General features: G+C 32.0%; 4 protein-coding genes across 4 annotated transcripts in view; 2 read left to right on the forward strand and 2 right to left on the reverse strand.

The window, feature by feature from the left end:
- The first annotated feature begins 13650 nt into the window (after positions 1-13650).
- LOC7484685 (cytochrome P450 734A1) lies at positions 13651-17268 on the forward strand. Its single transcript, XM_024603452.2, has 5 exons — positions 13651-14083; positions 15028-15251; positions 15373-15614; positions 15704-16079; positions 16338-17268. The coding sequence occupies exons 1-5, from the start codon at positions 13795-13797 to the stop codon at positions 16770-16772; spliced, it is 1566 nt and encodes a 521-aa protein (XP_024459220.2). The 5' UTR covers positions 13651-13794; the 3' UTR covers positions 16773-17268.
- Positions 17269-31748: 14480 nt separating this feature from the next.
- On the reverse strand, positions 31749-32622 carry LOC127905507 (uncharacterized). Its single transcript, XM_052454256.1, has 3 exons — positions 32548-32622; positions 32341-32460; positions 31749-32244 (listed from the first exon to the last, which is right to left on the reverse strand). Exons 1-3 carry the CDS (start codon positions 32548-32550, stop codon positions 31840-31842), a joined length of 528 nt encoding a protein of 175 aa, XP_052310216.1. The 5' UTR covers positions 32551-32622; the 3' UTR covers positions 31749-31839.
- A 24069-nt stretch (positions 32623-56691) lies between these two features.
- Positions 56692-62002, forward strand: LOC7497636 (potassium channel AKT1). Its single transcript, XM_024603582.2, has 11 exons — positions 56692-56977; positions 57837-58202; positions 58306-58363; positions 58458-58778; positions 58891-59136; positions 59244-59342; positions 59510-59542; positions 59650-59835; positions 60092-60286; positions 60374-60449; positions 61125-62002. Exons 1-11 carry the CDS (start codon positions 56790-56792, stop codon positions 62000-62002), a joined length of 2646 nt encoding a protein of 881 aa, XP_024459350.2. The 5' UTR covers positions 56692-56789.
- A 6978-nt stretch (positions 62003-68980) lies between these two features.
- LOC7497637 (boron transporter 4) overlaps positions 68981-72089 on the reverse strand; it is a 5350-nt gene continuing 2241 nt past the window's right edge. The window contains exons 9-15 of the mRNA XM_052454166.1: positions 71826-71999; positions 71626-71721; positions 71423-71539; positions 70920-71236; positions 70476-70755; positions 69782-69910; positions 68981-69426 (exon numbers count right to left, since the gene is read on the reverse strand). Coding sequence (XP_052310126.1) covers positions 69391-69426; positions 69782-69910; positions 70476-70755; positions 70920-71236; positions 71423-71539; positions 71626-71721; positions 71826-71999 — 1149 coding nt within the window. The 3' untranslated portion in view covers positions 68981-69390. The remainder of the gene's footprint in view (positions 69427-69781; positions 69911-70475; positions 70756-70919; positions 71237-71422; positions 71540-71625; positions 71722-71825; positions 72000-72089) is intronic.

The following is a 72089-nucleotide window of genomic DNA, read 5'->3' on the forward strand; positions in this document are numbered from 1 at the left end:
TTAAAAAAAATAGTTGTGTTTGTATCTTGTAGTGCTTGAAAGATCATTAATGTAATATTATTAAAAAAAAGAAAAATGGGTATAAAGGTTGGTAATTATATAAATAAGATAATGAAAGGTGCTAATTTATCAAACAATTAGACTTGACCTTGGTTACTATAATTTAGAAAATAAGACCTTATTTTAAGCTTATATTATCATTCTGCTCACCAACCATCCTACTAAATAGGTATGGTAAATGTAATACCTCTAAAAAACTCATTTAGTAGTTCATCATGTTCAACGTACTAGATATTTAATATAAATCTTTTCAAACCATCAAAGCTCAGGGATCAATAGATCTTACCATTAAATATATTCCACTCAAGATCAAAAAGATTCTTTAAAAGACTTATAGAAGTTATACATGAATTGATCATCAAATAAAAATCTAATTGGATATATTTAATCGTAAATAGAAGGGAAAAAAAGACAATAATACATTATGCTCTAATATTTTATTTTAAATTGTAAAATATTGAGGTAGCCTATAAGATGTTAATGCTTAAACTCTAGTTAACTAGAGAGGTGAATTGAAGACTGTACAAGTTTATAATGATTTTTAATTGAAAATATAGCATTTGACAAAAGAGTATGCGATCAGAAAAGAGTGGATCAAATACTTAAGTAAAGTAAAAGGTTTGATATGACGCCTTGATGAGTTTCTTTAAAAAAAATGATTATCTAAATAAAGAATAGTAAGGGGATTTCTTGCAAAATTAGCAACTTCTACTGTTACAAAGACAATTTGGATCATAAAAAACTAGTCAAATTAAGCATCATACAAAAAGCTTGGGTTTATATTAAAGAACAAGGACCTAGTTAGATAAACCAAATTAAAGACAACTAATTACAAGGAACAACTTGCTAATAGGTATTAAGAAAGGAAATTGATCTTTAAGACAAGAAATTATAAAGTTGATGGTTGTATGGGTATAAGTTTATTGATTATCTAAAGAGTAGGCATATTATGTCAAGAAAAAAGGTCATAAGGGGTTCTTTGACAATCATCTAACAAGAAAAATGCTTGTGAATAAACTACCTAGAACATTGTTACTTTTATGTTACTATAAATACAGATTGTGTTGAAATGGCGTGGGAGATATGAAAAGTCCTAGGAATTTAGGTATTTACACCACCAATCTGCCATTCTCTCCAAAACGTTTCCAAGCTGTATCCATTTCATATCATGAACCTAATGTGTTAAGGCCTTTCTTGTCACCTAAGATAAAGGAATTTCTTTATAGTTAGTGTTGTTTATTTTGAGAAATATATTAAAACAAAGATAGAGGCCAACATTATTGAATAGAAAACTCAACACCTTATATGAAAAAGTATCATCAATAGGTTTAGTTCTTTGATGGTGTTCATAAAAGATAACAGGAGTTAATTTAACAATAAAAAGTTTTAAAACAATACTAAGAATGACTAAAGATAAACATAACATTTGCTTCCCACCTAAATTCATTAGGTAGGTAAAGACAACCAATATGGTAATCTAATATGTCTTAAAGATTAAAATTAAAACAATATAGTATTGAATTGATGAGTAGCTAGAAGTCTTATAGGCATATAATTTAACCTTAAAGAATTGGACTAGAGAAAAATAAAACACATTAAGCTTTAAGATGAAAGCTTTGATATTAAAAGAAATAGGTAACTCAAGAAAAAAAATACAAGTGTTTGAACCAAATAACAAGCTATAAGTTTGATCTAAATAAGAAGAAGAAAAAAGCAAATGCCAAAATATAATTAGAAGTTATTTGCCAAAATATCACTAATTTTAAAAATTAATTAGTTAATTTTTGTTATGTAAAAAAACAACCTAATGCCTCAAAGTTTTAGAGCAGTGGGACATATAAGTAAGCTCATACCAAATGCAAAAGGTCTTCGTAGAGTAATAGGGAAAGTAAACCTAGAAATATTATGATTACAAGTTATAAATACTAAGATATTTTATCTTTTATAAAACTATTAAAATTTTAAAAAGTTTAATCAATAGTCTAGAAAAAACTACATATTTTTTTTTAGAATTTCAATTTTAATTTTCTTGCAAGCATAACTTAAAAAAGCTTCAAACATGGTTCAAAGTTTAAAATGAAAAAGAATTAAAATTCATGCTAAACTCAAGTCTAAAATAGGCATAAAAGCCCAAGTGTCTGACTAAGTAGACATATTAAGCCCCAATTCTTTCTAAGCACAAAAGTTAATAACTTCTACCAATTCAACCATGCTAAATTATGGCACGGATAAAAAAATATCCTTAGCTTCAACTAAGTTGATCATACAAAGCTTTAGTCCCCACTAGCACTAGAAATTCTCTGGCTTCAACTATGTTAGACCATATAAAGCCATAAGGTCAACATAAAAAAAGCCAAGGATAATATATAACAAAAATAACATATTTTAAATAAATATAGATTATCATAAATCAATTAAACAATTAAAAATTTTGATAAAAGGAAAAAGATAAAGAAAAAAGGAAAAAAGATAAATAAAAAAATCATTATCTCTTTTCTCTTCCTCTTCCTTTAGCTCATAAAGTTCTCTAATGAGGCTCTTCTTTTGACTAAAAGAAAACTTTGCAGCATCACCATCCTAACACTTAAGGAATTTTCAATAACCACCGCTTCTTAGTCTTTTACAATGTTGGTCGGGGTAAGGTAAACAATATCACCAAACTTTTGATCACTCTAATAAGTTCAACTAAAATTTGTTCTATAAAAATGGTTAATAAAATATTGATTTAACTCATAGGATCATCTCGATTTCACAAAGAAAAATAGGTGGATGAGTTGACTTGTTTAAGATATTGTAATTGTTTAATATTAGGATTAAATCATTTTTATGTTGTTAGAGTCATAACTTTAGAACTAATTTCATCAATTTTAGTATCTATATTTTCTCATGTTAGAATTTTGTCCAATTTATATTTTTATAGTTCTCCAAAATAAAATTTCTACTATGTTCATAAATGAATAAATGCCAATATGATTCATCATTTCTAATTCTCTAAGAGAAAAAAAAAATATTGATTTTATAATTAAAGGATTGATGTCATTGTTGTACCTATCCCAAAATATCATATGTTCATAGCTTATATGAATATCAATTGAACTTACCATCAATATTTTAACTAATTCTTGCTTACTTTTTTTTTCTTACCATAATCCCTCAATCTTTTTATCAGACCAATGGTTAATTATAAAACTTAACTAACAAGTAAAAACATAAATAAGTCATTGAAAAAAGTTTGAATGAAAGGAGGGAAAATAGATCAATCGTGAATAACATCTTGAATGAGAAACGTTTGGTATTAAAAGTATAAAGAGATGAGATAACCACTTGATATAAATTATTTCTTGTTTGTATATTACACTACCAGAAAATTGATAAATACAAACGGAAATACCGAGGGAATTACCGTGGGAAAAAAAATTAAAACAAAGCAAAAAAAAATGATGACATGTCTTTTTTACCAACGGAATTACCGACGGAATTTCCGTCGGTAAATTTGTTGGTAAAAACGTGAACACTATTCATCATGTCAATTACAAAGGGAATCACCGATGGAATTGTCCGTCGGTATTTTCCAGAGAGCTCCAGAACTGTTCACTTTTCAATTGCACTGTTAATTGTTGTTCTTTACGGACAAAATCACCGACGGATTGAAAAGTCGTCGGTGTTATTTGGCGGTTTTCTGAAAAAATTCAATTAATTTAAAATTTTCATTTAAATATTACAAACAGAATCACCGACGGATTGAAAAATCGTCGGTAATTTTTTGGCGGTTTCTATAAACTTTTTACGAAATTGAAAATTTAAATTAAATATTACCGATGGAATTACCGACGTAATAATTAAAAAATATTAATATTCAATTATCCGTCGGTAAATCCGTCGGTAACGCGCCCCAATAAAAAGCCTGAATCCCCTTATTTCACAAGAGACAAACCCATTTCTTATTATTATTATTATTATTATTATTTTTCTTCTTTTTCTTCACTATATGTAAAAAACATCATTAAGGTATGTCTTCTTCTTCTTCTTATTCTTCTTCACTATATGTAAAAAACATCATTTCTTATCTATTTCTTTCTCTTCTTTTCTCTCCTCATCTCCTTCTCTTTTCCTCCATGCTTGGGTATGTCTTCTTATTCTTTCTTCTTTTATCCTCTTAGTGTTTTTTTTAATTAATATGCTTAACGAAATTTTTTCTCTCTCCTTAGCTTCACTTGCAACTACATTAAGGTAAGATTTTTCTTTTTTCTTCTTTTTTCATGATTTTTTTCACTATATTTGTTTTTTATTTTATTTTTAATTGTTTTTGTTCTTAATAATTGTATAAATGTTGTTGTGAGATTTTTTTTTTAGTAGATTTATTTATAGGATTTTTAAATTTTTAGCAATTGCAACTTCATTTTTTTCATATGAATTTTTTTAGTTGAATTTATTTTTTTGTTTTATTTTTTTGTTGCAAATTTGTTTGAGTTGATTTTCTTATTCTTTTTTCCAAGCATTTTGAGTATATATTATACAGTGTTAATTTATGTTAATTTAATTATTTTATAATTTTATAAAATGAATTTTTTTTAAAATGTTTTTAAATAATTACCGACAGAATTTCCGTCGGTAATTCCATCGGTAATTCCGTCGGTAAATCCGTTGGTAATAAAAAAATATTATTACCGAGGGATATACCGACGAAATGAAGCGGATAAATTTATTTTTTTATTACCAACGGATTTACCGACGGACAAAAAATTACCGACGAAAGATTTACCGATGGAGCATTTCCGTTGGTGATTCCGTCGGTAAATTAATTACTGACGGAATATGTGTCTTACGCCGATGGAAAAATTCCGTCAGTAAAACTGTTAAATCTTGTAGTGTTACCATGACAAATACCTAATCGACTTTATCCTTTATAAAGGTTTTTATTTTTTTAGATTTATTTTTTCAAGTACAAATAAATTAAGTCTTCTCTCATAAAGGTCCATCAATTAAATTTAAGGCTTATTCAATAAAAATAACCTTAATCATTTAAAATAATATGGATAAATTTAAAATATGTAAAATTAATTTTATGTGTTCACTTTTTCTAGTTTTGATTTTTTAAACCTTTCAATAATCCTAGTAAAAACATTATTCACCGTGTCCATTAGGAACCCCTTCAATACTCTTATATTTTTTGAACCTCTATGTTTTTAAGTTTTAATGACCAATCATGATTTGCAAAAAAATTTATGAATATTTAAGAAATCCACTAAAACATCTCAGGAATAACAAAGGATAGGAAAGAGAAATCAAATTATGAATATTAAGAACAGTTTAAATGAAACATCTTATAGGAAAAATACGACATGCCTCTAAAACAAAACTTAAGAAGCTCTTTTTAAAAATTTCCTTATTCTTAAAATCTTTTGGCATTGTTTAACATATTCTTATCTCAAGTTTTGGTATAAAAAAACTCATTTTAACCCTTTTGGAGCTTTTCAGTTTTTCATTATAGATATAAAGGTTCATATATAATTGATAATGGAGGACTAATTATGCCTTAAATTGATTAGACATTTTGATGTTGGAAATGCTACAATTAGAACTCATGCTTTAAGGTAATATGCAAAGCTAGTAATTCGAACATATAATATGAGTGGGACAAAACAAAAAAGATAATAATGATTACAACAAAAACAACAATAAAGATAACAACCCATAAGAGTTCAAGTTAAGAAGCTAAAATCATATGATGAAGTTGTAACTAGCAACACAAAGTATGTAGGTAGAGAGGCTTCTCATCTCTACTAACATATCATTAATTGTATCATTTACATCTTTTACCAACCAAAAAGAATAAATGATTAAGAAATTGACATGCAACTTTTTTTTATCACTCTCATCGTTCTTTATTGTTAAGGAATAGACATTTTAGAAGGCCATATTCTTTTTTTTTAGCTCTTTAGATCAAGCATAGAAGACTTACTAAACTTTCTAAATTTAAACTTGGCAACATTTTCTATTGATTTAGGTTCTAGTACATCCTCCTGAAGACTCTTGCAAAAGTCATAACTGGGACGGGCATTTGCTCATTGAAAAAATAAGAGATGATTATTGGAGTTAACCTATACCCTATATCCAAGAGTAGAGAAAAAGTCATAAGACAACATTATACATATACCATAGACACAATGCAATAAAAATTAAGAATGAGAAAATAGACATATAAAAAAACTAAATAATAAACCTAAAAAAAACTAAAAGTCCACACTTTCAGGTAATTCCAACCAATCATAAGGGATCGTTAAACATAAAGTATGAAGGGTTAAGCTCTCAATTGAAAAAAAAATATGAGTTAAAACACCATATATATACTGAATGAAGAGGTCGATGAATTTCATTTTTCTCTAGATTTTGTTAAGCTTGATAACTTTCTTTTTTACATCTATTAAAATAGTTAGAGCTTTAATATAACACAATGAATTTCCATAATATTGAAGGATACTTTGAGCTTTGAATATTAAAGAAACACATGGCCATTTTTTTTAAAAACACTTAGCATCAATAAATCTTATTGATGTTTTATCCATCTAGTTATATTCTTACCACATTAATAAACTCATTTCTAGTCGTTATCACAATCATATAATATAATTAATGTCTCTTAATTCCTAATAGGATATCGACAAAGTCTTCTCTGTCTGAGTTCCTAAAACAGTTCTTCTCTTCATATAGAATATTTATTTATCAACCAATGGATATACAAATCCAACAACGCATCAATCTCATTCTTAATATTAGGCTTTAGGCCTTTCAAGCAACCAATCACTTTGGCATCATAAACATAGTAATATTAATAAAATCTGTCAAATCATAGAACATGATTTACATTAAAGATCAATTTTATAAATGAATAATTTACAAGTTCATATTCAACTAATGCTTTTGAGTCCTTTTATTGTAATACAATATAATCATAAAATATATTAATTAAAATCATTTTAGTATAATATCTCATCTGAGCATTGGCCATGTGGTTAGCTAGTCTATCAACCTGTGGGAGTGCATATAGACCCTTGCAAAACATAATATTTATATTAATTCTTCCATATTATGAATAAAAAAAATTCATGTCATAAACCTCAAAGTAAAATGAGTTAATTACCAATATCATAAACCATATATCACATATGGTAACCCATACACCTACCAACATTTTGTTTTTCATTTCCAAGCCTTAATTAATTCTTTATAACCCTCACTCAGGGTCTTATATACTGTATATTCATCATCCTATATCATGAGGTAGACACATAACTTGTTTCGGAGGCTTTGTCATATACAGGAAGCCATCTCGAAGGCTTATCTCTCTAAACCACACCTCACCAACTTATCTTTTTTTTACTTAGTTTCGTAACACTATCCCTTATAGATATATGGAGGTAAAGTTGAATCCCTACTTGGAACTTTTGTCATGAATCCTTCTAGAGTGTATGTACAATTTCTTGTACCTTCATACCATCTTAATAACCACTCTTCTCGCACATTCATATCTATAAAACAAATTTTAACTGTATGCCAACACGCTATCATAACCGCCACCAATCATGCACTAGTGTGCTATCAAAACAGCCACCAATCATATATCAACACTTGTTGTCAAACAATCCCCGATTACATTATATACATATTATCAAAAATAAAGATCATAACGCCCTATATACATGATGTCTAACATTTCTAAAACATGTCACCAACATGTTATTAAAACAACTTTGAAGTACACCCTATAGATGTTGTCAAAACAACTTTGAAATGCACTTACACATGTTGTAAAAAAATATCACCAATCACCACCAAACTCGCTGCTAGTATAGCCCTCAACCAATCACCACCAAACTCGCTACCAGTATAGCCCTCAAACATACTTCAATACACTGCAGGAAAACCTCCTAAACACACCAAGTTTTTGTTCAAAATAGCTCTTAAATGGATTTCAATATGCTGCCAAAACAACCTTCAATCTCGACATTTTACGTTGTCAAAAAGCCTTTAATAACAATCTCTTTATCGTGTTATCAGGATGCCTTTCTTTCTAATCACAATTTGACCTCCCTCTTCTATGCTTCCTAAGAATATATCACATCATTTCCTTAGTATACTCAAAATCCTGACCCCGAGTATTTCCTTGATAAGCACTCCTTAATCCATCATCTTTACATATGGCCAACCTTACAATTTCAAAAGTAAACACTAATGCCTTTAGCTCTCACCTCATGGCAAATTAGTCAAATAACATCAACAAGTCAATAACACGGACACCTTTAGTTCCGCTCTAGATAGTTAGTCAAATTAAGTATCTAAATAAACAATCACATTAATACCATTAACCTCACTTAGGACAACTAATTAATCTCATATCCCAACATTCAATCACTCAGATTTTACTAGCTCTATTTAGGACAACTAGTCAATTTAAGTATCCTGGTAGTCAATCATATTAACGTCACTAGCCATACTCAGGACAACTAATCAATCTCATATCCCAACATTCAGTTACTTGGATGTCACTAACTACACTCAATATAGCTAGTTAATTTAAACATCCTAACCATTAGTTTCACTAATGCCACTAACTCCACTAAAAAAAGTTAGTCAATCACATATTTTGACTATCAGTCATCTTGTTGTCACTAGCTCCACTTAGGACAGCTAGTCAAATCTTTTTCCTTAACCTTTCATACCAAGTCCATCACACGTTCTTGGCAACATACCTAAAACTAAATCTTGTTCAACTGAATTCCTACCCACTACAACACCTTATGCCTTTTGCTTAGTTACCTTAATTTAAAACCCATCGTAATCACACCATTCTTTACCTATTACCCCTATACATTTATACTTGCACAACTTTCCTCTATCTCGAATTCAAATCGTAAATTACAGCATTGCATAACAAACATTTGTTTCAAATACCAGTCATAATCATTCAATTTTGAATACCTACCTCAATTACCAACATAACATCTCCTTTCTAAATTACTTATTTTGACTACCAAATAGAACATTTTCAAAGTCCTATATCTATTTTGTGGATTCTTAATCTCATTTCATTATATATACATAGATTTCATTTCTATAAATCGACACATATCTCCACTTTAACTTACTTACTTTATCATCCCTATTGGGATTACAATTCTAACTCTATTGTTTTTTACTTCTCATAACAAACATTATATGAGCATTGTATTTTAATATTTTACATCACATCCTATACAACCATTGCATATAATACTATGAATTATTTTGATTTTCACAACATGATTAATTTATCACGCAAAGACAATACTATAAAAAATAACAACTATGCAAAGCAGTATTTAAAGATTCTAAGAGCCAAGTACCTGTAACTTGAGAATGTCCTGCTACTCCAACCTGCTGCCCAGCTTCAATAGTCTCCCCTATACCAATAGGTTTTTCAAACCATTATAAACATATCAAATCAACCTAAGAACTTTATTTTGGCCTTTATTTAACTTATGTTTATGAATTAACAACAAGATAAATGCACAGGACTCAACACACACATGCACTTTCCAATGTTCCCATCATCTATCAAAATCTAAATGTACCATTTACTCAAAGTATATTCATTTATTCACACAACAATGCACCACTATGTTTTTAAACATACCAATTAACATTCATATACCTAATTTTAGCCAATCCCCCCCACCTTAATAGATATGTCTTTTTTATATAACACTTTAACCCATTTGACCCAACCCTTTTTACATATGTTAGATCACTATATAACATTGACCGTCAAGCGTTTCACTCATAGTTTTTAGACCCGGCCCGGTCCAAGACCTGGGTTCAGGGTCACCGGGTCGCCCGAGTCAATTCTTTTTAAAAAAATTAAAACGACATCGTTTTAGTAAAATAAAAAAAAGTCAATAGGTTGCAACTGGGTTTTTGATCGGGTTTTTCCGGGTCAACCCGCTGGGTCAGTCGGGTCACGCTGGGTTTTTCCTTCCTCTATTTTTTCTTCAACCCGGCCCGGTTCCAGCCCTGGGTCGACCCGCCGGGTCGGACCGGGTTTCAAAACTATGGTTTCACTTAATATGATGACTTTCATCCTTTTATTTTTATCATGTATTTTTAAACAAAGATTAACATTTAAATTTTCAAGGTATTTGTTTCCATATAATTCAAGGCGACGATCCACTCAAACAATCTTTTTCCTACCATTTTTCTAAAATGACTGAAACCTTCAAGCCATTTGCTTTTGCGTTTTCTCTTTCATTTTTCTTTCTCATCTAAAACACACTTTAAGTTTATAAATTCAGTTAATAACATCCTAAACCTTTTTCTATGTATTATGACCGAAACCTTCACCCAAAGAACCTTGGGTTTTTATTTTTCAATTCCTTGTTCAAAACTCATCTAACATGTTTAATTATATGATAAATAATCATTTTCAAGTAAGCAATAATACACAATCCAATTTCCATCCTAAATTGCTAGCTTGATCGAACCTCTCTCTTGACAAACCAAGGGATGCTTTTCTAACTCCAACATCATCCAACCTAGTTTAACATGTTTCCACCACAAAAAAACTACTTTACGCACATTAAACTCATCATTAATATCAATTATTTTCTAAACCCTAGGTTTAACACAAACCTATAATCAACTTATTCATGAAAATTATGTAAAAAATTAATAGAACTTGAAAAGAATGTTTATTGTCACTTACCCACACCAAATCAAGGAGAAGTTTCAAGTTTAAACTATAGTTCAACACAACTTCAAAATCACAAAAAATATGATAAAGCAAATCAATTCATTCCAAATCAATACCACCATAATAATACATCATAATCATACATAATTCATGCAAAGTTATATAATTTACTCAATTCTCTCATTGCTTCCTCAGTTGGCCTACCACACACTATCAAAAGGCCATGAATGTTTTCTTCAATGTTTTATAATTTCACATTTAGAACAACCTACTATATATCAAATAACTCAATTTCAACCCACTCATCATTTCCCTTAAATATGAACCAAGAACTCTAACTTAAAATTTGCTATTTTTGATAGAAAATTAATTAATTCCTATCCTAACTTGTTTAAGCAAGTTTAGAACACCTTACCAGGTGAAATTATGGATCCCAAAAGCTACACGGTTGAGTTTTTACCAACCCTCATTCTTTAACCTTTAATTTGATTACTTTCTCTCTTTAAATCCTTACTTTCTCATTCCTAATTTCTCATTAAACTCACTTTAATGGAGTTTAATAACCAATTTAACCAACTTAAAACTCAACTTTATGTGCTTTTATAAAGGAAAATACAAGGAAGAAAGAAGTTTGGAAGCGTTTCTTCCACCCATGGCTAGTTGTTTCCTTTTAAAGGGACTATCATTTTCCATTTATTCAAGATTCTTTCACTAACCATAATTTCTTTTCTTAATAGTTTGTACTGTCAGAATGCCTTTTCAGAAATCCGATTGAATTGAAATTTTAATCCTAGATAGAATAATATGACATGAGACTCCTCATGAAATTCTAGCACGATCCAATGATTGGATTGAAAATTATGTGTGATAGCATAAAATTGATCAGTAGATGATTTTATGTAAAAAATCATGATTTTTCTCGTTCAATCCTTATTTAATGAAGATTCTTTCTAAGAAATGATTTTATATGCAATAAAGATTATCTAAAATAAATAATTCCTCATTTAAATGAACTATCTATGGTAACTACTTCTTTATTTAGGAAGATTATCTAGAATGGTTAATTCCTTACGTTGAGCATTCTCTCCCATTAACAATTTCTTATTTACATGGATACTCTCTAATGGGTAGTTTTTTACTTCACATATAGATATACTTGATGAGCCATCCTTTTAAGGTATACAAAAGGAGTGGGATAGAAAGATGAAGAAGTGTAGAATTAAAAAGAGAGGTGGGAGGGGGGCGAATAATAAATAAAAGTCTCATACACTCATAAGATTTTAGTGAGTTAAACCTGTAAATATTACTCTTCTATTATTTATTCTTCGAGATTGTGTTAGTGTTGTTACTATTGTAGAGGATAAATAGAGGATAAATACAAGGCATGAGAATACATCTTAGTTAAAAGTGAGCTTGGCACTATAATTTGCTATTGAACCCAAAAAGAAGTGGCTATAAAATAATTTAACTATTCTCGCAAGAACATTATTGATGAATTTATGATTTCAAATGGAGCTTTGAACTTGAAGAAATTATTTTATTTGAGTTCTTCATCCCCACACTCTACTTTATTATGTTGATAATGTATCTTTGCAAGTTATTGATATTTATTATCTTTTTTTCGTAAGTTTTCGTCAAGGTCTATACACTCTAGCTCCTTGTAGATCATTTAGAAACGACTACTTTAAAGGTTGTTGTCTCCCTAATTAATGTTTAACGAAAAGCATCTCTTTTTGATGTACAAATTTTGTTTAAATACTAAACTCTCTTAACTAATTTTAATTACGAAAATAAGGAGGAGAATGTTGGTGCAATATTTTAATATTAACACAAAATATTAATGGATTGCACTTAAGATGGCGGGCATAAGAAACAAAAGTTAATGCTAGCACATGGAGATCTTGTTAATACGGTGAGAATTGGTATTAAAATTGTCCCTTTTTTTTTTTTTTCTCTACGTGAGGGGATTAACTTGATGGGTAAAAGAGATATGCTTCCTCATTCACCATAAGAATTTAAATCTTAGGAAAAAATATAATTCTTATAAATTTTATGATCATAGTCAAACTAGAGAAGTGAATTTAATCTCAATGCATAAAAATTAGTCCAAGAATACTCGTGAACAAAATATCCATCTTACATGTGTAAATCTTTAACAAATTACTATTCTCATATCAAGACTTCTGTTTTGCTAATTGAAGACATCTTTTAGCAATGACAAGAGAAAATAAGTTTTGTATTTTATATGGATTTTTTTTCTAGAGATTACTAGTTCGAGTTTCACAAATCTCAGGGCTACTGGAAACTTATATGGTCGTTAATTTCAGGGTACGTGAGATTAGTCGAGGTGCACGCAAGTTAGCCCAAACAGCCACATTAAAAATAAAAAAGTATTGCATTTTATACCATTAAAAAAAACCCTAAAAAAGAGAGCTTAAAAACAAACACATCCAAATACGGATAAATAATTCACAATTTAATACTAACGTATGACCTCTTTTAAAATTGAATGAATAAAAGAGTACGATTGTGTAATGTTGATTATACATAGTATAAAATTGATAATTAGAAGATTTTGCCACACAACATTATACTATTAATGTTAATAAATTATTGTTTCTTAAAAAAAAAAGAAAAAAAAAAGCCCTTAGTGCTCGTTGACCCTTAGAATTCCAATGGCGGCCCCTACGCCGTTGGCCTTGCTTGTTAGCCTGTCTTTCTCTCTCGTGAAAAAAAAAATAAAGAAATAGTACTGAAATGCCAGCACACACTAGCTAGCAAGCAAGTAAAAAAACCAGCCTACATAAGCGAAGAAGGAAAAAAAAAAAAAAAAAACACCACACAGGCACGGTGTGTGAGAGAGAGAGAGAGAGAGAGAGAGAGAGGAGAAGATAAGAAGCAAAAACAGAAAAGGCTGCTCCACTCTTACGAATTGGAGAAGAAAGAAAGCGCTCCCCCCCCCTCCCCCCCCCCCTGTCTCTCTCTCTCTCTCTCTCTCTCTGTTTAACATGGTGGAGCTGTTGTTGTCTTACCACTGGCTTATTAAGCTGCTTGCTATCTCTTTCTTGGCATTAGTTTTGTTGTTAAAGATTGCAGTGTTACTTTGGTGGAGACCTCGAAGAATTGAACACCATTTTGCCAAGCAAGGAATCAGAGGACCCCCTTATCGTTTCTTCATTGGTAATGTGAAGGAGCTTGTGGAAATGATGTTAAAGGCCTCTTCTCAACCCATGCCTTTCTCTCACAACATACTTCCTAGAGTTCTCTCTTTTTACCATCACTGGAAGAAAATCTACGGTACTTCAACATCTTAAGATGACTACATAATTTGTCTCTTTCGTGTACTTGATCATGAACCAGGAGTTTTTGTGCAGTTTTTACCACTTGTTGTGATTGTGCTTGGTGATCAATAAGGCACAGTTGTTTTGGAACCAATGACTTATGTAACAAATGTGGTTTTTGAAACATCTCTGTCAAAGCACATGTTCATAAGAGTTTGTCTTGAAAATATCACTAAAGCTGTGGGTGGTGGGTGCTTCTGTTATGATGTGTTTTTTCAGCTTGGCTTGTGATCCATCCTCCAGAATTTGGGACTTTTTTACACAAAAAAAATAAAAATTCTATCTTCTTTCTTGTTTTCTGAGTTCAGGTACTTCTTTTAACAACTTTTCAGCCTTTTTCTGTGCCTGGATGCTTGATGTTGAAGTTCCGAGTTTTGGACTGTTGCACTTCTTGTTTTCTTTTTATCTTTCTCTCTTTCTAGAGCTCTAAGCCAGATTATCATTTTTTATTAAAATTATTTTTTTATGACTTTTCTTTTCTTGTGCATATGTATTCTTCTCCAAAAGATTAATTCTTAATTTGTTCTGGAACCATCATTTGCGACTCGGTGTCCACTTCTTTTGTTTTATTGGGAGCTTGTTTCCTGTTCATTGTAATGAAGCTGTAGGTGCTAGCAAGCAGATTAGTTTCTGCTGTCTTCTTCTTGCTTCATTTCTTTTGTATTTGCTCTCTGAACTAATGATTATCAAGTTTCCTTCCCATTCCTCTTTTAACATCTTTGATACTTGCTACTTACTTGATTGGTGCAAACGCCATCTCTCTTCCCTTAATTACTCCTTCTATTTTACTACTTGACTGGTTTATTTTAGGTCCAAATATTAACCTCTCTGGCTTGACACCCTTGCAACGTACTTACATGGCAACGCAGTTTGAATTGCATATTCTGGTGTTGTTGGCAGGTGCAACGTTTCTAGTGTGGTTCGGACCGACGGTTCGACTCACCGTGTCCGACCCAGACCTCATTCGAGAAATCTTTACTTCCAAGTCTGAATTTTATGAGAAGATTGAGGCTCACCCTCTTGTTAAACAGCTCGAAGGTGATGGACTGCTTAGCCTCAAAGGAGAAAAATGGGCTCACCATAGGAAAATTATAGCACCCACATTCCACATGGAGAATCTCAAAGTAAGTTCAAAGTTAATCTAAGATTAAAAGTAGCTTTTGTATTAATTGGCTCAGGGGGCCGGGGAAAGAAGAAGAAGAAGGAGGTAATCTCATACATTTATTTATTTTTCAATATACACAGTTGCTAGTTCCGGTGGTGGCAAAGAGCGTAACGGATATGCTGGAGCAATGGTTGACAGTGTCAAATTCCGACGAGGTAGAAATTGAAGTTTCTGAATGGTTCCAAACCCTAACAGAAGAAGTCATTACGAGAACAGCATTTGGTAGTAGCTACGAAGATGGAAAGGCCATTTTTCGATTGCAAGCACAGCAAATGGTCCTTGCTGCCGTAGCATTCCAAAGAGTTCTGATCCCTGGCTACAGGTGGCAATTAATTAACGTACTGTGAACATCTTCAATTTCTTTTCTTATTAAAATTTACAAGAGATGAATTATAATTTCTTGTTTTTCAGGTTCTTTCCAACAAAAAGAAACGTGAATTCGTGGAAACTGGACAAAGAAATCAGGAGATCGTTGATGAAGCTTGTAGAAAGGAGAAGAGAGGGCTCGAGCATTATCAACGAAACACATCGTCATGGTCCTAAGGATTTGTTAGGACTAATGATTCAAGCCTCAAATTCATCTAAAGATGTAACCGTACATGACATTGTTGAAGAGTGCAAGAGCTTTTTCTTTGCGGGCAAACAGACCACATCCAACTTGCTGACGTGGACAACAATCCTACTCGCAATGCACCCACATTGGCAGGTTCAAGCACGTGAGGAGGTCTTGAGGGTGTGTGGATCACGTGACATACCCACCAAAGATGATGTTGTCAAGCTTAAGACGGTAAAGCCCCCTTCAAAGACTGACAGAATTCATGTTTTGTCTGTTTTCACATTGCTTGCTAGTTTCTACAGACCAAAAAAAAAAACCTTTTGCTTTACTTCTTTTTTTAGGTTTTTTTTTTCTTTTCCTCTATCCTATATCAGATAGACGGATACAGTCCTGATCAGATTTCTGGACTTATGAAGAAAAAAAAAAAAAAAGTAGTGGTGGCAATTCCGTAATTCCAAATTAAATAGTGAATCTTGTTGTGGTGTGCAGCTGACCATGATTCTAAATGAATCCTTACGGTTGTACCCACCGACGATCGCAACAATTAGACGGTCGAAAGCTGATGTAGAGCTGGGGGGCTACAAAATCCCCCGTGGGACCGAGCTCCTGATACCGATATTGGCCCTTCATCATGATCAATCCATATGGGGCCACGATGCAAATGAATTCAACCCTCGTCGCTTCTCGAATGGCGTGGCCCGAGCAGCAAAGCACCATGTGGCGTTCATTCCATTCGGGCTAGGAGTCCGAACCTGCATTGGCCAAAATCTAGCCATCTTGCAAGCCAAATTAACACTCGCCATAATACTGCAACGATTCTCTTTCAGATTGGCCACTAGCTATCAACATGCACCAACGGTCCTGATGCTACTTTACCCCCAACATGGTGCGCCCATCATCTTTCAACGCCTGCCCAATCCATGATGATCAATCATCAAATACTCCAATGAAATCAAGGCTCATAATAATAAACCCATCCCTATCCTTTCGTGAGAGTGTGCAATTAAGAACTTCAGCAAGTTTCCCAGCAAAATATATAATATTGTTGCCATTAAAATATCCATAGGGCCTGTGAGGAGGAGTGGCAGTAGTAGCTAGCTAGTAGTGTACAATGGATTAAGCAAGAAATGTCATTGCCTATATATGTACCTGCGTACGTACCCACCAAGCTCCTTCCCTCCAAGTTAATACACTAACCCACCATGGCCATGGGATTTCAACAAAATACATGCAGTTTACCCTAATCCATGGTTTTCACGCAGGTGTTCACCGTCGAATTTGAGTTTCAATCAGCCTAGCTAGGACAGTAAATGTTTAACAATTAGGTCTCTCTCATATGTATGTAGTGTATATTGTTCAAGATCTCTAGACAGTTTTGTAATATTTTGGTTTTTTAAGCTTCCTCTGTCGTTTATTATAAGTGGCTCTCTCTCTCTCTCTCTCTCTCTCTCTCTCTCTAATCTGGTGTGTCATAAGAAATTAAAGTCTATTTATATGCCATAAACATTATAATTTCAAAAAATTGATCAGTGCTAGTAATTAAATTCGTCCCAATTAAACACAAAACAATTAATCAAGAATATGAATTGCGTCAAATTAAGTGGTCTTGAAAGCTGGAATTAGTAATTAAGATGTTGACATATAAAAAAGGACTGATTTCTTTTTTTTAGCTACTAATATAAATTTCTTCTTTTATTTAATGAGATGAAGATTTCATACCTACTAGAACGTAGTCGGTGAGGTGGTGACAATAATTTTGCAATGAAGTAGGATTGTAAATTTTTCTAAGAATTTAAAATTAATCAGTAGTCTAAGATTATATATTTTTAAAATATTTTTTACTTGAAAATAAATCATAATAATATTTTTAAATTTTTTTTAAAAAATATGATCCAAACAACTCTAAAAGGATGCTTAAATAAATAATGATTAACAAATTAATTCTAGATAAAGAATGATTTTCTAATCAAAGAGTAAAACGTTATTGTTATATTTAATCATAAAGGCTAAATTAAGATATAAGTCGTAAAGTGTGAAAAATAAAGTTTAAATTAGTTTTAAATAATTAATTTCAAGCCAAGAAGTACGTAAACGTATAATGTTTAAATTGAATAATTTATGAGTAAAACTTGTTGTTTACATGAAATATAAACGAGTAAGGATTTTTAAATGATATTTTAAAATCTAAAGTTACTTGAAAGACAATTAAAAAATCAAAATGAATTTGTAACTAGAAAATATAAAACTAATGTCCAATTTAACTATATATATATATATATATATATATATATATATATATATATATATATATATATATTCCACTTTAAATTTTACATTAGTATTTTGTTGCTCGAGGGACTCAAAATGACCTTTAATTGCTTGCATTGGAATTAGGTATGGAATTTCGGGCACGCGACCATGTTATTGGAAATTATCATAACAATCCACTTACCAATTAATGCATGCATTGTGGACATAGTTAAATGATTAATTAAGCCTTTTTTTTTAATAAAAGTTTATTTCATGAGTAGCTAGCTAGCTCTTAATTTTATGTAAAATGATTACTTAAAGGGTCACCAGTTAAGATTTGCGAAACCCCGTAGAAGCTGCTGGTCTTTTAGGTTACTTCATGTTCAAGTTTATGGTTTCTAGGGCATTGATGTGCGCTCAGTTCTACTACCGATCCATGGCTTTCCTGCGGGCCGAGAAGGCGATGCTGATAGAGATAATTTTATTGTATTTATGTGGCAGTTTTCGATTTCATTTGCGGTCAGTGCTCGCACATTGAACTAGTTTTAATTTGTCCTCGATCCCCATAGCAAATATATAAAATCATTTTTCAGAGACATTCTACATCAAACAGGGAGAGCTGATGAGTTTTCCTAGAGAATAGACAAAATATATTCTTACTACAAGATCTAAAGCAGGAGGACAGTTGCAGCACTCAAGGCATGAAATGTTGTTTTAAAGCTAAAGTGACTGTGATCCGGCATGCAAATGAACTTTTATCTCCTCCCTTTATGGGGCTGTGGGGTTTTTTTAGTGACAGGTGAGATTTTGAGAGCAGCGGCCTCCCTTTTTGTATTGCTTTTTGGGATCTTCTCATGCTCTCTGTTGAGGGTAGCTCTAATCAAGGGGGCTCATGGTCCCCAGGAAGCAGCATGTGGCTGGGGGGATCGATCTCCCCAGTCGTCGATCTCTTCTTCTATTTTGGTGTGTGATTCTTCTGCTAAAAAAAAAAAAAACAAAATAAAAAGTAATCGAAGCATGCCCTGATCAGCCATGTGATCACATCCTTAATTACCTTACGAGACCACCTAATATTCAATTCTTGAGCACACATCAATGGCGGATATATAGTATTACAGACTGTTTATTCTTCCTCGTCACGATGTAAGCCTAGAATACCGTGTTACTTGGGCCACCTTTTTATCATTTTTACGTTTTATATATAGTGTGTGAGAGCTTTGGTATTATCTATAACTCGTAAGCAGCTCTAGTTACCTGCCACCCGGTGCTCTTGTGCTTGTGCTTGTGCTTGCTTGGGAAGAGCCAGAATAATTAACCCATCATAATTAATTAATTAATTAATTAATTAACTAATACTGTAATTAATGATCTAAAGTACACTTTTCCTGATTAATAGTAACAGTAATCCATATCTTAATCTCTTATTATTTATTTATTAGTATGGAATGGAATGGAATGGAGACTCTTTACTTTTCCTTTCATTTTGGTTTGTCTTCACATGCCTCCGCGTCAACATCTATGGAGGCATGATGTCTCCCCAGGATCAACATTTAATTTATACTCTTTATTTTTTTATATTAATTGTATTTTCGGGTTACCTTGTGCATCTACAAAGAATAAATTCCTTCTAGAACCATTTTAAAAATGCACCTTTTATTTGATTTAATACATTTACAAAAATTTAATAAATTCTTCTCTTTAAGATTTGAACATAAGAAAGGAATCAAACCTCCTTTACCGCCATGCCAACCCCTTGAAATTATATACACACACACACACACACACACACACACACACACTATCTCCCCGTGAGAAATGGGCAAAAATTAATGATCTTCTATCTCTCAATTTATTTACCTATTTATTTTATCATTTTGGCCTTATATGGTTTTAATCATGGACCAAGGCGTCTATAATATCTTGATTTTGATATTATTCAGAATTTCCAACTCTAAAATCAAGATTTTAATTTGAAAATTATAAAACAAAATTATTCAGAATTTCTAGGATTTCGTTATATAGATCTAGAGTTGTTTAGGGATATATTACCTGAAGATCTGATCTTCTTCGGCTTTGAATAATTTCTTAAAGGCTGGTTGTCACAAACCACAAGTTGTCAAATTTTTTGGCCTTCATGGTAATCCACACGAATTACCGGTGAGAAATCTTCTAAATCTCTATTTAGAAGAGAGGGATTGTTATGCCTAGAGTGCTAACTCTAATATTGTGTTTACGTAGTTTTTCTGTCTAACAAACAACTATTCTTAAAAATATAAAAGGCATAGCTTGCTATTTATAGAAAAATCTGAAAAAACCCTATAAATTGATAAAATATCAATTTACCCTCTAAATAATATCCATGTATTAATTCAAGATAATTTTAGAAATTAACTCAATCAAGTCCTTACTTTATTTTTCTAAGTCTAGAAATATAATCCTTGTATTAATTATATTATATTCCTTAATTTATAAAATATATTTTAATCAAGTCATACTTAATTAAATCACTCTAGTTTAATTTATGACTAATAATTCTTAATGTGTGTGGCATATTAGGTTTCTAATATGTTGGCCCAAATATAAATTATAATTTTAATTAAATAGAATTAAATAAATTAAAAAATTTAATTTATTATTAATTTAATAATTGATTAATTTATATTTGAAAATCAGGTGCATTGTCTAGCAACGTTTCATGATACTCCAAATATTCAAAAAGTCATTAGTGATTTGACTTAAACTTTCAGTGACTAGTTTCTCAGTGTAATTAATATCCTTTCATCAATAATGTTCTGATTTAACATTAAAGTATGAAGTATGTCTACCATATTAAATCATGTTTATTCTCTACATAATAGTCATTGATCGTTTGGATAAGATTTGAAACCCTTTTCAAATCTCATTCCATCTTGATTAAGGATTTCTCAGTCAATACCATTTAAGAACATATAAAACATTTTCTCTAATTCATCTAGGGTGATGAATCATTTCTTGATCACTCATGTACCTTTATATAGTTTATGTTATATCCAATATTTACCCTTTCGTTACCTTGATTAAGATAATGTAACAGAATCAAAGCATAATTATATATATATATATATATAAGATGACTTAGTGATTTCAAGTCTAAGAATCACTTGCACAACTGTCAGTGATCCTTTCTATCGACATAGGTGATGTATCCCATATAGAATTCTCATGCAGGTCAGTTCAATGTACATGTCTTATGAAAAACACCTATATATTTGTTCTATGTATCCTTTATACCTTAACTTATGAGAATAGTTGTTTCATTTCATAAAGGAAAGAACATAATATGTATTAATCTCTATGGCTCTAATAAATGCCTAGTATTTAAGAGAGCATCAACTAAGAACATAATATAAACAATGCTTTGATACAATAGAAATCTCTTAATTAGAACTACTTTATAATTTCTTTTACAAAATATTTTTTTCCATGGACTTTATCTTTACTCTAGATTCATTAATCTAATATCATATGAATATTAAAGATTAATTAAGCCTTTATTAATAATAAAAATATGTATTTATATGAATATAATAATGTCTCGTGTAACTAGCTGATTGACTACAAGGCATATTAAACTAACAACTCATCCCTCCAGTAGTGTCATCTTTTTTGTATCGTGAGCAAGTAACAGGAGGAGGTTTGCCTCATCAACCTTCAACTTTTCATCTCCTCTATACCGGGAGCAATAATGGAAATCTTTTTCATCAGCCATAACTCTTTCCTTAGATTTGCAACAGCAGTATTGTGAATAGCAACAACATAAGATTCAACAAAAAAATAACAGGGGATTTTCTTCTTAATCACAGCAACAGAAATTAAGGAAATGCAGGAGAAACATAAGGATAAGAAAAGGAAAAAGAGATTAGGTCAGTGTTCGTTCAAGGCAGGACACAACAAATTACCTCTAATAATATAGGTATAACTCTTATGCTATTTAAAAACTCTAAATTTGTTGTGATTTGTTTGCTACATGTTCATAGTTTATGGGTATGAGCTATGTATGGATTCATTAATTTAATTGTTTTGATATTTTAAGAGCAAAACGAGAGCATTTATTTTTGTTAGGGGTCAAGCTTTGCTTTAAAATTTTGGGTTATTTTTCTTTTCCAATGATAAGGCTTTTGTTTATTTTATAAGAGACGATTGATTAGTACTTAAAAGTGCATTTTTATCAAGGTTTTATATCATCATTTTTACACTTGAAGTATCAATAACTCCTTAACTAGAGCATGTTTTATAATAACAAGTCTGATAATATAAGATACCTTTAATTTATGGTAAATGTTCATTTTAAATGCAGGCCTATCACATAAACCAAAGGATTGATTGATGAGTTTAACCACTAAAATTGAGAAGACAAAGAGAGGGCTAAGCTTAGAAAAGAGATGCTGGTTGAATTCAAATTGGAACACCATTCGATTATTGGATCATAACTGGAGCTGTAGAAATTGGATTTAGGTCTGGTTTATATGGATAGAAAGCTAAAACATAGGCCTAAAACGTTCATGAGAGTCCAAGATTCAAAAGGACCATTTTCAAGTTCAAATTGCAGCAACAACAGAGAAGTCGGAATCTGTGTTGTAGCCCAGACATTATTCAGTGTTTAGCCCATATCTCGAGTTCTAGAAGTCCAACTGACCTCATTCTTGTTTCGTTGGAAAGCTGAGACAATTCCCCAAAACTTTCATGAAGACTATCTGTTCAAATTCTGATGTTAGCAATGACATTTTCTGCAGACAAGAAGATGAGGCTGGTTACCAAGTCAAGAGGTGGTCATCCACTCAACAATTAGTCATCAAATCAATAGTTCTGAATTTTGGCCTATAAAAGGAGGCATTTGCCATGCATTTAGGCATCTTGGTTTTTAGATCAAGATCATGTTCTTGCTCTCTCCCTTTATATTTTTGTAATGCTTAAGTTTTGCTTTCATTAATCTCTTATTTATGCCTTTCATTTCCTTTAGTATACTTATATAATCATGTTCTCCTCTTGTTTATCTATGTTTCTCTTATTCTTAATGTTCAGCTAAGTTTATTATGTCAAGGTGAAAAGGTTACACTAATAGTGTAAGAATAAGTATAGTATAAACTCAACATGGATTTTAATGTTTGATACTAACATGTTTTGTATTTATTATCTTATTTACTCTTAATACCTTGCTTGTTAAATGGTTAATCTAGATTTGTGTTGAACAACCCTTGGTACAACAAATACTTGGCACTTTCATATCCCAACTGTATGGTATAATCGACACCTGTGCTATGAAAGGAACTTGATTTGTTGTTAACATAAGTTATCACCATGAATACCTGATAATATTTACAAGTATTGGCATTACTCGAATAAGATAATTAAAGTAATCATGTTAACAATTTATAATCCGAGTGGAACCTCCTATGTGTGTGGTTTCCAGTCAAGTAATAAAAAGAGTTTATAATATACTTATTTGAAATACCATTAGTGGATCCTCTAACCTTTACAATTGTTTTATCTTTGTTTAAATCATTACATCATTATCACATCTCAAAGCTCTCTTCAAATCTTTTCTTTTATTTATAATTCTATATAGTTCATCTTCTCGTGGTTCGACCCCGGTCTTGCCGGGTCATTTATTACTTCGACATTCGTGCACTTGGGATAAGACATCAATCTTTTGGTCGTGTCAAGTTTTTGGCGCCGTTGTCGGGGAAGTAAATTACTGTATAAATTATATATTCTATTTTATTTTCTTTTCTTTTCTTTTCTTTTCTTTCCTTTTATCTAACTTTGGTTTCTTTTGTTTTGTTTTGTTTCTTTTCTTTTCTTTTCTTTTCTTCCATTTTATTCTTTTCCTACACGTGCATGAGAGTTTGGTCACATACATTAAGTGGTAGACTTTGTAGGGTATCCTTATCATTTTTAGAAAATATGGCCGAAGAAGATAACCAGTCGCTTCATAATGAGAATAATGAGAATAATCGAGTTAGAACACTTAGAGACCACATGAATCCTATAAGTACAAGTGCACCCTCATATATAATTTTCCCTCCTGATGCATCTCACTTTAATTTTAAGCCAGGCATTATTCAACTTTTACCTTCTTTTCATGACTTAGATTTAGAAAATCTATACTTGTATTTAAGGGAATTTGATGAGGTCTGTAACACCTATAATGACTTAAATTGTAGCATGAACACCATCATATTAAACCTTTTTCCTTTTTCATTAAAAGATAAAGCTAAAACATGGCTATAAAATCTTAGGTCAGGATCCATTCGTGCTTAGGATAAAATGCAACAATAATTTTTAAAGAAGTTTTTCCCTTCTCATAGAACAAACTCTTTCAAAAGACAAATCACCACTTTCACTCAAAAACCAGGAGAAACATTTTACCAATGTTGGGATAGGTATCGAGACTTGCTTAATATTTGCCCTCATCATGGTTTTGAAACATGGAGATTGGTTTCACATTTTTATGAAAGGTTAACACCTAAAGATAGACAAATTGTGGAATTGATGTGTAATGGAACTTTTGAAGATAAAGACCCTAATGAAGCAATGGAGTACCTAGACTTGCTAGCTAAAAATGCTCAAAATTGGGACACTACAGGCACTTATAAGGCACCAAGTAAAACTCAACCTCATACATCTAGTGGAGGAATGTACAACTTTAGGGAAGATCATGACCTTCAAGCCAGGTTTGCATCTTTAGCTAGAAAAGTCGAGGCACTAGAATTGAAAAAGAGTGGTCAATTAAAATCTGTTCAAGACATTGTGTGTCAAATCTGTGAAACCAATGAACACTCAACCATTGACTGTCCAACTTTGTCTTCTTTGAAGGAATGCCTCCATGAACAAACCCATGCTTTAAACAGTTTCCAAAGGCCCAATTATAACCTATATTCGCAAACATACAACCCTGGTTGGAGAAATCACCCAAATTTCAGTTGGAAGAGTGATAACAATAATACACAAACTTCACAACCACCGTTTCAAGCACACCATAATTTCTAAAATTCTCATGGATATGCACGTCCTTATGCTCCACCTCCTAGAAGAAATCTTGAGGAAACATTGCATGCATTCATTGAAAAGCAAGAGACAATCAACACTCAACTTGCTCAAAGCATGATAGATTTTAAAGATACTCTTGCAAAGTTCACATCTACTCTCAGTTTTCAAAAGAAAGTAAGTTTCCATCTCAACCATAGCAAAATCTAAAGGGGCAATACAATGCAAATGCAAGGAGTTCCGGAAGTCAACACATGGATCAAGTCAAATAAGTCCTCCTTCTTCGTAGTGGTAAGGTTATTGAAAAATCCACTCTTGAACCTTGTGAGAAAGATGATGAGTCAATCTCTAAGGATAAGGAAGGGGTTGAATCTGAACATTGCAAAGAAAAGACTGATTCCCTGCCAGCACTTCCATTTCCTCATGCCATGACAAACAAAGAAAATTCAATCACAACTCTGAAATCTTTGAAATTTTCAAGCATGTAAGGATCAATATACCTTTGTTGGATGCTATTAAACAAGTACCTTCTTATGCTAAATTTTTGAAAGATCTGTGCACTGTGAAAAGAAAATTAAATGTGAAAAAGAAAGCTTTTTTAGCCGAACAAGTAAGTGTCATTCTTCAAAACAATAATGCTTTGAAATATAAAGACCGTTGTTGTTCTACAATTTCATGCTTTATTGGAGAACATAAAATTGAAAAAGCTTTACTTGATCTTGGAGCTAATGTGAATTTACTTCCATATTTAGTCTTTCAGAGTCTCAATCTAGGTGAGTTAAAACCAACTTTTGTAACTCTTTTACTTGCTGATAGATCTATAAAAGTGCCTAGAGGAATAGTTGAAGATGTGTTAGTACAAGTTGATAAATTCATTTATCCTGTGGATTTTATTGTCTTGGATACACAACCTGTTGAAGCATGTAATTTGATTCCTCTTATTTTAGGACGTCCATTTCTTGCAACTTCTAATGCATCGATTAACTGTAGGAATGGACTGATGAAATTATCATTTGAAAACATGACATTGGAGATGAATATTTTCAATATTTGCAAGCAACCTAGAGATGATAATGATTTACAGGAAGTGGACTTTATTGAAAAATTAGTTCATGATCAATTTCAAACCACTTCCAGTGAAACAGAGATTGATGAATCTGACGATTTGAAAATGGTCTATTTTCAGGAAGAATCAAAGGCAAGTAATTGGAGACCACAAATTGAAGAATTGCCACCACGATCAATTGAGTCCGTACCTTCAAGTATTCAACCACCAAAACCTGATTTGAAGCCATTACCATTCAATCTCAAATACTCATTTTTAGAAAAAAAATGAAACTTTTCCGGTAATAATTTCTTCCAAACTTAATGCACTTCAAGAAGGTAAGTTATTACAAACTCTGAAAATGCACAAAAATGCATTAGGATGGACCATAACTGATATAAACGGAATTAGTCCTTTGATTTGCACACACAGAATTTATTTAGAGGAAAATGTTAAACCCTCTAGAGAAATGCAACGAAGGCTTAATCCTAATATGAAAGAAGTAGTGAAAAATAAAGTCATTAAGCTTCTAGATAATGGAATCATTTATCCTATTTCTGACACCAAATGGGTAAGTCCTACCCAAGTTGTACCCAAGAAATCTGGAGTCACTATGATACCAAATGAGAAAAATAATTTAATTCCAACTAGAACTATTACTGGTTGGCGCATGTGCATTGACTATAGGAAACTTAATTCAATGACTAGAAAAGATCATTTTCCTTTACCTTTCATGGATCAAATCCCAAAAAGAGTTGTAGGTCATGAATTTTATTGTTTCCTAGATGGCTATTCAGGTTACAACCAAATTGAAATTACATTGGAAGATCAAGAGAAAACTACCTTCACATATCCATTCGGTACTTTTGCATATCGAAGGATGCCTTTTGAATTATGTAATGCACCGGCCATATTTCAAAGATGCATGCTTAGCATATTCAGTGATATGGTTGAACGTTTTCTTGAGATTTTTATGGATAATTTTTCTATTTTTGGTGATTCATTTGATGATTGTTTAACTAACTTGGAAAAAATTTTGAACAGGTGTGAAGAGAAGAATCTTGTGCTGAATTGGGAAAAATATCATTTTATGGTAACAAACGACATTGTACTTGGTCACATTGTTTTATCAACAGGAATTGAGGTTGACAAATCTAAAATCGAGTTAATTGCCAACTTACCAACAATAAAATCTATTAAAGATGTTAGATCATTTTTAGGACATGCTAGTTTTTATAGAAGGTTCATCAAAGATTTTAGTGTAATATCTAAGTCATTGAGTAACCTTCTAACAAAGGATAATATTTTCGAATGGACTGAACAATGTGAAGAAGCCTTTGTTAAACTTAAAAACTTGCTTACTTCTGCTCCTGTCATTTAACCTTCTGATTGGTCATTACCTTTTGAAATAATATGTGACGCTAGTGATTATGTTGTGGGTGCTGTCTTGGGACAAAGAAAAGATAACAAACCTTATGTGATTTACTATGCAAGTAAAACTTTAAATAGTGCTCAAATGAATTGCACTACCACTGAAAAAGAATTACTTGCAGTAGTATTTGCATGTGAAAAATTCAGATCTTATCTTGTTGGCTCACCTGTTGTTGTTTTTAGTGATCATGCAGCATTGAAATATCTTCTTTCTAAGAAGGATTCTAAGGCTAGATTGGTGCGGTGGATTTTGTTACTTCAAGAATTTGATATCACAATCAAAGACAAGAAAGGGACCGAAAATGTTGTCACAGATCATTTGTCAAGATTGACAACAGATTCGAGATCTGACATCACACCAATCGATGATTACTTTCCTGATGAATCTTTACTTTCTGTCTCTACAATGCCTTGGTTTGCTAATATTGTTAATTTTCTTGTTTCAGGACAATTGCCAGCTCATTGGAATACCCAAGACAAAAGAAAGTTCTTGAACGAAGTGAAGAACTTTTATTGGGATAACCCTTATTTATTCAAATATTGTACTGATCAAATATTTTGAAGATGCATTCCTGACAATGAGGTAAGTAGTGTCATTAAATTTTGTCATTCTGAGGCATGTGGGGGTCATTTCTCATCAAGAAAGACAACTGCAAAAATCTTACAAAGTGGATTTTACTGGCCCACCATGTTCAAGGACTCACATGCATTCTGCAACACTTGTGAAAATTGTCAAAAGTTGGGATCTATTTCAAAATGTCACATGATGCCTTTAAATCTTATTCTTGTCATTGAGATCTTTGACTATTAGGGTATAGATTTCATGGGTCCATTTCCTCCATCATTTGGTTTCCTGTACATATTAGTCGCAGTAGATTATGTTTCAAAATGGATAGAGGCAATTCCAAGTCGAAACAATGACCACAAAACAGTAATAAAGTTTTTGAAAGAAAATATTATGAGTTGATTTGGAATCCCTCGAGCCATGATAAGTGATGGTGGAACACATTTCTGTAACAAGTCATTTGAGTCTTTAATGAAGAAATATAAAATCACACACAAAGTTGTCACCTTTTTATCACCCTTAGATAAGTGGACAGGTAGAACTTGCTAATAGGGAGATCAAACAAATCTTGAAAAAAACAATGAACTCTAATAGGAAGGACTGGTCTTTAAGACTTAATGATGCACTTTGAGCTTATCGTACTACTTTTAAACCATCATTAGGTATGTCACCTTATAGGTTGGTCTATGGAAAATCTTGTCACTTGCCTGTGGAACTTGAACATAAAGCTTATTGGGTTATTAAAGCTTTCAATTCAAACCTTGATAATGCTAGTCAGCTGTGAAAATTACAAATAAATGAGCTTGAGGAAATAAGAAATGATGCATATGAAAATTCAAGAATTCATAAAACAAGAATCAAAGAGTTTCATCAAAAGAAAATAGTGAGAAAAACATTCAATGTTGGTCAAAAAGTCTTGCTTTATAATTCTCGGCTCCATTTATTTTTTGGAAAACTAAGATCAAGATGGAGCGGTCCTTTTATTGTGAAACATGTGTATCCATATGGGGCCTGTGATATCAAGAATCCAAAGAATGACAATGTTTTGAAGGTAAATGGATATCGTTTGAAAGTTTACTTTGACAATTTTTGAGTTGAAAATGACTCTATTGAATTGAGTGATCATGTATATAAAGATGGATTCTTTTTCTCACATTTTTTTGTGTTTCTTTTTGGTGTGATTTTTTTTTTGCTAGTCTCTCTCACCCCGGTCAAATGGTAGATAACGGTACTCCGTGACTCTTAAGTCGGTTCTTTTAGTTTCCCATGGTAACTGATATCTGTGTATATATTTGTGCAATTCTTTGCTCTTTCTCCTTTCTTTGAATCTCTATTCTCATTTGAAAATGGACACCACTCTTGAAAAATTGAAAAAGTATTTTCCCACTTTGCCTCCAAATGCGATTGCAAAAATTTACGGTGCTAGGTGTGAAAGATTGAGGTTGTTAATGAATCATGGAATTCCTAAAGATATTCGCTGGCTAATTAAAGCAAAGGTCCGATTATCAGGTGAGTCCTCCAATTCTTTCATTTCATACATCCCTGGAACAAATAAAAGCACTTTTGCAAAGAAACGTCGTGCAAAACAATTGAAAGTTTGTCACAGATGTGCCAGACGGACTTGTAATGCAACATGTCGTTCTTTAGGAATGGTATCTATAAACCATGAAGATAAAATACAATTCATTAAGGATGGCATGAGTAAAAGGTCTTTAGATAATCTTCTATTGACTCTTGAGACGCATCCTAGTGAAGATGTGCATCATGCAATTCATGATTTATGGCCACAATTCCATAAAGAACATTCTCGACATAGTTTTGGGAATCTGACTAAAAAATACCCTATTTACCAGTTTTTAAGAAAACTAGATGGGAAGCCTATCCCCGACCCATAGAGGGCGTTTAAGCCGTTCTTAGATGTAAAACCAAGGGAAGATGTGAGCCACAATCACAACTACTTGTACATACACATATTTTCAAAAAAAAAAAAGGAGAAAGAGTGAGACTCCAGCTGGCTTACATATAGGTGGTATGATTGCATTTTCAATTTCTCATCTATAAAATCTTCTCTTCCTTCCCTTCATTTCTACTAAACTCATACATTCAACAAATATAGAAGTGTGTAAAAATGACAGGTTCCTCAAGTCATCAAATAAGAAATATTTGTGTTTTCGGTGGATCCATTCCTAGGAAAGAAAAAGAGTTTTTAGAATCAGCAAATCATCTTGGTCAGGTACTAGCTGAGAGAAAGATTCATTTAGTGTATGGGGAAGGCAACCTTGGGTTAATAAGGGGTTTGTCAATAGTTGCATTTTTAGGAGGTAGTCAAGTTTTGGGGGTCGTCCCCAAAGCTTTAGCAAAAGGGGACATCATTGGAAAAATAATTGGAGAGGAACTACAGGTCTCCACAATGTCTGATCGACTGAATACAATGTTTAACCATGCTGACGTCTTCATTGCCTTACCAAGTGGTCTGGGCACATTGGAAGAGATCTTCATATTTCCTCTTGGGCCCAATAACACATTCACCATAAACCTATAGATTTGTTAAATGTTAATGGTTTTTATGATAATTTGTTGTCTTTTCTTAATCAAGCCGTGGAACAGGAATTTCTAACATCTTCGGCATGACAAATCATAATCTCTGCTGCTACTGTTGAACAATTGATTGACCAACTATAATCTTTCATCCCTGTAATTGATCCCTCCATGAGTCGCATAAATTGGTCAATTATGGAAAGCCGTAAAAGCTTAGATTGGATTTGAGCCTTCGTTTGTGAAACCTTGTGTCTTTTGGTTTTATTAATAGCATATTATTTTATTTTGTTATTTCTTATATTTGTTTAAGTGTGTTTCAGGTTTGTCAGTGTTCGTTGTTTCTGGTGATGTCTTCTATACTCTATCTTTCTACCTTATGACATTGAGGACAATGTCTCGTTTTGGTTGGGGGGAAATGGTAGTAGTTGACATTAAAAAAAAACTAACTTACTAACTGTTTTTGCTATTATTAAAACCATTTGACAAAACTGTTATCACTACAACATTATCCAGTTTTACCGACGGATTAATTCCGTCGGTGACAGCAATGAAATCCGTCGGTGAAAACAATACCGACGGATTCACCGACGGAAGTCATCCGTCGGTATAACAGTCGTCGGTAAAGCTCATTTCCGTCGCTAATTCTGTCGCAAATAAAAAAACCCACACACCGACGGAAATACAGACGGATACGCGCGCGCCAAAAAAATTTCCCCGCGGGAACATTACCGACGGATTTTCCGTCGGTAATGTTAAGGGTAATTCCCGACGGCCTTACCGACGGATTTTCCGTCGGTAATTATGGCATGGCTTGTAATTTTGTTGCAACTCTCTGTGTAATACCGACGGATAATATCCGTCGGTAAAGCCGTCGGGAGTTAAACACCGACGGATAATATCCGTCGGCGATGCCGTCGGTAACGATGGCATGGATGGTAATTGTTCGGCAACTCTCTGTTAAATACCGACGGATAGTATCCGTCGGTATATCCGTCGGTAGGTATTTGAAATATAAAAAAAAATAATTTATTAATTGTAAAAAACCTTAATAAACAAATAAAAATGCATTAAACATTAAAAATGTAAAAGTAATAATATTCATTACAAATTTAATGTGTTTAAAAAACAAAATTAAACTAGAATAGCGGCGGAGCTGGAGGAGGAGGCGGAGGAGGAGGAGGCTGGTTGTTCCCGAGACCAAACGGCCAAAAAGAAGCTGCACAAGTATCGTCACCCATCTTTGATCTCATCTCCATGACTATTTGACGGAGCTCATCATAATTCGTCGAGAGTTGTTGATATTGTTGTTTCAACGCAATGAACTCCTCAGACTGGGTGTTCGATACTGATGGAGAGCTTCCAACAGTTGAGACACTACGAGTCGAACGCAAGTTGTCAGCCGTAGTGTTGGAGAGCCCGTAGACCCTGTTTTTATCGGGTCCACCAGACGATCCCGCCTCCATCCACAAATCTGGATCGAAATCTGGATGGGTCGACGGATTGTCCCCATATCTCTCCCTCAACCGGCTATTATAGGTCTCCTGAAAATTCCATCGGTAAAAAAATCATCAAATGCAATTCAAGATGCAATTCAAGAAAATAATACCTTACAAAATAAAATGAATGAACGAACATACCACGAAGTGCTGAGCACGGTTGTCCACGAACTGCTGCACCCCTTTTTGGCGGTCTTGACTCCGCACATGCGTCTCTAGAAACAGCTCCATTGGACTCGGTTCACGTCCAAGAGACGCAGCCTGTAAGGAAAAAATAGGTTGAAAGTTAAATATATTATAAGGAACGACAAATTAATTAATGATATATTTCAATAAAATTAATCTTACCATCCGCTTTGCATGTGCGCTGAATGGGACGGATCCGCCAGTGTGCGTGGTCACCGAACCATAAATTTGCCGGTTCCGGTTGTCGGCGCCAGACTGTGAGAACCGCTCTGAGGTCACGTGCTCAATATATGTCGTCCATATTTCCCCCGAGATGAATGGCGGTTTGAATTCCTGCCAAACCGCCACCTCATTCCATCCTTCAAGACCGTTATCCCTCGCATGTCTTTTTGATTTTGTTTTGGCGTCATACCAAAAATCACGCAACCTACTTCCATAGTAACAAATTAGAATTTAAAACATTAAATTATAAAACAAAAATAAATATTATTTTTGATGTTACCTAGTTGCCGCGTGATTCTCCCATACCCTCCTCACAACATTGTTGTCCGCCCTATCCCACTCAAATTTGTTCTGTGTATATAAATAATTCATATAAAATAAAAATAGTACAAGATATAAAATTATAAAAATCATTTATTAAAAATAAGCTGGAAATTAAAAATTAACACCGACCTGAAATCGCTTAAACCATGCATCGATATTAGGTTTCCACTCAGGATGTTTGGAAACCTGGCTCCATTGAAACAATGGAATCTCCATCGACGATTTAAACGCCAATGTTATAGTCCTTGCAGCCTCAATGTTTGTAAACCTGAAATTAAATAAAAGTAGTAATAAATATTAATTAGTTGTTCATAAATTACGTTATAAGTATATAAAAAAAAACTAAAACCTAAACAAACTTACATTGAGAGGTCATCCTTCCATTGTGCCTGGTACTTGCGGGTGAATTGACCCCGCTGTGAAGGCACTTCGCTTCTGCGCTGTGAAACCGCGCTAGAAGAGGCAGCATCACAAGTTGGCGTAGTTTCCTCGCCGTGATCAGCACCTAAGGATACGTCCTCCTCGCTGCTAGAAGAACTAGCTGCAACCGTCTTCTGACGACGTGCTGTAGATTTCATTCTACGCATCTACACACATGTATACGAATAATTAACTTCGATTATTTTTAAAAAAAATTCGACAGAGTCTCCCCTGTACTGGGGGGTCCCAAGTTGTCGACAAAATCATATTACACTTCCAATTTTATTTCACATCCCGATCCAATCATCCTGGATCTCAACCCAACTCATCATCATCAACACAACATTTTATTCAATAACATCATATAGAATTACAACTATGAACATTCATTTAATTATTTTATCCTAAATTAAGATAAACTAATAATTAAATGCAATTCTATATATATAAATTAACATTTTTAAAATAAATCAACAATAACAATTATATTTATAAACTAACATTTTTAACATAAATTCAACAATAACAATTATAGCAATACAAACAATAATATCCTAAATTAAGATATACTAATAATTAAATGCAATTCTATATATATAAATTAACATTTTTAAAATAAATCAACAATAACAATTATATTTATAAACTAACATTTTTAACATAAATTCAACAATAGCAATTATAGCAATACAAACAATAATATCCTAAATTAAGATAAACTAATAATTAAATGCAATTCTATATATATAAATTAACATTTTTAAAATAAATCAACAATAACAATTATATTTATAAACTAACATTTTTAACATAAATTCAACAAAAACAATTATAGCAATACAAACAATAATATCAAAACTAAAAAACTAAAATTAATAAATAAAATTAAAAAACTAAAAAACACTACACAACACACAAAATTAAAAAACATTATATCAATTCAAAATAAATTTGGGAATAAAAAATGCTTACCTTAATAATGTGTTGAATTTAAGATTTTATCTACAAACAATATACAAAACAAAGAACACCAAAAAAAATAATCATAATTAAAATAAAAAAAATACAAAGATAAAGAAAAAAAAATACATACCTTTTAAAAATAAATGAGAGAAGAAGAGAAAGGGAGAAGAGAAAGGGAGAAGAGGAGAAGAGAAGTGAAAGGGAGAAGAGGGGGAGAGGGGGAGAAGAGGAGGGGAGAGGAGGGGGAGAGGGAGGAGACGGTGCGGGGGGGGGTGAGCGCGGCGGTATATATAGGTAATTTCCGACGGCACTTAATTGCTGTCGGTGCAATTAATTTCCGTCGGTAATTCCGTCGGAAATTAATTGAAATGCGCACCAAAAAAGTTCGAAAATCCCGCCAAACTTTTCGATCCGTCGGTAGTCCGTCGGAAAGTCCGTCGGTGATGGTGCAGACGGACACGTGTCAGACATGTGCAGGCCGTCGGTAATGCCGTCGGTATTTGACGTCGGTAATGTCGTCGGTGATGGTGCAGACGGACACGTGTCAGACATGCGTGCGGAAAACCCGTCGGTGATGCCGTCGGTATTAGCGTCGGAAAATCCGTCGGAAAGACGTCAGTGAATGTGGCAAAATCCCGTAATTTTTTTGCAACTCTCTGTGAAATACCGACGGGTTAAGTCCGTCGGTATATCCGTCGGTGAAAAGGTAAATTTTTCTTATGTTTTATATGTAACCCTCTCAAAAAATCTTGAATTGCAAACTAAAAAACACACACAACACAATAACAACGGCTGACCCTTAAAGAAGAATAAATATTTCATGTTTCAAATTATTACATTATAAAAATAAGGCTTTTCAATGTGCAAATGTTCTCAAACACGTTCTTTTCAATGTGCATGACGTCAAGGTTATGGCGGAGAAGATTGGTCTTCCAATAAGGAAGCTCCCAAAATATACTTCGCTTCACCCAATTATGGGTCAAACCAAAACCAGGAAACTTCTGCTTACCTGATTGGAGACCAAACACAATTTCACCGTACTCTGACACAACATCAAACAATTCTTCACCGGAAAGACGCGGGGGTGCAACATCATTTTCAACCCTGCCAACAAAGAAATCCTTTCTGTTCTTTCTGTACCTGTGGTTATGTGGCAAGAAACGACGGTGACAGTCAAAAAAAGAAGCTTTACCCCCGTTTGTTAGCGTGAATGCCTTGTTGTTCTCCATACAATATGGACATGCTAGCTTTCCATGCGTGCTCCAACCAGAAACCATTCCATAAGCTGGGAAATCATTGATAGTCCACATCAAAGCCGCTCTCATAACAAAATTTTGTTTCCTCGAGATGTCATAAGTCAAAGCTCCAGAGGACCACAACTGCGTCAACTCATCAATCAACGGACGAAGACAAACATCTATATTCCGCCCCGGACTGCTCGGACCTGGTATGACCATAGATAAAAACATGAACTCCGGCCTCATACACATCCCCGGTGGCAAGTTATAAACCGTCAGTATGACCGGCCAACAAGAATAAGGAGCAGCAAATGACCCGAATGGATTGAATCCGTCTGTACACAACCCAAGACGCACGTTCCTTGATTCAGCTGAAAAGGGAGGATGCATACTGTTAAAGTGTTTCCAGGCTTCACCGTCAGAAGGATGAACCATCACTCCATCAACCGCATGGTGTGATTGGTGCCATGTCATGTGCTCAGCAGTCCTTGGTGACATGAATAACCTCTACAGTCTAGGTGTGATTGGAAAGTATCTAAGTTTTTTATATGCCACGAGAGTCTTCCCTCTACCAGTTCTGGGTTTGTAACGGGAATGCCCGCACGTCATGCACTCGGTCATCTCGGCATTTTCAAGGTAGTATAACATGCAGAAGTTAGGGCATATATCAATTTTCTGGTATCCTAAACCGAGGGGTTTCATCATGGACTTGGCAGCATAGAAGTTCTCTTTCAGCCTGTTCCCTTCAGGTAAAATGCTTCTCGCCCATTCAATAATCTTGTCATAATCGGCCTCACTCAACTCGTGATCTGACTTGATGGTGAACACCTGTGCTACGGCTGATAATTTACTGTGGTTCGTGCAGCCATCCCATAATGGTTCGTCAGAATCTCTCAACAGATCAAAAAACCTTGCTGCATCTGCATTAGGTTCTTCTTCTACGATTGGACATCCCCTGACATTATCTTCACTCATTCTCATTGCATCCATAACCATATTCCTGTAAGGATTACTGTTCTCATTTCCAACTTCATGCATGTTACTAGCACTAGAAGTTGACCCAACCACCTGTTCTTCCATGCTCTCATCAGGAACAAATAGTTCTCCGTGAGCATACCAACACAGGTAATCTTCCATGAACCCTTTGGTTAGAAGATGCATCGTTACAACATCTTGATGCAGAAACTTTAAATTTTTACACTTCCTGCATGGACACCTAATACCGCCATCAGTAAAATTCCTCGGAATAGATGTTGCGAAATTAATAAAACCCTGGACACCGTTACAATAATCCATCCTCCGCAATCCTTGGGGTGAGTTCCGATACATCCATGAACGATCATCCATGACTTCTATTGAACCTCTATAAAACATAACAAAAATATTGGTTTTCCTCGACATTATCCAACAAACTAAAACAACACTTATGTTAAATATTCATTATCAATTATCAACTATCAACGTTCATACATACAAATTTATACATATATAAATTTACAGAATTAATCACAACTTCGAAATATAATTGATAACAATTAAACAAGACACTTAAATAAGCTATTAATTATTTATTTCATCACAACGACACATTTAATTCGGTGTAATTCAAACAAAATTTCAACAATTTACAAACAAATATAATTTGACAAAATCTAAAACAACCTATAACAACTACAAAATTATACATTCATACTACAAGTTTCTTTGACAAATAACAATTAAACAAGTACAAACGTTAACGAAATACATATACTAAAACAATAAAATTCACAATTAAATATTAAAACTAAAAAGGATAGATTTACTTACAAAAAAATGATAAAATCTACAAGAAACGGATATTGTGACCACGTACAAGATATAAGAAACTTGAGTGCTCGTGTTGAGAATAGTGGAGAGTTTGGGATGGGTGTTTGGCTGCAGTTTGGGAGGAGTTTGGGAGGGGAGAGGTGGGATGGGAAAGAAGAAGAAGGAGAAACAGAGGATGAGCGTGTCGGCAGATGGGTGCATATAATGGTTTTTTCCGACGGAATGACTCCGTCGGTGATTCCGTCGGTGATTCCGTCGGTGATGCCGTCGGTGACATCGCCACGTCACTGTACGGCTATCACATTTTGAATCCCTCGGTAATTTCCGTCGGTAAAATCGCCTGACGTCACCATGCCTTGCGTATTTCCAAACGAAATGTATATTTCATCGGTGATGTCGTCGGTATATACCGACGAAATATTTCCGTTGGTATATACCGACGGCATCACCGACGGAATTATTCCGTCGGTATATACCGACAGATTTTGAGATGGAATTATGTCCGTCGGTATAAATTACCGACGGAATATTTCCGTCGGTAATTCCATTGCTTTTCTCCGGTTTTCTGGTAGTGTATTAGGATGGCAGAGTAAGGAGGAATTTTATTAACTCTTGAGACGCATCTTAGTAAATATTCTTATCAAGGTCTATCAGAATACTTATTGAAATATTCAGGTTTACAAACTCTCGCATTTTTATCACTTGATTCTGCTCATATACTCATTTAACAAGTATTCTTAAACCTCCATTTTCACACACACACTTTAACATATAATTGTGGGTTGCATATTGGATTATTACATTATTTATGTTCTTTTGTTAAAGGTAACAACTATGAGAAAAGGATAATATATAGTTTGCAAAAAAAAAAAACAAAAAAAAACAAAATATTGATGATAATAAAAACATAGATAAGTTTGGTTTTGTAGCTTCTCTAACCTAAGCAATTAAGTCTGAAGGGGTGTTTTAACACCTAATACCCTAAAGTCAACTAACTTGGGAGCTATTGACCCAATGCTTGTTATATGGGTTAAGGAGAAAAGCTTAAGGGAATCAAACATTGCACTATCTACGTATCAGTATCTGCAACCCGAGTTACTAAGCTCGTAGGGGTGTCTCAACACCTAATGCCCTAAGACCAACTGGTCTAGGAGTCATTAGCCGAAAGCTCATTACATAGGTTAAAGATGCATTGTGTTTTAAGTTATATGTATATATACTTAAAAAAAGAAAGATAATAATCCTAACCCAAGGAAGTTAACCTTAGAAAAATATTAGAACATAATATTGTTTTCTTCCAATAAAAGCCCCATCATCTATGTTTTCATACATTAAGCACATAAAAACAAGGTTTATTAATATCTTGTTTCAACAGTATGCAGCAGATATATAAATTTAATGAGTTTGTTTATTTGGATAGATTAATGAAAGTTGAATGATGAATGTCTTGCTTTGTGAAACTTGCAAATTGTTTTTCTATTTTAATATTTTGATTACTAGGGACTAGTAATAAGCTTGTTGGGGGGTGATTAGTACTTAAAAGTGCATTTTTATCAAGGTTTTATATCATTATTTTTGCACTTGAAGTATCAATAACTTCTTAACTAGAGCATGTTTTATAATAACAAGTCTGATAATATAAGATACCTTTAATTTATGATAAATGTTCATTTTAAATGCAGGCCTATCACATAAATCAAAGAATTGATTGATGAGTTTAATCACTGAAATTGAGAAGATAAAGATAGGGCTAAGCTTACAAAAAAGATGCTGGTTGAATTCAAATTGGAACACCATTCGGTTATTGGATCATAACTGGAGCTGTAGAATTTGGATTTAAGTCTGGTTTATATGGATAGAAAGCTAAGACATAGACCTAAAACGTTCATGAGAGTCCAAGATTTAAAAGGATCGTTTTCAAGTTCAAATTGTAGCAACAACAGAGAAGTCGGAATCTGTCCTTCAGCCCAGACATTGTTCAGTGTTCAGCCCATATCTCGAGTTCTAGAAGTCCAAATGACCTCATTCTTGTTTTTTTGGAAAGCTGAGACAATTCCCTAGAACTTTCATGAAGACTATCTGTTCAAATTTTGATGTTAGTAATAACGTTTTCTGCAGACAAGAAGATAAGGCTGGTTACCAAGTCAAGAGGTGGCCACCCACTCAACAATTAATCATCAAATCAATAGTTCCGAATTTTGGCCTATAAAATGAGGCATTTGCCATGCATTTTGGCATCTTAGTTTTTAGATCAAGATCATGTTCTTGCTCTCTCTCTTTATATTTTTGTAATGCTTAAGTTTTGGCTTTCCTTAATCTCTTGTTTATGCTTTTCATTTTCTTTACTATACTTATATAATTATGTTCTTGTCTTGTTTATCTATGTTTCTCTTATTCATAATGTTCAGCTAAGTTTATTATGTCAAGGTGAAAAGGTTACACTAATAGTGTAAGAATAAGTATAGTATAAACTTAACATGGACTTTAATGTTTGATACTAACATGTTTTGTATTTATTATCTTACTCACTCTTAATACCTTGCTTGTTAAATGGTTAATCTAGATTTGTGTTGAAAAACCCTTGGTACAACAAATACTTGGCACTTTCATATCCCAACTTCATGGTATAACCGACACCTGTGCTATGAAAGGAACTTGATTTGTTGTTAACATAAGTTATCACCATGAATACCTGATAATATTTACAAGTATTCCCATTACTCGAATAAGATAATTAATGTAATCATGTTAACAATTTATAATCCGAGTGGAACCTCCTTTGTGTGTGGTTTCCAGTCAAGTAATAAAAAGAGTTTATACTATATTTATTTGAAATATCATTAGTGGATCCTCTAACCTTGACAATTGTTTTATATTTGTTTAAATCCTTACATCATTATCACATCTCAAAGCTCTTTTCAAATCTTTTCTTTTATTTATAATTCTATATAGTTCACCTTCCTGTGGTTCGACCCTGGTCTTGCCGGGTTATTTATTACTTCGACATTCCTGCACTTGGGATAAGACATCAATCTTTTGGTCGTGTCAACGACCCATTTTTTCTTTCTTTAGAGGAGGCCGACAACGGTTCTAGGGCTTAGGTTATGAAGCCCATTTCATGTCATTGGGCTGAGCCTTTCAAATGTTTAGGGTTGTGTTTGTTTAAACTAAAATTTTACAAAGAAAAACTATATTCTTTTTATCCTGATGAAGTGTTTGGAAAACACATCCTAATCAATTTTTAACAGTTTTATTTGCTGAATTTTTTGTGATTTTGTCAAACAAACCCTCAAATAATATTTTTTTAAATCTAGAAAGATTTAGGGACCATTTTAAATTTATTTATGGACCCTCGCGTGTTTTCCAACCATTTTATTTAATATTTAGGCTATAGACTTATACTGTAAAATACTTGTTTTTCTTCAAATTTCATTAAAAATACAAAAACAAATAAAAAATCCTTATTTTAAAAAATTACAGAAAAAATAAGTTTTTATCTATATGTATATGGCCAAGTCTCTTAAAAATAAAAATAAAAATCATATTTGCATAAATAATAATAAAAAAAATATGACGTGATTTAGCATCCTTAAATATAAAAATTCAAGAAAAATAGTTTTGTTGATATCTTTAAATGCATTTTGGATTTAATATCCAATTTATAAAATCTATGAAAACTTGGCCTACTTTTTTAAAATACCAAAAAATATTATTTTTTTGTTTGGATATCAAGGATTACAAACTTATACGTAAGATGTATTCTTGATATTAAAAGAAAAATGTAAAAGAATATGTTTTGACATTAGAACGATTAGGTTTTAATCTAATAATATAAGGACCTCCTTACCAAGAAGGACTTTTCTTAAACCTTAGACATACCAATGGTTAGAAAATATAACAATATCTTAGTTTATATCAGATAAACAAACAATGCATCTTACCTTAAGTAAGAAGTATTAGAGGTGATACGTCCTCCCTATACACAACTAGTCCTCTTATCCAAAATATGAGATCAATTAAAGTTTTTAGTGACCAAAATACTAGGTGGTGACTCCAATCCATTTTTTTATAAGAAACAAGAATTCATTATTCTTTCCACCAATCACCACAAAGAACCTGGTCCAAGAGGATAATTGTCGTGACGCTGTACACATGTGATAGTGTGTGTAAGAGGAAATTCTCTTAATTTGGTTCTTCATTGAACTACTCTGACTTACCAAAGAATTGACCAAGCTTCATGGTGTCCTCCATACTTCTTTTTATGTCTCTTTATAGGCATTACGTGGGGGGTTTTCAGTTACTTGTAGTCTTTGTACCTCGGTGCAGGTTATTGTTGTGTCAGTCTCAAAGCTTGAATTTAGTTGTTTTAGGAAAGATTAATTTGATTGTGGGTTTTTGAATCTTTATATCCACAAGGTTTGCATTAGTTGATATCAAAGCAAGGATCTAAAATCATGTTATATCCCTTTATCTTTTAGTTTCCAAGTTATTTAATTATTGTCGTCATCTAGAACCTTGTATTTTCATAATTCTTTTATCATGTCTTTATATCATTCATATTTCACATAAATTCGTTTTACTATTCATGATTTAGTATTTGTTGTTTTATATTGATAGTTTTTAGTTTTTATTACTTCTTGAGTCTTTCATATTATTTTGGATTGTGCTATTAACTGGTTAATTTTTTTGATTTGTTGTGAATCAGTTCCTTAAGGAACCGAGTTTTTAAGATTTAGTGGTGAAAGGTGAACTTATTGTAGTGAAAAGTAAAAAATTTATGTGAAACACGAGGGGAGTAACATTTATTAAGTGTAAACGTATGAGGGAGTGTGTGATGATATATTTCTCTTGCTACTAACATGATTTTTATATCTTGACGATGCCTACCAAAAGTGGATCACCACCGTCAAAGGATAGAAATACTTTAAAATGAGGTTATTTGGGTATGAAACAACAATTGCAATTGATGAACACGAGGTTTGGAGAGGTGATGAATGAGATGGCTGGATTAAGAACCAAAGTAGCTAACTTTTCAGATGGGTCAGGTCGTAGAGGTCCTGCGGATAGAAAACATGTGGTGAGATGAGTTGTTTCACCATTAGTGGAGTCTACAATCAAAATATAGATGAGGAGGTCAATGATTTTGATCATGATTATGATGCTAGGTTTCAGCAACATAGAAACCATAGACATAAGGGAGTTTAGCCACAAGGACATTTTAACCATAGAAGAGCATACCAAGAGGATAGTTTTCTTAATGAGTTGGACAAAAATTTAGAGAGTATTAAGATGAAAATCCTGGCTTTTCAGGAAAAAAATGATCTTGAAGATTTGAAGTGTAAGAAGAAAGTGAAGTTAATTTCTTATTATCATCGATACTCTAAAAGAAAGAAAGTAAAACTTGTTACTATTGAGTTTAATCACTATGTTATTATTTGGTGGGATCCAATTGCTTTAAGTAGAAAAAGAATTTGAGAGAGACCTATAAGGATTTGGGATGAGGTGAAATCGATCATAAAAAAATAGGTTTGTTTATGGACATTATTATAGAGAACTATTTCAAAGATTGTAGAGTTTGTTTCAAGGGTTTAAAAGTGTTGATGATTACCACAAGGATATGAAAATTCTCATTATTAATGCTAATGTTGTGGAGGATAGAGAAGCTATAATGACAAGGTTTATGAATGGTTTGAATAGAGAAATAACTAATGTGGTTAAGTTGCCATATTTTATTGAGATAAAAGATATGGTTCACATGGCTACTGAGGTAGAGAGGCAGTTGAAAAGAAAGAGTTGTATTCATCAAAGAGCTAATTTGGTTCCTTTTCCACTTGGAGACCAAATTATAGGAGAGAGGGAGTTGCCCCAACAAAGCTGAATATCATGGGAAACAAAACCAAACCACCTAAAACCATGAAGAAATATTTGGCCATTGTTGTCCAAGGTAAATCCAAAACTCCAACTAATCATAATTGTAATATTAAGTGTTTTAGATGTCCGAGAAATGGATATATAACTTTACAATATCTAAACAAAAGGGTTATGATTATGAAAGAGCATGGGAAGACTAAATTCAAAGGTGAAAAATCTAAGGAGGATGAGATGTCACCACTTGAGGATTGTAGTGATGCTGAGTATTCAGCCGATGAAGAGACTTTGATGATTAAAAGATCACTTAATGTTTAGATTAAGAATCATGATGTGAAGCAATAAAAATAGAACATCTTTCATACTAGATGTCATATAAGTAACAATGTATGTAGTATGATGATTAATAGTGGTTGTTGTGCTGATATTGCTAGTGTTACACTTGTTAAAAAATTAAATTTGAATACTATTAAGCATGAAAGACCTTAAACACTTTAACCGTTATATGAATGTAGAGAAGTCAGAGTTACTAAACAGGTTTTGATTTATTTTCAGATGGAAAGTATAAGGATGAGGTATTGTGTGATGTGATTTCTATATATGTTACTCATTTACTGTTAGGGCATCCTTGGAAATTTGATAGGAAGGTCAAACATGATGGGTTTAAGAATAGATATTCTTTTGAAAATGATGAAAAAACTTTCACAGTTATACCATTGTAACCTAAATAGGTTTATGAAGATCAATTGAGACTAAAAAAGAAAGGTGAAGCCAAAAATTCAAAATAACCACGTAAGGATGTGAGGAAGAGAGAAACTTATAGGAGCCTTAAGAGAATGGTTTTGGCCAAGATAGAAAGAAATGGGAATTCAGCTGAGAGAGGAGAAAAGAAAATAGGAGAAAAGAGGAAAAAGGTGAGAAAAGAAGAGTGAAAAAAACAATATGTTAGCTTTTATACAAAAGAAAATGAGATTAAGACTGCTTATTTTTCTAACATGTCTATGTTTTTACTTATATATATGAAGACATATTTTAACGCTAATGAACTTGTTCCATATATTGTTTTGTATTCAAATGTTTGTCATTATTTTCAAAGTCACAACATATCATTGTTTTGTATCCATAATGTCACCACTACATGCAAGTTAATATAATTATTTTAATTTGTATGATTTCTTGTACAACAAAATATAAATGATATTAGGATTAATACCCCTAAAAGTATTATATCAAATATGAATCTATGTACCGAATTAAAACTTATCAAATCCCATTAATTGTTTATAAAATTATTTCTTAATTAAAATTGAAAAATAAAACATGAAAAGATCAAGGATGGCATGAGAAAAATAAAATTAAATATTAGTGAATAAATGAAGTATTAATCAATATAAAAATATCAAGTTTTAACCAGAAAAAACATGATTAAAAGATAATAATAATAAGGGTATGAATTACACAACTCAAATGACCATTAATTTCAATATGTTTTAGATAATAGCTTAAACTAAAATTTCTAACATGAGTTTTTAATTGGTTTAAACAAAAACTATTAACAACAAATATGACAAAATAAATTTGCATTGATTTTTTTTTTTTTTTTGGTTAAAAAACCCTTCCTTGGGTTTGTAGGATGAACTTAATTCTTTTTAATTCAGTTAATCATAAGAAAAACACCAAATACTATTACTAAAGTAATTAATAGAGTACATTATGTATTTAATCCAATTCAAGAATCAAATTCTAGAAGTTTGGTTACCCTTCAAAGTATTCATATAAAACAATATATATATATATATAAAAAAAAAAAGGGACGTCTTGACAAGGGGTTTTGATTAAAGGGATACCATTTCTATCCTTATTTCAAATCATTAAGATTTTTTTAGATATTTATTTTGTTTCCTTGAATTTTTATGCAATAAAAAACATAGCTAGAAATATATATTTTGATTTTTATAAAGTTTATCATTCTTATATTTTTTAATATACTCACGTCAATATTATCAATTCATTACTTTCTCTATTAAAACTTGTTTTTTTAATTATAATAAGTTATTATTTAAAAGAAAATAGTTATGATAAAAATAAATGTTCAAAAGAGAGAGAACACATTAATAAGATAAATGAATTTTGATTAAAGAGATACCTTTCTTATTTCAAATTATTAAAATATTTCTTGATATTTATTTTAATTACTTTTAATTTTTATGCTATAAACAACATAGCTAAAATGGATATATTTTTTGTGAAAAAATATATTAAAAATTATAATTTTTTATATTGGATTTAAATTATTAATTTTAAAAAAACCCATATTTATTGATCAATAATTAAATGAAAAAATTATAGAGCCTTCAAAGACAGGAGATTAAATATTTTCACTTGCTTTAATATTTCAGCTTCTTGTCTTAATTTTTAGTTAGTGTGAACAATTCTTTATATAATTTATATGCTCATGTAATTTATAAAACAGGCAAAATTTTCCAATTTTGAATTAAATCTTTTTATGAAACAAAAAAGATGCATTTACAATGTATACACATTTTTGTTTCCGTTAGAAATTAGCTTGTGATTTTAGTGGCATTAATGCAATTGCACATACAATACATGATGGATCCTTATCCCAACAGTGCATCAATTCTATTAATATCATACTTAAAGCCTCAGGCCCAATGTGAATTATATGCTCTAAATCATACTTAAAGCCTCAGGCCCAATGTGAATTATATGCTCTAAATCATACTTAAAGCCTCAGGCCCAATGTGAATTATATGCTCTAAATCATACTTAAAGCCTCAGGCCCAATGTGAATTATCCTACTCAAGCCCAGCTAAAACGACCTCAGCCTGTATATATTTATTAGACCATGCATGGGCTTTACTCTTCTGCCCTCGCCAATCATTAAATTAAAAAGAAAAACTAAAGACCTGTTCAATACCATAAAATCTTCTCCCTCTTTTTTTATTTTTTATTTTTCTTCTCTAATAAGAAATTAAAAACATGTATTCCCTTGTTGAAAACGGAGAACAAGATTTTCACCAAAAAAATAATAAATACATCAAAGCTATAGCTATTTCTATATATATATAAAAATAGAAACCATAATTTAAATTATCTTAAACCATAAAAACTAAAAATGCTTTCGAAAGAAAGAGGGAGGAAAAAAAAAAAAAAAAGTCCGTAATCAACTCTATTAATTAATAATATATACCTTTGCCTTTCATGTAAAATAAAGCCATTCTTTTTCGCAATCGTCAATGGAGAATAGATTCCAGAGCCAATAACTTCCAGGAATAATCATTCATACCTACAAAACACACTGCCATATATTAGTCCCTTAGTCTTAAATAGTTTCCCTCTCACCTTCAAAATCAATTTAAATCACCATGCCTTTTAAAAAAAGATTACAGGAAATCATTTCATTATTTGATAATGTCACGGCCCGCAGCATCATGAACGACATGTCTGCTTTCTAAGGGTTTGTTGAAAAAAGAGTTTGGAAGTAATCATAAAATTATGATTATGAGTTTAGAAGTCGCCACATAGTATTATAATTACTAGAAAACCTATGATCTATGAGAATTTGGGTAAGAAACTGGTTATGCAAAAGAAAGACATATCACCTCTTATGCACCCTACATAAGGTAACACCCCGGCTACAACTTCTATGAAGAAACCCTCCCTGAATTTTATTGTCTTTAGGCCTAAATCCTCTTAGAAATCAAGGAGATAAATCTACTCAATTTTCCATCAATGAATTAAATGCATCTTCAATTATCCTCATTCCCCTTTTCTCTCTCGAGATAGCTAATCCCACACCATATATATGACAACCTTCCTAAATATGACCTCCCAAGGCTATTTATACTAATTTTTCCCTTCTTTTTTTTTTTTTTTTTTGCAAGGTGGTCTAGAACCACTTCAAAAACACATGCATATTTTTTGTGTTTATGATTTTCTACATTTCACAAATATAACACGCCATAGACCATACATATACCTCATAAACTCCTTTCCACTCTTCATGACCTATAAAACCAATTTACACAATTCTCATATCATCAAATTATCTTATTTCCTTGTTAGTAAACTTTCCACCACACCTAATTCACTTATAATTTTCATACGAAATCTCAAAACTCGCCCTACTAATTCCTATCTCGGTCAAACTTGACCCTAATGGAACTAAGGGTTCCTTCTCCTTCTTAGGTGATAACTTTCCTTTCTAGCTATCATTCACATTACAACAACACATCATAAACAATTTAATAAGAAAAATCATAAGTTATACCCCTCTCATTTACCCTCCCAGTGACCAACCACCTTGACCTTTTTTGCATTGATTTTTCTTTATTGTCCTTACATAATTTCACATTCAAAGTAACCTACAGCACTCTAATTGATTTAATTCTAGGTAATTTTGCATTTCCCCCAAAATATATTCAAGAACCCTAATTCTCAATTCAAGAAAGTTGCACAATTTCAACCAAATTGAAGCTTAATTTGTAAAATTGAGTTTAGGACTCCTCACTCAAGGGAAATCTAAACTTCACTTCTTAATTGATTGAAAATTTTTAGCTCCTTTCTCCTTACATGTAGTCGGCCACCCACCCCTTTTCTTCTCATAAGTTCCACACTTGTTTCTTGTAATTTCTCTTGTTAAATGATGTTTTTCTCCTACCAACTTATCTAAGACTTATAAAGTTTGCTAAGTTTTGGTGTTTCTCTCTCAAATTTTGATGAAAAATCTGAAAATCTCTTCTTTTTTTTTTATGTGCTGCTAGTTTTTAAAGGAGAAGAAATGGGGTATTTATAGCCCCATTTCTTCTTAATTACACTTTAACCCCATCTCTATTTTTTTTTCACAATTTGAGCCACATTCCTTATGTCTTTCATATTTTTTTTAATTGCATTATTATTATAATTTCAATTATAATTAAGTTTTTTGTATAAGTTTGTTCTCAGGGTTTTACATACTATGTATTTTTGCTTTTTTTATATTTTGGTCCTTATAGCTTTTACTCAATTATAAAAATTCATATTCTTCACGTTTTAGTCCCTTGATGTTCAAAGAGAAGAGAGAAAGTCACCGGACAAAGATGAGGCAAGAGAGATTTCAAATGGCCATATTACAACAATTAAAAAAAAAATGATGATCTCGGTGTTTGTAGGTTTGTTTTCATGAGGATGGTTCCTTGGAGGTGGTTTTGCATTTTTAATCATACCGTAAAATATAGATTCGAGCTTGAAATGTTTTTTCGAGTTGATTTTGATGTTTTAGGTATATTGGAGGGTGTTTTAGGGTTATTAGTGAGCATTATTGAGCTTTGTAAGATGATTTTTAAATATTTTTAGGTAAAACTATGTTGAAATTTAAGCTTTTGAGGTTTAAATATGCTACAACTTGATTCTTTTTCAAATATGTTAGACCATGATTTTTCAGGTACATTTGATAATTGACAATTAAACTAGGTTACAATACGTTACCTACCTAGTCAAACGACAAGTCATCACCGGGAGTTAAAAAAACATGCAGATTTTTTATTTAAAAAAAATGGTGATTAGCCTTTTTTTTAAATGTCGGGCACTTGGTCCTGACCTTTTAGTTTTTTTACTTAATTATTTTATATTTTAAAATAAAATATTTTTTAATTAATATTATTACAATCAAATTTAAAAAATCATCCAATTAAGCTTTACTTTTCAACTAAGATTGGAATTTTTTAATGATAATATTTTCAATTAATTTATAAAAACTTTTTTTATAAATTTAATATGCATAAGGTTTTTAGGACTTTGCTCATTAATATTCAGCAAGGATAATTCTTTTTTAGTTTTTTATGATATATTTTATATAATTTTCTTAAACTAATTATTTTTTAATTTCTTTTTATACCATTGCATCATAATTATCACAACATGATTTTTTGTTTTTCATTGAAATTTTATTTTTATATGATGCTAAGTTTTTATTTGAAGAATCATTCCTCTAATAAAAAGGACATGTTTTGCTAGAAGAAAAACATGAATAAGGAAGGAGGGTTTTGGCTAAAGAAATTTTTTCTCATTGATTTAAATCATTTGAATTCTTATGAATGTTTATTTTAATTGAATTAGGTTTTCATTTAAAAAAACCATACTATTTATAAAACAAATATGTGTTTTTTTCAAAACAAAAAATAAATGCATTGATAAAAATATATATATGATTTTGACCAAAAAAAAATTCTTTATAATTTAAATCATTGAGATTCTTAAAAAAATATTTATTTTGATTATCATAGAATTAAATAGAGTAGATTTTAAAAATTACTCCACAACCATACAACCATAGGGGAAAATAGAATCCTCTATGTTAAAGTAGTATTCTTATATTTCTTATCATGTACCACATAATATGATGGTATAATCCTATATACCAAAGCAACACTTGCTAAAGTAGAATTTAGCATCATTTAATTAATATTTAAAAAAAACTAGAAAACAAGGCTAATTGACTTGTCTTGCTTTAACTATTTTTTTTTCTTTCTTTCATTCCTTTTTCACGTGGAAAAGTAACATTTCATAAATGTTTTTTTATATTTGATTAAAACAAAATAATAAAACTTATAGTTTTATAACATGTAACCAATAAATGATTTTAATATAAATTAATATCATGGAGAAACATATACAAGTGTGTGTGTGTGTGTATATATTTGTTTTGTCAATCAAATAATTTAAAATTATTTGACTAATAAACAAACATTAATAAAAGCAATATATATAATAATAATTCAAATATAATTTGCGTAAAGTAAATATTTAATAAATTATTAACTAAACTAGCTTTTCAATATAAATAAACTAGTTTATTCTTGTACTAATTTACACATAATTTGTTGGACTTTCGATTCCATCAAGAACCAAAGATGAAGCAAATATTTGGCCTTTCAATGGAAAACAAAAACTAAAAATGGCATGGTTAATTCTTCCAAACTTGCATTAAAGTTTCTACTTGTTTCTTCGATATTAACTTGATTATGGCTTACTACAAGTCTATTAATAATTATTGGGATCACCTTTTCTAGGACATGAAGTCACAACTTGCAAGCTGATATGAACGATGTTAAGTTTGAATTTAGTCTTAAAATATTTGCTAATTAATTTTGCGAGATAAGTGCATCTCTCAAATCGTACTTCAGAACGAGCTTAAGTTTTACAGGGAAATACCAGACACATGGATCTATATTTTGGTAAAATTTCAGGTCAAATAAAGTTTGAGAACATATTATTTCAGAGGGGCGAAGGTTACTAAACAAATCTTGTTAAATCTGCTAGACTAGATATTTATGTATTATTTAAGACATATATGGAGCTACAGGTGGACGTTTGATGCAATTCATGTTGGGTTGGAAACTAGACACTACAAGCTTTTCAACTATCTATGGTAGACCCAATAATTCATTCGGATGAGAGAGAACGGCATGTTTGAAGTCAAGGCTGAAAATCTATCAAGAATTTGTGAAAATTATAGATTCGGGTTACAAGAAAGAATTTTGGCATGAAAACTTTGTTTTTATTATTTTATTTATTTATTTAATGTTGAATAATTATTTTTTAATTTGGGTTTGTTTTGGTCCATTAGACATTGTTTAGTTCATTATTGAACTTATGTTAGTTCATTACTAGTGGAGGTCCATTAGCTTGCAACCCAAAAATGATTCATTAGGATTAGTTAGAGGAGAGATTATATCATGTTTTTTTAGCTGTAAATTTCAGCATCAAGTTGGAGAATAAATGTGAGTATTTTTTTTGTTTGTTAGTGGTAAAACATTTCTTTGTATGGACAAATATCTTTTTCTTCTATTTGTTTGTGGCAAAACAATATTTCTTTACATAGACAAAATCATTCACTGATTTATTAAAGATTAACTGGTTTCGTAGTATCATTCACATACTTAAAGTTTTTAGATACAAAGTTATTTTTGGATCCAAGTTTTTTTTTCAATACCTTTAATTTTTAGATACAAAATTATCTCTAAATTAAGATTTTATCAAATTTAATTTTTAATTTTTCAAGTTATTATTTATTTTATTGGTAATTGATTTTGACCATACAATGAATACAGAATGTTGTCATACCACAGAGAAACAGAAAACTGATTGCTAACATTAGTAGTGTTATGGGCAGACGTGCCATCAATTCCCTAAGAAATAAATTAGATTTGGAAACTCAAGTAAGTGTACAGATCAAGTGAATGCACCGAAAGTCAACTTTGGGTTGTTGGCTGATTTCGAGAAAAAAAAATTGCCATTAGGTACTTTAGGTCAACTTATACATTACATTAACTGAGATGCCAGTGTACACATTTATGATTTGATGATTTTAGAAAAATACAAGCTAAGAAACCTAAAAAAATAAAAACAATTTTTTTTTTTCTTGATTTTATGATTGGGTGAGATTAATGTCATTTAATTAATGATTATGACGGTTGGGTTACCAACGGGAGAAAGACGGATCGGCCTTGGAACAGTGGCACGCCGAACAAAGACAAGGAGGCGTCCTTTTATAGAAAGATTCAGTCCATAGTGACATGCATAGTTTTGAAATCCGACCCGGCCCGGCGGGTTGACCCGGGATCCGGCCGACTAGGAGCTAGAACCAGACCGGGTTGAAGAAAAAATAGGGAAAGGAAAAACCCGATGTGACCTGGTTGACCCGGCAAGACCCGGTTGCAAACCCGTTGACTTTTTTTTTTTTTTTACTAAAACGATGTCATTTTGATTTTTTTAAAAAAAAACTAACCCGGCTGACCAGGTGACCCGGTCAAAACCCGAAACCCGGGCCTTGGACCGGGTCGGGTCTTAAAACTATGGTGACATGACACTCACCCGAAAATTCGGATACTAAATTATTAAAGAAATAAAACAAATATTCTACCCCATCTAAACATATTATTACTATATTTTTTTTATTCTTCAGTTTGTACTTAATTATCATTATGCTTACTAAACTTTTTTCTTTTTTGTCTTTGATTTTTTCTTGTTTTTTATTCTTTTAAATTTTTAAACATTCAAAATATGTTAACACAAATATAACAAGAAAGAATAGCTAAAAAGGAAACCAGAAAAAATTAGCCGAATTACATCGAAAATGGTTTTTTTTAAAAAAAAAAATTGCATCCCTTAAAAATACATTGAAAATACAGAAGTGTAAAAAATTTATGACACTTACCTTCTCTTTACAATTATTATGGTGCAAAGCCTAAGAAAAACACTTTTTTATGAGCTATGGGTAATAAACTTGTAAAAGAAAATATGATGTTTACAAAAATTATGAAAAACAACCAAGCTAAAAGGTGATTAGTCGTAAAAATTTAAATCAAGTCAAATCATAAGTGACCAACACCATCTTGAAATTAAAATTTGATCTAATTAGAGTTCATTAATTTTATAAAATTCTAAATTTGATTAAATCAAGAAGCAACCAATACTTGTCGAAATTTTAAAAGAGTTAATTGGGATTCAAGCTCACAAGAGGGATTTCTTTTAAAGAAGAATTTGCAGGAGCATTCTAAGGCTTAATATCATAAAAAAATTATAATTTAACTTATTATTTTATAAAGTGACGAACTCAAAATATTATTGAAAATAATCATTTTATTTTTCAACTCATCAAGGTTAGATCAATCTTTATATGATTTAAATTTTTTTCTGTCAGAAAATATTTTAATAATACCTAAATATTTTTTACATAAAAAAATAATTTAACCCTCAATATAGCATGGTATATACACACACCCCTTTAAATACAAGCAAAAATATAAATTCATCATTCACCTTCGTATATCTCTATTAGGCCATTGTTTTTTTTCATAGTAGTGTAAAATGTTGCATACGGTTCCAAAATAGAAATAATCATCTTTACAATTTTCCATACCATTATGTCAGAGTTATCACCTATGATGTACTATATATTAAAATCAAATCTTAATTAGACTAAAGATGTTTTTCTTTACTTTTAATTCAATTAGTCTTTATCCCTTGTATATATTTAAACTCAAAGGTAAGGAGAGTTGTAACCTCTAACACTCGAAACACTACATATTACTATTGTTATTATTATAACAAACCTAATTATTCAAAAGACTTTGTGACTTAATTTTACTTTATAAATAACAAAAGCTATTTTCTTATTTTTTTTACATATTTAGTATTACATATAATATTGTAAATCTTATAAAAATCAATTTAGTTTTCTAAGTTTAGTTACTTATTAAAGTTTAATTTATAATTATGAATAATTGATAATAAGATAATGGTTAATAATTAATAATATTATATATAAAACTAGTTTGTTATTTTCATGTGGTTTGCTGTCGTAGGCAACCAAAAATAAAACCTAAACTCTTAAAAATATATGTAGTTGTGTGAGTAAGGATGATTCTCATGAAAAGTATCTATTTCAGTTTTATATCTGTGAATCAAGATGAAGGGTTGATAATTAGAAAAACAACTTAGAAGCACTCAAATTAAATTATTGAAATCAATCAAAAGAAGAAACATTGGTCGACATCAATAATCACCAACTAATCATCGATGTATATATATCAAATCACACTTTAAATATTCACCATTAAAACTATCTTCTTATATTTCCTTAGTTGCAATCAATTAAAAAACAAGCAATCTAATTAACTCTAACTACTAAACAACTCAATACAAGTGCTAAGATTTAATCTAGTAGCAACATTAAAACTTAGAGAGATTGATGAAGCTAAACAATATAAGCACAAATGATAGCCTTTAATTTAGTCGAATATTCTTTCTAATATTTACTGACAATTATAGATTTGATATCAAACTTAGTAGTAGATTGCAATGAATAATAAATTAGTAAGCCTCTTACTAATTAAATGAGACAATCATGAAAAATAGACACCAAAGAACATTCAATACTCAAAATATAAATTGAACAATAAAAACAAATTAGATCTTATAGTTTTATTGATTTTGAGGCTTATGTTTCCTTCAACCAAATCAAATTTAATTACATAGAACCGTCATGAAAATCACAAACGATAAAAAAAATAGAAAAAAAAAGAAGAAGAAAGAAAGGAAAAGAGAGGTCTGATCTCTCTTTTCTTCTTTTATAAGTTTTTTTTCCTTTTTAGAAGCTTACAAAATCTTCTAAAAATACTCTTAACATTATCTCCAATAATAACCATCAAATCTAGATATTTAATGAAATAATAAAATAATAAAATAAAATCCTAATACAAGAAGGAAAATGATATATTCAACTGAAATTCATGCACCAAGTCTGAAGTTTCTAAAAATAAATCACATCATATTTGATTTGTGTGCCAAAGAATGTTCTAGCATGTTAGCAATACAAGTGCAATGATTTTATGCCTAATTTCAACCTCCATGCAGTTTGTATCTCTTAAAACTCAAAACATGAAAGTTATAGAGTTGTTTCTTAGGGTTCCATAGAATCCTGAACCATCACAATCAGAATTCAGATGAAAGAGTTATGTCTAAATTATAATTTAAAGCTGTGTTGAAATTATCCAGAATCATCCAATTAACTTTGTTTTGCAATTAACGTCTTTATTTGCCTCCTAAATCGAAATATAAAAGTAATGAGTATATTTAGACATCAAATAAGTATAAGGAGAAAAATATAAATATTTTGCAATCTCATCAAGTAATAAGATAATGGTTATTAATTAAGAGTATTATATATAAAACTAGTTTGTTATTGTCGTGTGATATTAAATACAAGTTAAAAGCTTTTAGCTGTCTGTTATCTACTCTTGGTTTTGCATTAGTTTCTCCTCTCTACTTTCATTTGTCTTAATGTCCCCTCTTTATTATCACAAGAGTATATATTAAGATCTTGTAAATTATAATAATTCTTAATTTTGAGATTATTAAGAAATCTCAAGGCCCCACAAAAAAAATTCTTTTTTTTTACCTCATGTACCATTGATTACTATTTAGAAGAAAATAGCTAAATTGAAACCCTTAAAAATTAGAGAAGTATTAAACTTTTAAAAAACAAATCATCAAGATTAAATAGTGAAATTAATCCTTTTCATATATTAAAAAATAATCATGTCCATTTTTATATTAATTACTTTCTTAATTTTCTTAATTTAATTATCTCTTTTCAAATAGTAAATAAGGGAATTTTGATTACGTACAAAAGAGGATTTCTTCTTTTAATTTTTTAAAATCTGAAGGATTTTCTATCAAAATTTTAAATTATCAAGTGATCTATGCAATTTTATGATATCTAAAATGGGTAGTTGCAATTTATCATCAGACTTTAAGAAATCAAATAATTTTAAAGTAAATCTTCAATTGAATTAATTAAGTTTCTCTTGAAATCTACTTTAATTTCCTCTTTTAATTATATTTAAAAAAAAAACTAGTTTATTGTCCACGCATCTCGAAATCTTAGCATGCTATCATAGAATATTTAATTCCTTAATTATGATTTTGATTAGAATGTGTAAATCATTTTGAATTCGTGGATCGAGATCATTCTTTAAATATGTAGGAAAATATATTCGCATTTTAATAAATATTTAGAATAAACTTTTTAGAACTAATTAATACTGCAAGTTTTCTTTCTGTTCTTATTCTTCAATATTCATAAACTATCATTGTCTTACAATTAATTATTGCCACGTACGATCACCTCCTGTAAACATCACCCTCTTTTTACCAATTAATTATTGTAAACTCTATATTTAAAAAATATGCCATATATATCTTGATTTTTTTTTTCTATTCAAGTATCTTCATATCTTTTTAAAGGGTGAGACTAATCTCGTTTGGGGTTCGTAGCTGCCCTTCTCAATAAGTATGTTTTCTGGGGATCGAACTTGTGTTGTCATCCTTGCAGGGATATAACAGTGATTTAACCACTAGACCAACATTTTATTGATATATCTTAATCTAGATATTATAAGAGAAGTTTTCTTATTTACTTTAAATAATTAACAATAAATATATTATAAAAAAAATCTCACTCAAAGGTATAAAACATGTTTTTAAATGCTTGGTTTGAATAAACATGATAATTAATGATAATTAATGCAATATAAATAGTAAAGACATTTCCATATAAGCAACGTTGACTTGCCATAATCATATTCTTTAATTACTGCTAATCACACACACACACACACACATATATATATTAATGCAATATAAGCAATGTTCTTTGAAATATGTATGGTCATTCCTCCTAGTAGAGTGTGTAGATCACAATATTCCTTGCCATATTCATGTTCAATTTATCTATGAATGCACATTCTTTTATGTGCAAAAAAGTTTTTATTTTTTTTCATAAATAGAATTATAAAAAGGAGTTAACTTCAGGAAGGAAGACTCTTGACAAGAAAGGAAATAGCTTGAAAAGAAGGAGGGAAGGGAGTTTTATAAATTGAGCAACGGGAAAGAAGGCAAAATAATAACAATATCATAAACCAAGAAACGCAAAATCTCTCTCTTTTTCTTTCCTTGTCTCTCTCGGGCAGGAGTGCAGTATTGCTGCAGCAGAGAATGGACACTCTGCGAAACAGAGGTGTCTTCAGGGTTTCAGTATGTGGGCAAGAGGAGTTAGAGCGGCTGTCAAGGGATGGTAGCCATTACAGTCTCACAACAGGGATTTTGCCTTCACTTGGTGCAAGAAGTAACCGAAGAGTTAAGCTCAATAGGTTTATTATATCGCCTTATGACCGTCGTTACAGGTGATGACATATTCCCTGGTTTTCTCTTCTTGGTTTCAAGATTTTGACGAGTTTCTTCTTCTTGTGTGTGTGTGTGGGTGGTTTTGAATCTTCATTGAAAGCTCTTTCTTTGTTTTCTTTTGGTATCTGGAAAAGTACCATGTTGTTGGTTTTACCACTACGTAAGAGAATATACATATAATTTTGTTCTGCTTAGAATCCCAAGTCCAATCTGGTAAATATTTTCAGTTCGGGGATGGCAGTTTGTTGGATCCATCATTCTGGCAACTAAATATCTTTAATTTCTTGCCTTTTCCATGACACTTGTTATTTTTGTGATCTGTGTTTGGAGTGTTGGAATTGTATTCTAAAAGTGAGGGATGCTAATATCTAACCTTCAATTCTTTTCATTAGTTAGAATGCTTTTGTCTTTGAGCCTGAACAAAATTAAAGGTGTTCCTAAAACTGAGAATCTTCTGCTTTGACTTGTGTAGTCTACAACACTCTTCAGGTTTTTTACAACCCCTTGCTGTTTTACCCATTTTTAACTACTCTATCTTTTCATGGAAGAATGAGTTTGGAAGGTAATTTAATTGTTCAAACTTTTGAACAATAGTCAACAGTTTGCGGCCAAGTTTTAGTTTGTTACTTGCCTTTTCAGTTTGTTTAAAATCTCTCAACATTGAAGTGGATTTGGTGCAGAATGGCGCAAAAAGATCCATATAGCTGACCCCAACTAGTTTGGGAGCGAGGCTTGGTTGTTGTTGTTGTAGTGTAGCAGTACATATGTCGATAACTCGTAAACATTCCTAAAGGAAGAAAAACAACTCGTATGCTTGCTAAACAATCAGCCTAAGCCTTAAAATGGTTAACCTTGCAGAATATGGGAGACATTTCTCGTTGTTCTGGTCATCTATACGGCTTGGGTATCACCTTTCGAATTTGGATTTCTCAAAAAACCAGAGAGACCACTCTCCATCTGCGATAATGTTGTCAATGGATTCTTTGCTACGGATATTGTTTTAACCTTCTTTTTGGCTTACCTTGATAAAACCACCTACCTACTTGTTGATGATCGCAAGAAGATTGCATGGAAGTATGCCACTTCCTGGTTGCCTTTGGATATCATATCCACAACCCCCACTGAACTAGCTCGGAAGATCTCCCCTAAACCATTCCAGTCCTATGGCTTCTTCAACATGCTTCGCCTTTGGCGTCTCCGAAGAGTCAGTGCCCTGTTTTCTAGGTAAACAGTTTTTCCTCAGCTAGCTAGCTCGCTTTTTAACTTCAAACATAATTAATATCTGTCGTTTGTCTTGATGACTCCCTTAAATATTTTCTGTGAACAGATTGGAGAAAGATAGGAACTATAACTATTTCTGGGTCCGGTGTGCTAAACTTATATGTGTAAGTGTTCAAGTTAAGAATGGGATTGACATGAATGAAAATGTATTCTTTCTAGAACTGCTATTATTTATCATGATCTGTATGCTCCCTATAGGTCACTCTTTTTGCCGTACACTCCGCCGGATGCTTCTATTATCTTATTGCTGCACGCTACCATGATCCGCAGAGGACATGGATTGGAGCATCCCTAGGAGACAATTTCCTAGAGCAGAGTTTATGGAGAAGATACGTGACTTCCATTTACTGGTCTATTACTACTCTAACAACTGTGGGATATGGTGATCTGCATCCCGTGAACACAAGGGAGATGATGTTTGACATCTTCTACATGCTCTTCAACCTTGGATTGACGGCATACTTAATAGGAAACATGACGAACTTGGTTGTGCACGGGACTAGTCGAACTAGAAGATTTGTGAGTAATTCGTAGTCATTGATCAGTTCAATATTCTAATGGATTCACATATCAAGAATCTAACTTCTGATTATTTAAAATCACGACCTTCCTGATAAATCCGAACTCCCAGAGAGATACAATTCAAGCTGCTTCAAGTTTCGCTCAGAGGAACCAGCTGCCTGTTCGCCTACAAGATCAGATGCTTGCACATTTGTGCTTGAAGTTCAGGACAGATTCAGAGGGGCTGCAGCAGCAAGAGACTCTTGATTCCCTTCCAAAAGCCATCCGTTCAAGCATTTCACATTATCTTTTCTACTCTCTTGTGGACAAGGTCTACTTGTTTCGAGGGGTTTCCAATGACTTGCTTTTCCAGTTGGTAGGTCACTAAAAGCATCCGTAACCATTTATTTTTTATCGTTTCTTTTTCTGCTTCTTTATTGTATATTTATGTAGGATTTTTGTTTCTGTCATTGAATTCCAAAGGTCTCAGAGATGAAAGCCGAGTATTTTCCTCCCAACGAAGACGTGATCCTGCAGAATGAAGCACCAACAGACTTTTATATACTTGTTACTGGTGCTGTGGTAAAAATCAACTCTTGTGGTTGGATTTAATTGTTTCATACTTTATAATTGTGATTTTGGAGTTAAAGATAGCCTCAATCCGTTGATTTTATTAACAAGTGTAGGATTTTTCATTTAGTCAAATATGCTATACATGGCCTTCAATAATTGGGTTAATTTTGTTGCAGGATCTACTTGTTATGAAAAATGGAGTTGAACAGGCAAGTCTTATTTCTATCAACACATAGAATGACACATAAATTTAAACAAAATGAAGTTTCTAGTTGTACTGTTCAACGGTCGCTGAAATTATGATGGATGAAAGCAGGTTGTTGGCGAGGCTAAAACTGGTGATCTTTGCGGTGAAATTGGAGTACTGTGTTGTAGGCCACAGCTCTTCACAGTGCGAACCAAGAGATTGAGCCAACTACTACGACTGAACCGTACTGCGTTCTTGAATATTGTTCAGGCCAATGTTGGAGACGGGACCATAATCGTGAACAATCTCCTTCAGGTCTGTGAACTCAATATAACGTGGCGACAGTTTTATACATATGTAGAGCATGAATCTTCTTACACATGGAGTTCTTCATACCCATAATTTGTATTGAGCTTCAGAAACTTTCTATAAGACAAACTATAAAATTTTATCACAATTGCAGTACAGGCTTTCAAGAAGATCAAAACCTTTGGTGTTGAATATAAAAGCTGTAATAATCTTAATTTTACATCAAGCATAATTAGTTTGCTCTCTATTTATGGCGGGGCAGTATTTGAAAGAACTGAAAGACCCAATTATGGAAGGAGTATTGCTGGAGACGGAGAACATGCTAGCTCGTGGTAGAATGGACCTACCTCTCACTCTATGCTTTGCAGCACTAAGAGGAGACGACCTTTTGTTGCATCAGTTGTTGAAACGGGGCCTGGATCCAAATGAATCAGACAACAATGGGAGGTCAGCAATGGTATGTAAAGGTTAACTTTGCTTCTTGTCAAACACACAAATTATACTGGATAATGATATGCTATTGCTTTTAATTTATGCTCATTAGCATATAGCAGCCTCCAAGGGAAGTGAGAACTGTGTCCTACTTCTACTGGATCATGGAGCTGATCCTAACTGCCGAGGTATCTTCTATTCACTTGCCATATACAAGATTTGGGGGAATGTAGATGGAATCGTTTTCCATACCATTATATTTTCTGACTAGTTTTTATCGATCCATAACAGCAGACGCCATGCCTATGCCTGTTTATAGTTGCTTTGTTAGCTTGCAACTGCACGCACACGCACAACTAGTTACATATGAAGTTGAAATCAGTGAAATAGATGGCAGTCGACCCTTCAATGCCCTTATCCCCAACAGCTTAGTCGATACACTCTCTGTGCGCGTTACAATTGGAAGCATGCTTGCCAGTCCCCTGTCATGGCTGTTTCTAGATATTATTAAATTAATCATTTTCAGACTAAATCCCAAATTTGGCTCTGCGCATGATGTAGTCTGTCTTAAATATCTTTCAGGGTCAATAATGCAGATGTCTCATTCTTCTATTATAGTTTAAATTAATAATGCAAGATACTCGACAGCCTGCTTGCTAGTAGTAGATAAAAATATTGAATCTTAACAAGTCAAAGCAAATATGTTTATTTACCTTATCCAGACTGGTTCCTTCTTCATCAGATAGAGGTGCATGCTTGTTTGTATAATTGTTCAGAATAATTAAGGAACAACCATGCAATTCTCTAATAGTCAGTCTGAAGGATTTCTAAAGAGTGATTTGATTATTTGGAGGTGCATGCAGACTCGGATGGAAATGTACCACTATTGGAGGCAATGCTGGGAGGCCATGAAGCAGTGGCCAAACTACTGATACAAAATGGTGCAAGCATACATCATGGAGATGTGGGCCATTTTGCATGCACTGCTGCTGAGAAAAACAACTTGAACTTGCTCAATGAAATTGTTCGATATGGAGGGGATGTGACAAGTCCAAGGAACAATGGCATCACTGCTCTGCATGTAGCAGTGTGTGAGGACAACGCTGAAATAGTGAGATTCCTCTTGGATCAAGGTGCTGATATTGACAAACCAGATGATGTCCATGGTTGGACTCCAAGGGGTCTAGCTGAGCAACAAGGACATGAAGAAATAAGATTCATTTTCCAAACTCGTAAAGAGGCTAAAACGCAATCCTTTGTTGCTATTCCTGAGAAGCAGGATTATGGAATTCGATTTCTTGGGAGGTTTACAAGTGAACCAACTATTCGACCTCTGTCTCAAGAAGGTTCATTCCCAGCTACAGATGCATCATGGAGTCAAACCCGTCCGAGGCGCAGGACTAACAATTTTCACAACTCAATCTTCGGGATGATGTCAGCTGCCCACAGAGGGAAGAAAGACTTGCTGTTCCCAATCAGCCATACTAGTGGTCATGGAGCTAGTCCTGCTAGAGTAACAATTAGTTGCCCAGAAAAGGAAGAAGTTGCAGGAAAGCTTGTTCTACTTCCAAATAGCTTTCAGGCATTGCTTGAGATTGGTGCTAAAAAATTCGACATCTCACCCGCCAAAGTAATGAGCAAGGATAGAGCTGAAATTGATGACATTGAGGTGATTAGAGATGGTGATCATCTTATATTTGCCACTGATGGAATGCAAGAGACTAACTACAAAGACTCATAATTTTATTTATTTATTTTTTGCGCCAACAAATGTCTTGTCCAATTTTTTTTTTCTTTTTGATTTTTTAGCACCCCCATTCAATTTCATATCCAGTGTTAGATTTTGGGGGCAGTGGATCCAAAGATGGATGCTGCCCCTCTCCTCTATCTTCGCTTGTTCAATCCACCACTTCTCTTCACCGGAAATTATACACAAAATATGATTGAAAATTGACGAGAGAGTTGCTTTGTGAAAAGCCAATCCTATGGATATCTACGTACAGAGAATAGTTTTGAAAACCGGTACCGTAGGGGACCCCGGTTCATGAGTTTTCATTGGGTTACCAGTCATTCCGGGTTAAGTCTTGTCAGGTCACTAGATCAATTCAAGACCAGTCCGAGTTTTTAACCAGGTTCTTACATTTCTCTATTGTTTTTAAAATCTGACCGGATTCCGGCTACATACCAACCAAATTCCAAGTCAATCTTTTTAAAACTATGGTACAAAGGATTGCAGCAAAAAAAAATGTTAAACAAAAACTAAAAAGAAGCTGTATAAATCTATGGACGGATGGGTTCAACAAAACCCTAAGTTTGCTGCAACCATCAAAACTAAAAAGAAGCTGTATAAATAATGTTACAATCTGCTTTTCTTTTCATACTTCCAAATATTTAATAATAATAATAATAACAATTGTCATTATTACTCAACTTGTTTTTTTTTTAGAAGAAGCGTCTTTGTCATTCTACGTGTTTATGATCTATCTCTTGTTATTGGTCTGTTTTTTGCCCTACAAAAAGCAAACCCTAATCCTGAAGACCCAGCTATAGTGTGTAACGTTAGCGAAGCAGTCTGCAATGCATTATTAATTCCCAGCTATACTCTGTGCGTGTAGGGGGGGCGGGGGGGGGGGGGGGGTGGGTGGTGTGTGTGTGTGGAAGCATTGGTAATTTTATATGGTTTTAAAACTATGGTGCAAAGGATAGCTTCTATTAAAAAATATATCTTAGTGACTGGGATAAATAAGAGATATTAGTGTGGTTGGGCGGGTGGTTGTGGTTGTTTTTTAAAGTGTTTTTAACTCAAAAATATATTAAAATAATATTTTTTTATTTTTTTTAAAATTATTTTTAATATTAGTGCGTCAAAACTATCCAAAAAGATTAAAAAATATTAATTTGAAACAAAAAAAAATTTAAAATTTTTAAAAACACGGGTTGGACCGCGTTCCTAAACGATCCCTAGGGATCTCTCTCACAAATCAATCATTATATATATATATATATATATAATTATATATATATATTATATATATATATATATATAATTAAAACAACTATAATTCAACTTTAATAACAATCCCAAAGATTTTTTTTTAAAATTTCATTTAAAAAATGTGGATCTCCCTCACAACATATTACAGCCGTACAAATAATTAAAAAAAAACACTAATAAAGAAGGAGAACTTAATGTGGCCTATGAAACATTTCACTATTTATTAAAATAGTAAAATGATAAAAAGGCACTTGACTAAAAAAAAAATTGAACTAGATATTAAGGGTAAATGTATCTTTCCCAATGACACAATTGTCTTGTACAAATTATGTAGAGTTAAATTAGTTATTTTAATTTTTATTCCACAAAAAACACAATTGTCTTGTATAAATTATGTGGGGTTAAATTAGTTATTTTAATTTTTATTCCACAATAAAATTATTAATTTAACCCTAAAATAAAAAACAATTAATGCCTATTACTAAATGGCATTTTGGTTTTAACTTTTTTCAAAATAGTGTAATTACTTTGATACCTTAAGATAAAAAAAATCAAAATAACTCTCTCACAAGGGTGTTTTTGTTATTTTACATTGGTTTTACTGTAGTTTTGGAAGTTAGTCAGGGATATTTTGGTAATTTACATATATTAAATATTATTAAAAAAACATATTGACGCATGCATTTCACTAACCAGCGAGTTGAATGCCCCCGTTGTGGCGACGCGTGTGGGGTTGTTCGGCCACCAAACGCTGTATTTCAATACGGTATTTAAAAGGTCTTGGCTCTCCTTACATGATGGGGCAACATGTGCCCCTAACACACCTCTGAGTTTAGTGTAGCCAACTATTTCTTCTTCTTGTTTTCCTCTCTCTCTTCTTGATTTCAGCGACAACCCCTTTAAAAGTTTAGACTAGCCCCTTCAATATTTTTTCCTTTGCATTTGGTCTTTGTCCTTTTTATTACTGTTTATTTATTTTGAATAAGCCATGAAATTAAAATTATTTTTTCAATCTCACCCCCTTTTATTTTTTAATTTTTCATATTTGATACCTCATTCTTTTGATTAATACTTTTTTAATAAGCTAAAAAATTACAAATTATTTTTCCATTTTCACCCCCTTTTATTTTTCTATCTTTCAAATTTGATATTTATTCTTTTGATTGATATTTATTTTGTTTGGAGTCATTTTTGAGGTTTTGTTTCTTACAATTTCATCCTCTATGAGTTTTTTCCTTTCAAATTTGATTCTTATTCTTTTTATTGATATCTTTTTTTTCCTTCGGTAAGTTTCCTAAATTGATATTTGTTTCACTATTTCATCATTCAAAATTAAATTTATTGAGAATTAAACTTTTTGATTGAACTCGGTTAAAAGATTTCACGGGTTGCGAGTTTTAGATATTAGAATGGGTTTAGAAGCTTTACTCGAGTTGACTTGGTTTTTTTTCCATTTTAAAGCTTTTTTTTTTTACTTTTTTTTTAGATTTTTTCTTTTTTTCTTTTTTAAGGTTTGTTTTTTATGGGATTAGTCTCGAATTCATAACCAAAGTCATTGGTTTCAAATGTTAATGTGGATTGACTCTTTTTTTTATTTTTTAAATTGATTTATTTCAATTTTATCCTTTAACATTTAATTTATTTAAAATTTTTTTTTCTATTTTTTTTTCTTTCCTTTCTTTTGGATTATCCCCCGATCATATGTCAATGGTCACGGGATTTGCGGGTTCACTCAGATTTTTTTTGTTGTTATAGGGTTAGTTTTAGGTTAATAACCAAAGCTACTAGTTTCAAAGGTTAACACGGTTTGATATTTTTTTGGTCCTGTTTTTAAATTGAATTGAACTATTTTAATTTCATCATTTAAAATCTGATTTATTAGAAATTAATCTTCCAATATTTTTTTTCATTTCTTTTATATTAGGTTATCATGATAATTTTTAGGTTTTTTTTTTGACAATTTTATCCCCCATTAGTTTTTTCTCTATCAAATTTGATCCTCATTCTTTTTATTATTTTTTTTCCTTTGACAAGTTTTTTAAATTGATTTTTTTTATGATTTTATAGTTTAAAATTAAATTAGTTGAGAATTAAGCTTATTGATTGTACCCGATTCAAGGATTTCATGATTTTCATGGTCACAAGGTTTGCAGGTTAACTTGAGTTGACTCATATTTTTTCCTTTAATTTTTAAATTAAATTTCTTTTTTCATTTTTATTTTTTCAACATTAAGTTGTTCGATAATTGATCTTCATGATTTTACTCAATTTGCTTTCAAACGCAATTACTCTGGTATCATGATTGGGTCAACGATTTTGCATATTGACCTAGGTGGGCTTGGATTGAGTTTTTTCAACCTTGTTTATATTATACTTTTTTTCTAAAGTTTTCTCCTTCAACATTTTATTTCTTAAAGATTGAGCTTCATCTTTTTTCTTTTCATTTTTTTTTATGGAGTTATAATGTTCTCATTTGATTTATTAAGAATTGGCCTTCAAATATTTTTTCCTGTGTTTTTTTTTTATGAAATTATCTCAATCTTATATCCATGCTCGTGAAATTTGCAAGTTAAACTTGTTTAAATGGGGTTTTTTGTTGTTTTTTTTTTAATTTTTTTCATATTCTTCTTCAACATTAAGTTGTTTTATAATTTGGGTTGGCTCTCATCGGGATCATTTTGTTGTTATTTTATTGTTTATTTATTATTGTTGTATTTTTAAAATCATATTACTTAAATTACTAATTAAACCAATGACTCAAATTGTTTTTTTTCCCTTAGCATTCTTTTTTTAAGTTGGAAAAATTCTTTGCATATCCCACCTAGCACGAGCAACAAATCTAATTATCTTTAAATTGTATCATATACTAAAACGCATTAGTGTTTTACTGTGGACTACACAGTGCAGTCCACAGTAAAAAAGGCTGAGGTTTTTTTTTTTAAAAAAACTGTTTTTTTTTTCTTTTTTCTTTGTTTTTTAAAGCTGTTTTTTTTGTTTTTTTTAATGAATATTTTTTTGTTTAATTTTTTTTTAATGTTTAATTTTTTTCTATTTAGTTATTCATGGCACGGATTCCAGGTTTGACGGGTTAATCATAACATATACTAAAACTGCTCAGTCTTTTACTGTGGACTGCAAGTGTAGTCCATAGTAAAAAGGCTGAGTTTTTTTTTTTTTTTTTGCGTTTTGCTTTTTTTTTTAAAGCTGTTTTTTTTTTCCTTTTTTCTTTGTTTTTTTAAAGCTGTTTTTTTTTTGTTTTTCTTTTCTTTGTTTTTTTTTAATGAATATTTTATTTGTTTAATTTTTTTAATGTTAAATTTTTTTCTATTTAGTTATTAAACTTTCATGGCACGGATTCCGGGTTTGACGGGTTAATCATAACATATACTAAAACTGCTCAGTCTTTTACTGTGGACTGCACAGTGCAGTCAACAGTGAAAAGGCTGAGGTTTTTTTTTTTTTGCGTTTTGTTTTGTTTTTTAAAGCTGTTTTTTTTCTTCCTTTTTTCTTTGTTTTTTTAAAGCTGTTTTTTTTTTCTTTTCTTTGTTTTTTTAATGAATATTTTTTTTGTTTAATTTTTTTAATGTTAATTTTTTTTTATTTAGTTAGTAAACTTTCATGGCAAGGATTCCGGGTTTGACGGGTTAACCTGAATTTTTTTTTTCTGGTTTTTCTTTTTAATTAATTTTTTTGTTTAATTTAATTTGTTAATGTTAATTTTTTTTCTATTTAGTTATCGAACTTTCATGACACGGATTTCAGGTTTGACGGGTTAACCCGGCTAATTCTGGGTTAACCCGTAATTTTTTTTTCCTATTCAGTTATCAAACTTTCATGACACGAATCTCAGGTTTGACGGGTTAACCCAGTTAATTCAGATTTTTTTTCTTTTTCTTCATTAGTTTTTTTCTTCATTTAGGCTTTTCTTTCTTTGTTTTTTTCTTTTAATATAATCTTTTTTTTGTTTAGTATTTTTTTTTCTTTTTTCTTTTTTTTATTTTTAATTATTTTTTTTAAATTTAGTTTGTTAATATTAAATTTTTTTCTATTTAGTTATCAAACTTTTATAACACGGATCTCAGGTTTGACGGATTAACCCAGTTAATTCAGATTTGTTTTTCTTCATTAGTTTTTTTGTTCCTGTAGGTTTTTTTCCTTCGTTTTTTTCTTTTTAATTAATCTTTTTTTTTGTTTAATTTAGTTCATTAATATTGATTTTTTTATTTAGTTATCATACTCTCATGACACGAATCCCAGGTTTGACGGGTTAACCTGATTTGGTGGGTTAACCCAGTTGATTCAGATTTTTTTTCTTTTTCTTCATTGGTTTTTTTCTTCTAATTTCATCTTTTAATATTATAATTAACCCACGGTGAAAAGGTTGGGCAATTTTTTTTTCTTTGTTTCTTTTTAATGAATTTTTTTTTTAGTTTGTTAATGTTGAATTTTTTTTATTTAGATATCAAACTTTCATGACACAGATTCCAGGTTTGACGGGTTAACCCAGATTTTTTTTTCTGGTTTTTTTTTTTATTAATTTTTTCGTTTAATTTAGTTTGTTAATGTTAAATTTTTTTCTAATTCTGGGTTAACCCGTAAAATCTTTTTTCCTATTCAGTTATCAAACTTTCATGACACGGATCCCGGGTTTGACGGGTTAACCCGGCTAATTCTGGGTTAACCCGTAAAATCTTTTTTCTTATTCAGTTATCAAACTTTCATGACACGAATCCCAGGTTTGACTGGTTAACCTAGTTTGAAGGGTTAACCCAGTTAATTCAGATTTTTTTTTTCTATTTCTTCATTAGTTTTTTTCTTCATATAAGCTTTTTTTTTCTTTGTAACCTAATTTGGTGGGTCAACCCAGTTAATTCAGAATTTTTTTCTTTTTCTTCATTGGTTTTTTTCTTCAAATTTCATCTTTAAATATTGTAATTAACTATAACTAAAAGGCATCAACCTTTTTTCTTCAAATTTCATGACACGAATCTCAAGTTTGACGGGTTAAACCAGTTGATTCAGATTTTTTTTTCTTTTTCTTTGAATTTCATCTTTTAAAATCGATTTGATTAAGAATTAAACTTTATGATTTGTTTTGTTTATTGTTCATTAGATTATTGTGATCTCATGAGAGGATTTTACTCTACCCCTCATTTCAAAGCTCTATTTATCGGAATAATGCTTTGCTTTATTGTTTTTTTCCTTTTCAATTAATTTTTTTTAATTTCATTTTGTAATATTAAATTTTTTCTTTTTTAATTATCACACTGTTATAACACGACCTTGCAGCCAAACTCATATCTAAGGCTCCGGGTTTGATGTTACAACTAAATTCACTTAAACTTGAGTCATACAAGTTTAATATTATTATTAATATTATAAATATAATTTCTAGGTCAGACGTAGTAGAGAAACTCAATGTTCTTAGGTATAGATTTACCAAAAGACCTAACATTCTTAGATCTTAATTTTTTTTATATATTTTTTATGTAAAAAAAATTTGACCCCACAGCGTAGTGCCGGCTGCGTTTCTAGTGTATAGCTAAAGAATCTCTCTCTCTCTCTCTCTCTCTCTCTCTCTCTCTCTCTCTCTCTCTCTCTCTCTCTCTCTCTCTCTATTCTTCTGCGTCAAAAACAGCTAATCCTGCTAAGGAATGACTGCCAGCAGAATGCATATCTTTTCATTGTTAATCTAAAATAAGCTTCCAGCAACCGTATCATTTTTAATTATCTGCGGTTGTGAGAATCGCAGCTAGGCTTTGCTTCTTGAAGACCAAATTAAGGCAAGAAAAGTATTTTTTGTACAATACTTTCTTAAGCTAGAGCTAAGATGATAATATTTGTAGGTTTTCCTGACCGTTGATGAATTTATTCATAAACTGTGGATCAGCAAATTTACAAGTATAGTCCATATGACTTGGATCACTATAACCAAATTGATTAGAGGCTTAAATCATTGAGCTGCTGCTCTACTTATTCTCTCTCTGTTAAAGGTAGAATTCTTTTTAAGACTGTAAAATAATTATTTTAGAGATTGCACAGATCAAATCCAGTTGCATTAACACGCTACGGTTTCTTCACAAACCCTCCCCAGGTGAACTTGATCCCTTACAGAAAGCTGCTTTTCATAATCTTCAAAGACCGCCTTCCGAATCCTCGCCAGGATGCACCTGCAAAAGCCAAAAACACTTTCTCAGTCTTCAACAATCAACACATTGTCTACAGTACTCGTGCAACATTTCATATTTCATAGAGAAAGTTGGAGATAACTATACTTTCAGGAGACTGTTTACATGGGCAATGCTTTGTTACTGTTTTTAGACAATTCTTTTCTGATCAATGTACTTCTAGTTGATTTCTTATGGGCAGAAAACCCATGTTCATGTAAACGCAGATATCTATCTTGTCTTTCAACTTGTAGAAAATCCTATTCTTTCTAGAAATGTTTAAAGTTTTTCTAATCAGATCGACACTGCGCTACAGTTTATCTTAAATAGTGCTGTACTGCATTTTGAATGGTCTTACCTGAAAAATCTTATCATCACCGAAGCTTTTCGATATAAGCTTCAACTCTCCTCTCCTGGTGCTCAGCTCGTCCAGTATCTCAGAATCACATAAACTTAAATCTATACCATCAACCGAACCATTTCGTTCCTGCAAATGTGGACATCACAGGTGGTTCTTTGTAACTCAGAAATTGACCTTAATAAATATTCCCAAAGATTCAAGTTCAGAATTCCTCTAAAATATTGCTGCAACATAAAGTGCTAGTATAAAGTCTACTACTAAGCAGTGAGTTAGAGTTACGTTCAGAAGCAGATAACTGACAGATATGGTTCTGTTTACTGAAATCATTGTTAAAACATAATATACTATTAAGCTTATTTTGTGCATGTTGACAAGATTTTTAAAATACCACATTTCAATTTTTTTTCAATTTTTGTAAAATCAATTTTATAGTGCTGAAGAATTCAGGGAAAAGAATATGAAACGATTCAAGGTTTCAAAGTATTTGAACTTGCAAAAAAGAATAATAATGTGAGTTAACAAGGATCATCACCAAAACAATTTATGCTAACAATAATATTTGCAATTAAAAAACTAAGCAAGAAGGTAACTTAAATCTAAATATTTCCACAAGATAATGAATTCCAGGAATTAACTACAGGTGGAAATTAGACTTGTGCAATTCACTCATTAAGACAGTGAGCCCACATACCTTGAATGAGACTGCACCCCCGCGTCTTGGAGCTCCCTCGATTTCCTCATACTCAGCCGCATCCAGCTCATGAAGGTAAAATGGGTGAAAGAGCTTAGGAAGGACATACTGACGTATGCTTATAAGTAGGAAGAATGGCAAGGGGAACAATATCCCAGCAACGGGTATCCATGTCACTCCAAAACAAATGAGAAGGTATGCTAATTGGAAAAGCGTAAACATTGAAATATGCCTAAAGGGCACATTCTCTACAAATGAAGCATGGGGAGCTTCCAATATCCTGCTCGAAGAAGATTCAAAATGAGAGGATATTAGCATGTGAAATTACATCTAATGCCTATTTTATTTGCCTAACCAATGTTTTCATGAGTTCCATGTATGCACAAGCAACATACCAAACATTTAAGGACCTAACAGGAAAGAATTTAAAAAAGTGCAACTTACTTATGACATCGACTAGGGGTAACGAAAAGCAGCAAGATTCTTTCCCAGAATTGGTTCCCAGGGAGGCTGTCAATAGCCATGTAAGCAAAATATCCCCATAGCACTGATGTTGGTATCTTCTTTATTATGGGCATGGCAAGCAATGATACTCCCACGAGAAGTGATTGCAAAAGGTTGCTAAACCTTTGCTCATTAACTTGAACCGGCAAGTGAGCATCAATGTGTTTTTCAGGATCAAAGTTACCATAGGCAATGCCTCCATCATCATCTTTCATAGCCGTATCCTTCAAGTCCTTCAACTCATTAGCTGCTGAAGGCTGCAACAGAATGATGCCATTATCAAGGGCTAAAAAAATTTTGAAGCAAGTTTTAACCATGTTCTTACTTCTGCATACTAAACTAAAGCCATGATAAGAACTGACTGCCAAAAAAGATGAGATTACAGAAGTTTGCCCCAGGAACCAGTGATATAGATGCCCTTTTTACATAAGTTGTGAAGTTACCAGTGGAGTTCTGTTGATTTCTATAAACACAGCCTGCATCTTGCCATAGATTTCTGAGTTGCTGGCATTTTGCTTCATGCATTCCTTGGCACCTTTTACCATCTTCTTTCTTATCAACTGAATTCGTATTCCAAAATAATGAGACTGAAACTGTTAAAAAAATCATTTTGTCATAGGACATAGCACAAACTTGCCTAACCAACCTGTTTACTGAGCACAGCCAGACTTTTCGTGTGCATAGGAGATTGTGGGAGTACTCCATTGGATGGAGGGAGTCCAATCAATCCACAGAACAGAGTCTGGATAGTTCAATGAAAGAAACGTTTAAAACCTGATGAATTCACCTAGGAGATGAGGGGAGTTGCATACATGTTGAGAAGGCAAAGGAATTTAGGTTATATACCAAAACCCCGAGGACTAAAATGTCATAATGGTAAGCAGATGGTTTCCTGAGATTGAAGTTCTTCTGTTGTGCCATTTGTGAAGCGACACTATGATCGAAAAAATAAAGACCAGCGACCATAACAGCGGGTATGAAGGCAGCAAATAGGTATGCTGGTGGGACCTTAGCCATATCCTGAAATTTAAACGAGGATAGTGTATTGTGAGTTGAGAAAATTATATTTATTGATTAATTAATATGAAAAGAAATACAGTTTATACCAAT

Source organism: Populus trichocarpa, chromosome 6 (genome assembly GCF_000002775.5).
Source record: "Populus trichocarpa isolate Nisqually-1 chromosome 6, P.trichocarpa_v4.1, whole genome shotgun sequence".
In the NCBI taxonomy this organism is placed as follows: Eukaryota; Viridiplantae; Streptophyta; class Magnoliopsida; order Malpighiales; family Salicaceae; genus Populus; species Populus trichocarpa.

What these genes read in the sequence shown, in the direction of transcription:
- LOC7497636 (XM_024603582.2), top strand. Translation starts at nt 56,790, where the DNA reads ATGGACACTCTGCGAAACAGAGGTGTCTTCAGGGTTTCAGTATGTGGG. An exon ending in TGAAAAATGGAGTTGAACAG is followed by an intron (nt 59,543 to 59,649) that starts GCAAGTCTTATT and finishes GGATGAAAGCAG; the next exon opens with GTTGTTGGCGAGGCTAAAAC. An exon ending in TCGTGAACAATCTCCTTCAG is followed by an intron (nt 59,836 to 60,091) that starts GTCTGTGAACTC and finishes ATGGCGGGGCAG; the next exon opens with TATTTGAAAGAACTGAAAGA.
- LOC7484685 (XM_024603452.2), top strand. Translation starts at nt 13,795, where the DNA reads ATGGTGGAGCTGTTGTTGTCTTACCACTGGCTTATTAAGCTGCTTGCT. An exon ending in TCCACATGGAGAATCTCAAA is followed by an intron (nt 15,252 to 15,372) that starts GTAAGTTCAAAG and finishes CAATATACACAG; the next exon opens with TTGCTAGTTCCGGTGGTGGC. An exon ending in ATGTTGTCAAGCTTAAGACG is followed by an intron (nt 16,080 to 16,337) that starts GTAAAGCCCCCT and finishes TGTGGTGTGCAG; the next exon opens with CTGACCATGATTCTAAATGA.
- LOC127905507 (XM_052454256.1), bottom strand. An exon ending in ACCGTGCTCAGCACTTCGTG is followed by an intron (nt 32,245 to 32,340) that starts GTATGTTCGTTC and finishes TGGAATTTTCAG; the next exon opens with GAGACCTATAATAGCCGGTT.